At 37.7% G+C, this 72,089-nt stretch overlaps 2 protein-coding genes and 1 pseudogene across 3 annotated transcripts; 2 read left to right on the top strand and 1 right to left on the bottom strand.

The window, feature by feature from the left end:
* Positions 1-27,054: 27,054 nt before the first annotated feature.
* On the top strand, positions 27,055-31,877 carry LOC149819024 (ABC transporter G family member 14-like). The gene is made up of 5 exons (XM_089986326.1): positions 27,055-27,210; positions 27,547-28,369; positions 28,704-28,934; positions 30,759-30,952; positions 31,091-31,877. Exons 1-5 carry the CDS (start codon positions 27,055-27,057, stop codon positions 31,739-31,741), a joined length of 2,055 nt encoding a protein of 684 aa, XP_089842452.1. The 3' UTR covers positions 31,742-31,877.
* A 277-nt stretch (positions 31,878-32,154) lies between these two features.
* Positions 32,155-54,428, bottom strand: LOC149819023 (RNA polymerase sigma factor sigB-like). Its single transcript, XM_089985118.1, has 7 exons — positions 54,231-54,428; positions 48,248-48,414; positions 47,293-47,889; positions 46,794-47,024; positions 46,567-46,707; positions 32,771-32,971; positions 32,155-32,667 (listed from the first exon to the last, which is right to left on the bottom strand). The coding sequence occupies exons 1-7, from the start codon at positions 54,319-54,321 to the stop codon at positions 32,386-32,388; spliced, it is 1,710 nt and encodes a 569-aa protein (XP_089841244.1). The 5' UTR covers positions 54,322-54,428; the 3' UTR covers positions 32,155-32,385.
* Positions 54,429-58,654: 4,226 nt separating this feature from the next.
* LOC149819022 (F-box protein SKIP31-like) lies at positions 58,655-68,675 on the top strand (annotated as a pseudogene). Its single transcript, XR_016427208.1, has 8 exons — positions 58,655-58,927; positions 64,346-64,773; positions 65,857-65,932; positions 66,553-66,663; positions 66,756-66,929; positions 67,008-67,126; positions 67,624-67,684; positions 68,184-68,675. The product of XR_016427208.1 is annotated as an F-box protein SKIP31-like (transcript).
* Positions 68,676-72,089: the final 3,414 nt, after the last annotated feature.

The raw sequence follows: 72,089 nt of genomic DNA, 5'->3' as shown, positions 1-72,089 counted from the left end.
CAGAATTTTCCTCCAGCCTAATTGTTGTGCCAAGTCTCATTAGAGATTTTGAATAGGTCATAAGTTTGTATTGTACTATTGAATTCTTCCATACCTCTAGCTGCCACACTATTGTTTGAACCACTCCATCGCTTCGAGACATTGCACATCTTGTTCCAATCCTCCAAGACCACCCAAGGAATATCAGTGGGATGCAGAGGCGAAGCCACATGGCGGGTAGGGTGGGCACGTGGCCACCTTGATCCAGAAAAAAATCTCAAACCCGATTGGGTCAGCCCACCTTGACCCGAAGCGTAGGTGGGTAGTGCTTACCTTGACCCAGATTGCAGGTGGGCATTGACCCAGGTCGGGGTGGGCACCACTTGTGCTCGACCCAAATAGATCAGGACATAGTTGTCAAACTCGTCCGAGTCAAACCGTTGACTCGGTGACTTGGTCCGAGTAGATACCCTAGCAATTTCTAATCTGAAGTAAAACCGAATGTTGCCAAAAACCAATAAAGCTCGGCATAAGCCAGTGAAACTTGTCTGAGTGGTGAGTTTTTGAAAAATCGTTCCAGTTTTGCATGTTTCCTTATTTTATTTTTTTAATATTTTATATGTATTTTATATTATTTAGAAAATTTATTTTTAAAATATGCAAAAAAAATTAGAGTCACCGTCATTGACTCACCGAGTCTTGCCAAGTCACGAGTCAGACAAACTATTTTTTGTCGAGTCACCTGCTGGGCCAACTATGGGTCAGGGTGACTCCGAGCCGAGTGTGGCGAGTACATACCCATCCCTCTCTCTCTCTCTCTATTCCTTTGGTCAAACCATTAGTTTTTTTATTTTTATTTTCAGTTAGAATAAATTTATGAATTTTTAGGAATTAAGGTATTGATTTGGACTTTTCTGAATGATATAAATTTTAATTAAGGGTTCAATTCTTTTTTGTGTTCTTTTTCTGAAGAATGATCTGATAGTAGCATGAATGTTTTGATTTTAAGGGTTTTATTTGCTTTTTTTTTATCACGATGTATGATGCTTGTTAAGGTTTTTGTTTTTTAGTTTATTTTTTAAATAGAATAAATGTTTAATTAAGGTATTTTGTATATATTTTTTAATTAGCAATTAGTCATGCAACAAATGCTTGATTTTAGTTAGAATATTAGTTTTTTTTAAATGAACATAAATCCATGATTTTTTCAGAGATTAGGGTATTGGTTAGCATTTTTCGAAATGATGCAAATGTTTATTTACAATTTTTTGGTTTTTTGTGTTATTTTTTTATATATCATTATGAAAGATTCTATTAACGAATGCTTGATTTTAGTTATTACTTATTAAACCCCTAAATATTTGTTTTTTTTTTAGAATTTAAGTTTTTTTATTTAATTTCTTAAATGCCATAAAAATTTAATTAAGCATTTTCTGTCTTTTTTATTTCATTCAATATTAAATATGATTTCTTGAATACATGGTTGATTTTGGTTAGAATTTTAGTAGTTTTATGTTTCTTTTTCAATTCACATATCTATGAATCATGTTAGAATTCAGGGTTCCCATAATTTGTTTTTGTATGGTGCCTTTGTGACCGCCCTAGTTTAGATTTCTGGCTGCGCCCCTGGTTCATGACCAATTTAAAACCCATGTCAAGAGCTACAGTTATAGACTACCGAGTGGAATGCACGATCTGAAGCTTCATCTTAAAAGAATCCCACCTTCATATGATTCCATTAGCTAGGGATGATTCGAAGTTACCACTTATAGTTTACAAAGGGAAGATCCTCCTTAGGGAGGGCAGGGAGTCCAATATTGTAACTGGTTTCTAGAAGGAAAATCACCTCCGAACGAAGGTTATTCAGTTTAGCAACAATTCTTCTTCGAGCCCAACTACAGATTAGGCCTTGGATATTCTAGGCCACAACCCTCATTTAAGAGAATCATGGGAAGAATTCTCAGAGTCTAGAGAGCCTCCCTCCAATCGCATTGTCTTGCTTTCAAATTTAGTTGGAACTTTGACAGATTGAATAGTGTTTTTATTATTATGATGCTCCATCAATTTGTCCCACTTTGGCTGATACCCATGATTTATACAATGGGAGATGTATTTGGGAAGGCTTGTGGATACGAGGTCCCACCCCCAAAATTGTGCAACTCCATGTTCCACGTTTGAATGCGAAAGACGAGCACAGTAGCAACCAAAATTAACCCTACTGTGCTCAACTCAAGCTACATTTAACCCTCAAAAAAGAAAAGGAATCATGTTTTACAGCAGTGCCAAATAAAGAGTTGATTTTTTTTTTCAGAACCCATAAATCGTCAACATCATCGTCATCATCAATGCCACCATTGGAGGCATCATCATGACGCTCATGATGGAGAAAATGCAAGTGCAATGATGAGCCATGAGCATGTCATGATCATATGTAGCAACCCACCACGTTCACTCAAAGACATGATGTTGCATTATGGTGGGGATGCCTAGCACTGACCATCTCATGAGTGACGTCAGACAACATCATGCTCAAAGTCTGACCGCAGAGGCGAGTCCACCTCGTGTCCCTGTGCTGATGAGTTTTGTGTGTTTGCGTGCTGCAGGCTGCTCCGTCTCGTCATCATCGCAGGTATCATGGCTCCCCACCAAACGCTTGCAAACAAAACCATTAGGCCCTGTTTGAAAACTAGTAGCTGGGATGAGAAGTGGCAGCTGCCAAATCCCTACCACCTCCTGGAGATGGTAGCTGTCAATTTCATACTTTCAGTGTAAATACAATGTCAAAATGCATTTTCATCCCAGCTATCAGTTTCCAAACAGCCATCAGGTGGTAGTTTGACTAACTTTTTGCCAAATGCATTAACTCCTATCCCGGTTCCTACATTTCAAACAGGACCTTAAAACCTTTTGGAGGATAGTTAGAGGGATGAACGAGTACCCACAGAGTAAAAAAAAAAGTGTCATCATGATGTCACTAACAATGTAAGTACCAAATCATTTTGTACAGTTTGGTCCGCAGAAAGATCCCGTCCAGTATAAGAGCAGATCAGGTGATCCGTGATTTGACATCTTTATCGTCCCACGAAAACCTCCCACGGTCTTTATGCAATGTGTGGGATGTCAGCTGATCTGCTCTTTCCAATGATGTCAAACCTAAGATAAATCAGGTGATTTGATAAAATACAATTTTTTTGTGTTTTGAAATCACTAACATCCATCACTTCAATCACCACCATCTGCAGCAGAATGATAACATGAGCACTTTTGATGGGCCCCCACTTCTTGCACAATGAATGGTGGTGTCTGAAGTGATGAACGGTGACGATTTCAAAAGACAAAAAAATATTTGCGTTGTGTCAAATGGCATGATCTGTCGTCTATCAAGCTTAATTAGACGATGAGATGAGCTTAGATTATGGTGAGTTTGTATATCATTCAGGTATTCACTGCAAAGGAAACTTATTTAAAGGTAGCTTACAGGCAAAAGATGTGAATCTAAGCATGTACACCAAATTCATTACTTATTTCCTATTATGTGTTACATTGTGTTTGTCATGGTAATCTCGACCATCAACCACCCAGATCAAAGATAAAGATAAACTGGTGCTCTGTACGTGTGTGTGCACGCGCGCATGTACAGACACGCATTCATTTGCCTGAATGGTAAATTCCAGGTGATATGAACTGGCCCCACGGCTTGCCACCTTCTCAGTGTATTAGGTGCACCCTGCTTGGAGACCCTGACGGTCTCTGCTCTGGATTGCTCCAATTTAAAAGCAAACAAGTGGATGGAATAGAAATCCAAAAAAAAAAAAAGGGTTCAAAATTGTTGGACCAAACCCATTGGATTGAATGCACATTGAAACAAACCATGGGCGCCTGCTGGCTGAGATAGTTTCAGTTCACCTTTTGGGTGCCCTTTCATCGTTGGAAAAGATGGACTTGTACTTGGATGCGGCTTTCCGGACCCAATATTGCTTTTCAGAGAGATATTGCATTAAACAAAACAATCATGAGAAGGGCACCCATTGAAATTAAAGGCACCAAAGTGCAGCCGTAACAGAGTATACCACAAATTGCGTTCTGCCGTTTATAATAATATTAGCCCTGTTGGTGCACTACCAAAGTACGCATATGCATCCTTAAAAGAAATAGGAAGATTTTTCTTAGAGACCCACATTTTGATTCATATTGTAAAAAGTCTCCATATTTTTTGAAAAGATATTTCACGACTCAAACCTTTCACTGAAACTGTGAACTGGAGAGGTAAAAGTTTAACTCATGGTTGAGATCCGGAATAAAATTATCGTTTTTGAGATTTTGTTTGAGAGGTGTGTTTTATTACTGTTTTATTATGCACTAGGACCAATTTAGTAATTATATTATGCACAGTTATCCTGAGTTACTCTAACCGAGCTCTTTTTTTACAGATACATTGAAAATAGGTTCTGAAATGTCTTTTCAGAAAACTTGAGGTCTTTTTTTTTTAAATATCAAGCGAAAGGTGTGGTCTCTGAATGGAATTTTGCCAAAATTATTCTGCCACTTCTGCTTTTTATTGTTTTATTATGCAAATGGACCTCTCTCTCTCTCTCTCTCTCTCACTAAGTAAAACACAAGTTCTAATTCTGCCACGTGTGCAATATCAGAAACCAACAAGACTGGAGTTTTCACAGAAAAAAACCCAAACTGGTTGAACATGGCCTCAGAAAATTGTCGGTTTCTTCTTCCAGTCAGATTGCTGAGTCAAGCAATTATTTTATCCACAAGGAAATGACATTATTTGAACCAACTGTAAGCCTAACAATAAGTCTTGGCATCTGTTTGTTGCCACATGAATTTTATGAAATATTCTTTATATATTTTTTTTCAAATCCAAAACTTCAATGAAAACATATTTTTGAACTATAGGGGAGTGCTGAAAATGGTAAGTTTTAATTATTATATGGGTAATTTTCATATTAATGAATCAAATATATATAGTTTTATCATTATAAACACAAAAATGGGAAGTTTACATAAAAGAAAAACTAGATATATAGGAGATTATTATAAACCATAGTTATTTATATTTAGAGGCTTCTTATACGCTTGAGGAATACTCTAAGGAATGTTGACGTCAGACACATTGAGCAAGCACAACAATCGATCAGTAATAATTAAACATGAGCAAACCAGCAAAACAAGTAGATGAAATATACAAGTATGCAGAGATTCTTAGCATCTTATATTGAGAAAATAAGACTATATAATTGGTAAATATCGGTTGATGAAAGTTAATATGATTGAAATGTATAGAAACTTATGTTATTTTATAAGAGGGAGATGCTACGGCCTATCAATATTAAAGGTAGAACAGATATTATCGGATCAGGAACAGCGGGATCTCAACTGCTCGGTGGCATATATAGATTGATTACCTTTTCAGTCAATTATTTGACTTTGACTGGTCAAAATTGTAGTTAGTGGATCAATATTGCGTTTGTACCCGGTGGGCCATCATGTCCCTGGTTTAGAAAGGCCCGCCAGCCTGGGCTGCATGTATGATCTAAGCCCTTATTGGACTTGAGCTTGGCATGGACAGAGGATTAACCAGGCCTAGCTAACTCATCTTGATTCAAATGGGTGCAGTCTGGCGTGGCTTAACCCCATTCCTATGCATGTACATGATCTCAAGTCATGGGTCGTGACCCACTAGAACTTAGGCCTAGCCAAAGCTTGAAAGAGCTGAACTGAGTTAGCAGCAAGCTGGACTTTTACCCTGACAAGCCTGCTGACTTAAGTGGGTCTGTGCTGGATCAAAATCAAATCCTATGTCGAGTCTTACATGAACAAATTCAGGATAAACTCGGTTTCCAAGTAAAGATGAATACGCTAGGCATGACTTTGCAAACTTGGTCTGGACTCCAGACAGGATTCATGGGCTACATAAGCCAGCCAAACTAAACGGGTAAGTTTGTTTAAGGGCATTCATTTTTTCAACCTATAGTGGCCATGGCTACTGACCCAGCCTGCATATGCTTGTGTTATGGCTTGAGAGATGACCTTTGTTGATCAATAACGATGACATTTATAGGTCATCGTTAAAGGTGACCCAACACCAGCGAGATTATTCTCTGAAACTGGAAACACTAATAGCGGTGAGGTAGCCTATAACGGCAAGATACCCTATAATGGTGAGATCTCTAGATCACTGTTATAGGCTATCTATAGGTTATAAGATTGATGTGTCACCATTATAGCCTATAGCAACGAGCATTCACTCATCATTGTAGGATATAGTAGAGGGAATTAACTCGCCATTATAGGCCAGCCTTGCCTATAACAATGAGACAAAAATGTCACTATTATAGGATATAAACCTACAAATTAAAAACTACTAATTAGGTTTAAATTTTTTTATATTAAAAATATATGCTTCAACAACACTTCAAATATACTAAAATTAACAACTGAAACATACATTCAACAAAAACGTTAAACATTCAACTTCAAACATACATCCTCAAACATTCAACACACTTCAAATATACACTTCAACAACACTTCAAATATACTAAAATTAATAATTGAAACATACATTTAACAAAAACAACATTACACTTCAAATATTCAACTTCAAACATACATCCTCAAACATTCAACACACTTTAAACAAACATTCAATAAAAACTTCAAATACACATAAAAAAACAAACATATACTTAAAAAGTATAAACCCCTCGACATCCTCTCCAAGCATACAACAAATACACTTCAAATACAAACCCACTACATCCTCTCCAAGCCTGCAACAAGCATACTTCAAATACAAATCCCTTATACTCCATTTCATCCTCTCCAAGTTTGCAACAAATATACATATTTTTAATATTCACATAAATTAAAATTTAATTATAGTAATTATAGCAAAGAGTTAATTCATCAAAATATATACACTTCTCATATAAGCAAAGAGTTTAAAAATTTTATATCTGGGATGGGGGGTTCTATCTTTGCGCATCCCTGTATCTCTTCTCTCAGTTTCCTAGTTGCTTCTCTCTCTCGTGTCATTTAATCTCTTAATTGTTGGACCTCCATCTACGTCACCTCCAGCTGACTAGATAGCTGCAAAATTCATGTCTCGCTAAAGTAGAATGGTTGGGATGGATAGAAAAATGCACTCATCCCCCTCACATGTTTATACCACTCCTCGAGGACCTTGACAAAGACGTCTCGCTACGTCATCGCTGAGCTTTCTTGTGAAGAAGATGTTGAATTTTCAATCTTCATAAATTGCAGTTTCATATACACATAATTAATAATTGGTTATAAGTAACTAATGATAATATACAAAATAAAATGAATGAATGTGGCACTACAAGGTGTGGGTTACTTACAACGGTAGTTTTTGCTTCACTATAGATGAATGTTGTGCGATCTGAATGAGTATGCATCAGTTTGTGAAATGCACTCATAGTCGATTCTTGCTCATCTATTTCACTCTGCAAATACAAATTAAGAATCCATTATATCAAACATATTTAGTACTATACTATATGAAAAAAATAAACTTAGGGAATAAGAAACTTACCCTCATATGTTACCTCTAGACGTACAAAAATGATCCACTGGTATGTTGGACCATTTGTTTTGCTTTATTCATCATTTTTTATGCCCAGTGTTTACCAAAAAAAGATCAATTAGTAGATGAAAATCTAAAAATTTGAATATTTATTTACTTATAAATATATATCCAATAGTTACCCTCCAATAGTCTCCAGTGAAAAATATACAAATCCCTTTCCACACTTCATAATTGACTCTCCCAGAAGAATGTTGTTCTGCTATGTCGTAGTTTTGAAACTTATAGTAATGCTTGTAGAAACCTTCTCGCACCCTTAAGTATGATAGCTGAATCTACTTCTCCACGCACCACTGATGCTCAACTATATCTTTATCTAAATCAAATCCTTCTTGCACCAAATCATTAAAATATAGTTAGTAACACTTCTTTTATAGAGATTAATTTGTTCATCAAACTATAGTTAGACAATATACTTACATAAATTATCTCATGCAACACCATCTTTTCATTGTATAGGATTTTCTTTCACGAGTTATGAGTATGTCATATTTTCTAATGTAGCACAAAAGCCTCCTAGAGAATACATAGGAGTCCTCACCCATGACTCCTTGCATCCCAAGCTTAATAGTTACTTGTTGCTTGGTTTGCCTTTGGTGGGATACACATTTGTTCTTCCCATGTTTGCATTGAGAAGATTCTATAGTTGCTAATTTGTAGTAAGAAATAAAACACATATTAATATGAATAATAATAATAAATTTTTAATTATAATAAAAATTATTAGATTGATATTTACCTGAGGTTGTCGTGGATGTCTCTGGAGCTGCAGTGGTCTATGGTGTGTGGGGGTTACCTCTTTCTCCCTTAAAGTATCAACCACTTGTGATATAAAGTCGATCTCAACTAGGTGTTCACCTTGGCTGGTGGTATTGAATTGATCTTGAGGGAGAAAGAATGCTCACGTCCTCATCATGAATATGTCAACATCTGTAGCAAACAATATTAGATCAAACTATACTGTATATAATTAAATCATACAAGAATATTCACTATCATACAAGAATAATATTGAATTTGATATATATTATAAATAACTAATTCACAAATTATAGATATATCAACTGAACGGTAGCAACAAGAGCATGGAGTTAAGACAATACACAATTATGAAATATAAACAAGGGTTATATATATTTTTGAACTCATTTTCAAGAGGAAAAAGAAACATAAAGGAAAAAAATAGAGCAATAATACATGCACTTACATTACACTTTCTTTGTGGCCCTAGATGCATTGTCAACTCTTCAATATGTACATGTTCAATTGCACTTATATCAATTTTTGGGTCTAGCTATGAGTTTTTCAACCAATTAGAACTTTCTTATAACAACATGGGGTCTTTCTTATCTACTTGTGATGGAGACATGCTACAATGTTTATGAATCCCAAAACAACACATGTGACCTACTAACGCCCACGTATCAAAAGATCAACCAAATTCATCCATGAGTAACAAATCACAAAAATTTTAAACTAAGTTCAATCTCCATTCAAAACATAAGCATATAGGCACATAAACATTCATTTCAAAAAATATATTTCAGAACCTAATTAGCATGTAACATTCTATCAGGGATTCATAAGGTACAAATAAAAAAAAAACTATAACCAAAGTCAATATTGTATACAAATTCTAGAATTCATTTCATCTCTAAAAGGTTAAAGTCAAATCCACAACAACAAGATCTTCAATTTGAGGATAGTAACTATTATTGTATCAACCTTTTCATTTTATCACATAGAAAGCTTATTTAATTAAAAAGTCAGTATATTTATGAACTTTTGCATGTACATACAGCAGCAATTGCTACTTTGTGAAACACTCATGGCTTGAACTATACCACTTCGTTTGGGAACACACGCAAAAATTGGACTTTGACATTCTTGATTGGCTCAAGGCTATGTTTGGATTTTAGGTTAGTAATCAAACTTTGGCATTCTTGATTGGCTCAAGGCTATGTTTAGATTTTAGGCCTATAAAGGATAAGAAGAGACCCCGTTTAGAGTCTTAGACCTATTCTAGAAAATAATACCAAATCATTCTTTTTTCTTCTTGTTTAAGGTAATGATATTTTCTATTAATTGACATATGTTTGTTTGCTTTTTGTAGATAGACAATGTCAAAAACTAGAGATGATGCCATAAAATAATTATCATAGTCTTACAATCATGCTCTTAAGTTTCTGTCGCATACGCTTTTTTCATGGTGTATAATCAAGCCACACCCGTGGCAAGATAAAATTTATTGATCACATATGAAGTTCCCTTAGTATTTAATCAAGCCACACCCATGGCAAGATATGCTTATAATAAACAATTTTTTAACTCGGTTCATCATGTCATTTGTAGAAATAATCAATTTTATAGAGCAATAAATATCAGTTCTAAAATATATGTATATATATATGTGTGTGTGCGAGTGTAAAAGGTTGTTAGAGATGCCAAATTGGATCCAAAATTATATATGAAGCCTTACAATTGAAGACTTACAAATAACTTGTAGGGCACATTTATGGATTGAAAGGAAAAAGAAAAGAAAATAACTCATAGGCAATTAGCATATCTCCATAATGTTGCGGAATATCGACATTACAGTCTTAAAGGCAATTATCATATTAGTTGCATAAGAAGAGCACAGTGGTAGAAAGAATAGCCTTTGGACATGCTGATTTTTGACACAACAAACTTGTTATCTCATGGAACCACATACTTTAAAATATAAACCACCTCAACAAAATAATTATTAATATTAAACCATTGTTGCAGTCACATCATTTGCTATTATACCTAACTCTAAAGATTCTCTTATGTTCATAAAACAAAACATTAGAAAAATTATAAACATTCACAGTCTAAATGATATGGAGCTTTAAATTCGTAGGAGAATATGTCATGTGAATGATAGATGATAGCCTATCAATGACAAAAAACACCACAACAATGCATTTAGTCATACACAAGTTAGAAAATCTATTATGCAGTTCGACCCAAGCCAGAAAATCTATTCTGAAATTCAACAATCAACATAAATCAATATATACTTATATACCATTATTCAGTCACATAAAGCATACATAAAAAATGTCATCTTTGGTACAGGAGAAAATTTAGGATAAGGAACTTAAAAATAACAACAAATAAAATTGATGGTAATCTGATTCAAAGTAAGTCTTTATATTTATTCATTTCATGATAGTTTTAATGCTAAAGCTACTACGTACATTATTTTTAAAAATTAGCAAAAATAAAAAAAAAATCCTAAATTACAAGAAAAAAGTTATCAGGGTGACAAAAATCCGCTAGAGAAAAGAATAAATATGAACCAAATGCACAATATATAAAAAGTGTCATTTTGGTATCCTCATCTTCCTATATTGAAAGCAATCACTAAGAAAAGAATAAAACTTCCACCAGATGGGGAAACCTACTAACAAAGCAACACCCTGATTGCATACTTCATTTGATAGAAAGCAAAATAATACTCTAAAAGTAAAATAAAAAAACTTAAAAATAAAACCCATATTCAATCAGAGTTACATGCACCTCAAGATATATATATATATATATATATATATATATATATATATATATATATATATATATATATATATATATATATATATATATATATAGTACCTTCCAACAATGAACAAGATTGTAGAGTTGATTCCCTATGTGCACTAACAACGAGAGAGATGAGAGAGTAGGAAGAAAAGAGCAAAGAAGAGACGAGAGAGCAGGGAGAGAAGAGCAGAGAAGAGACGAGAGAGAGGGGAGAGACAAGAGAAAAAGAAAGAGAAAGAGAGAGAGAGGAAGGCCCCCATCGGGGGCTCATATAAAAAGCATTCCTCAAATGTTGGTCAAATGAGGGCTTTGACCTCACTCTATAACGACAATATAATTGTTGCCGCTATATGGCGAATCTAAAATGGAGAGGGCTAGATCTCATTTTTATTGATTACTAACAGTGAGATCTTTTGGCCATTAAATATATCCGTTAATGTGTTTGAACGCAATATTTACTCGCCAAAAAATCTTGTCATTATACATAGGTCTTTAATGGCAAGATGTATGCAGGGGCAAGGCATTTATGGGGACATAAATATTGCGTTATTGATGAATCTATAGTGGCAACATTCATGGCTATAATAAAGTAATAATAACGATATATTTATGTCCTTGCTATTACCTATCAATTAGCGGGGATAAAAATCTTGCAGTTATTGTTTGATCAAAAGCGGTGATATTTTTTATTGCTGTTAAAGAGTTGCTGCTATTGACACTCATCCTTGTAGTGCCACTTTTGGTGAGACCAATTCCAGTCTGCTTAGCTCATTGTAAGCTGCTTCAGTTAGGATGGTCTAGGCCTAGCCGAGTGGGAGAGATCTAGAAAGAATCAACCACATAGGTGAGGGTTGTTAACATGGTTAATACCAACTTTTTTCTTCTTCTTTTTTTCCTTCTAATTTACCATGGACAAACCACCACTATGGTTTGGATGTCGTGTTATGGCCCTAGAGGTGTCACATTGATTGTTCTTCAATTTGCTTCTTCAATAGGTTCAAATTAGTTTCTCTTTTTGAAACCATCTTTTTATTTGGTTCCTAGATTTTGGAAATTAGTATAATATGAACTACATTAATACTTCACAACCTTTTCAACAAAAAAGGAAACCTGAATGTTACAAATGCCCCTCTCTACTCTTCCCAATTGTATTTGAGAGAACAAACTTGGAAAACAAATTGAGAGCTGGGTATTCTCACCTTTCAAACTAATAAAGCACCCTTCCTTTACTTCCATGTCAATAGCTAATAAGAGAGTAAGTGTTCATTTACTTGCAGGTCTGAAAGTTCATCAAATGTCCCTCTTTCTATAGCCTTTTGTGAAAATAATTTTGAGCGTTCTTTAAAAAAAAGAGAATAATTTCGACTAAAAATTAACAGGTTTCTTGGAAATATCATGGAATTCAATGTATTCCTAGAACCATTTTATTTAGTTATGAAATAAATATTATTGGTTTGATCATGGAAATATGTGTTATTCTAAAAAAAAACATGGAAATATGTTGTATTCTTGTTTCCAACTTGGTTTTGCATATACTCCTTGATTTTGACCATCCTTGAGGTGTGTTCCAACTTGACTTATACTATGACTTTATGTTTATCCTTAGCATCCACGTCTTAAAAAACATGAAAGGAAGAATTGTAGTCATTGGACCTACAAGCACACTTACATAACTATATGATGATATAAAACCAATTTTAGAAGGATATCTAGCCTCATAAAAGCAAACTCAGTTAGCAACTAAAACTAACATCATTGTTATGTCATTAAATTTGGTTATCTTTTCCTCACATAAAAAAAAAAAGAATTAGTCTTAAATTTTACATTCATAGAAGATAGCATTCAATAAAAAAATCAATGCTTATCATCCTGTTCAAGTATTACGTGTATATTAAGCAGATGGTTTACAATCTCATTAAGTTTTTTAATGCATTATTGCCATCAAATTTACATTGAAAAGTTATTGCCTTCAATAACTTGTTTATAAAGAAATAATTTTGTATAGTTTTTTTTTGCGTTTCTTGAAACTTTTTTATGGATTCCTTCTAGGGATGTAAACAATCTTTATTTGGGTCAGATCTAGGCATTACCAAGTCTGATTTATCAGGTTCAAATCCCAATTCAAATTCAGATGGAAAAAGATAAAACCAAACCCGGATTCAACTAGCTTAAAATCTGGTATTCACACTTAATCATGTCGAGTTCGTGTTTGAATGCAAAACTTAATACCAAACCCAGATTCAATTATTAATCAGATCCGGATTTGGTTACAAACCTGCTTAATGAACTTGGAGTTGGATTGGGTATCGGGCTGCACCGAACCATTTACATCCCTAATTTCTTCCTCAACACATTATAGACTATGCATAATCTTATTAGAAAGGTATAACAAATTATGCTTAATTGCCACCCAATAATTCAAACTAATCTTTGAACCCAATCTTCGTCATTGATTATATATAGGTTGTTCGAATTTTTTATGTAGCTCTTTTACGGATTCCTTCTGAACAACATTATACACAATCTCATTAGAAAGAAATATATAAGGAATTATGTTTGCTGCCTAAAAATTCAAATCTTCAAAGAAAACATCCAAGATAACCATTGAAAATATACCTTTGCCTACGAGAAGAGATCAAAAGGCTTTTAATAAAAAGAACAAAGTTCAATATAAGAGAACCAACAAAAAATAAAGAGAGAAAAATCCATGCTCTCATCTTTGGTTGAAATAAAACATTTAAGAGGATGCTCTCATCTAGTTATTTCCTAAAAAAAAACTGTTTTGGGTATCTTTGGCAACACCACCATGAAGACCTATTAATTTTTATAATTTTCTTCGTGTTAACAAGTTCAAAGTTATCAGCATGGCATGCCATTTCTTTTCGTGTGAGACAAAAGACAAAGTGTTGTGTTTGCATGTAGGAATTTAGGGTTGGTTACTTAGTTAAACTATGTTATGGACCCTTTCCTGTCATGGGTCCAATCAGCTATATTCACCTCAACCAGGACCCGTCGAGCTAGAGTCTCATCCAGTTGGGATTGTACAAAGGAAGTTTTTCTTTCTCCCAAGACTCCTAGAAAACCTACCCAGTGCGGAGTCCTGCCCAGACCGGGACTCTGGTGGGATGCCCCCTAGAGTCCCCTTTAGGATGTGAACTATATATATTTTTATGTTTTTGCCCTCTTGTAAGTTTATATATAGGTGTAGCCTCCTTAATTTATATTGAATAATGTTTATTTAGATATTTTTCTAAGCTTCGTTCTTAGTTCTTATTCTTTTTTTCTAAGAGAACATATTCCCCCCTCACCTCTCTTCCATACCCGTCATTGACTCAAAGAGAACACCTTTTCTCCCTTCCTTACTGTCGACCCTCCGTCCACCTCACGCTTCTCTGTGTATCTGACCAAGAGAGATGACTCTCTCTCCCCCCCTCAATGTTGCACGCCCCTTCTACTTGTGGTGTAGGCCTCTCTCTAGAGTCGTGTCTCACATCCAGGTCACCAGAATCTATAAAATGATCCTTTGTGAGAGTTTAGGTTCTAATAGTGGTATCAAAGCATCATTTTCGGGAGCCACATTGTCCAGCTGATTGCCTTTGATAATATAGTAAGGGACCATGCCCTTCACGATTTTCGTTCAGGTTTGATTTGATGCATGTATTTATTTTTTGAAACATATTTTATTCAGCTACATCAAATTTTTATCATGAGTGGAGTTACATTGGACTCAATGTTGATCTACCTCAAATCTGGAAAATTCATGTTGATTTACATCGCATGGGATGTTTTTGTCTGTCACTAAGAGCCAGAGGACGTCCTGATGACTTGGTAATAGTGTGGCGGAATTTTTTTTGAGGCTTGCATCCAAGTCTAGTTTTTCAAAATTCATTCTGGTGGTTTGACAACCCTAAAAGTTCCCAAAAAATCAATGTAGATAGCCCTACTTGTCATAAACCTAACCCAATTTACAGATAAAAAAATTTGATATTGATCTATCGATATCATTGTTTTACCAAAACTTATTAGATCCACTGACTGAATCCTAATGACCTAACATTTTTTAAACTTCAAAAATTTTTTTAGGCCTGATATCAGATTCATAAATCTTGAAAATTTTACCTTAGGAACATACATCTATTAACTTTTAAACCCAATTTGCAGATCTCAAAAAATTGTTTGAATCGTTGAGATCTTGTCTGATCTTTGAAACCTATCTGAACCCGAAAAACTGAACTGAACTTGTAATGTTTTAATGTAGCTCAGAAATAAATTAATCTCAGCCTTAGAAGACCTTGAAAAAATTCTCAAAATTTATTTTTACATACCTGATATCCGAGACCCAACGACTAAATCCAGAGCCTCTCTTAAACCCTAGCTTACCCCTCTACACCACCCAAACTTCGGATTAACATCAATTTGTTATGTATGCAGTGCCGACTTGGAGAAAAATCACACTGTCAAATTTCACCACATTCGAACCCAACTTTCTTGGTTCCTTTTGCAGTTGGGAATATGGGATTTGGACCACTTACCAGAGGATATTTAGTTTGCAATCAAATGAATCCAAGAGTTGTATGAGTCGATTAAAGAACAACTTGGTGAGAATGATATCAATATGGTGAGGTATATTGGTGTCATTGACGACACTAGAAAGAGTTCATTGGACTCTCACTGATGTGTAAATGAAACAAATTACTGCAATACACTTCTTAACGAAGGACCATGACATGTTAATCATCACACTCAAGGCTTATGATGATCAATGTATACACCCAAACCCGGGTGAAGATATTATGTAAGGACTAAAAAATATCATATAACAAGTGTTCAACAAAATGGCCAAGTGACTTTCCATATTTGTTGTGAGTGACCACATTAGCCATTGCAAGGATAGTCACATTTGATGGAGATCTGTGTGAAGGGATGGAAAAAGGCATAACAGAAGCACATCCCCCCAATGACCATTGTGGATGCACTGAGACACAACAAAAGCATGATTCAGTTGTGGGGAAAATGAGTGTTGATCTGACTTTGCTGATTGTTGCCCATGCTGAGCATGAAGACAAGTTAGTAAAGGGCATTGTGCTCCATATCTTCAACTCATCTAGACTAAATCAAGTTTTTTCAAAATGGATCTATATTTTGTCTCAACCGGTCGCTCAAGATTTGTTTGACCCATTCCACTTTGGAGGCCTCTTATATGACTTTCTTTGGATAAAAAAGAATGTTCATGGTTTTAGTATGCATATTGGGGTAGATCCTGCTTAGTTCATTCAGTTTAAAAAGCAGTCTTGAGATCTAGTTATATATTGTGGACCCATAATCGAAGGTGGAACAAGATTGAAAAAAAATGAGGACCAACTAACATCTTAGTATCCAAAATTCTTGCCTTGAGGGCAAGGCAAGTTTAAGAAGGGTGGTTTGTTACGAACCCTTTTCTGCCTTGAGTCTGACCAGCCAGATCCCCCTCAGCTGGAGGTAGTTTCCCTTTTTCTAACATTCACAGAGAAATCTGCACAACTTAGAGTCTTGCTCATGTTGAGACTTTGGTGAGACACCCCCTAGAGTCCTCTATAGGATGAGAATTGTGTGTATTTTACCCTTTTGTCTTCTTGTAAATCTATATATACATATATTCTGCTTAACTTATTTTGAATAAAGTTTATTTTGAGATTTCTCTAAGTTTCGTCCTTAGTTCTTGTTCTTGTTTCTTAAGAGAATGCACTTCTCACTCGTCTTTTTTTCATGCCCTTCATCAACTCAGAGAGAACGTCTTTTCTCCCTCTCTTTTTGTTGATCCTTCATCTACCTCACACTTTCTTATGTAGCCAACTAGGAGAGATGACCCTCTCTCCTCCAACGTTGCATGCCCCTTCTGCTCATGGTGCAAGCCTCTCTCTGGAGTTATGCCTCATGTCTAACTCGCAAGAATTTGTAGAACCATCCTCCGTGAGAGTTCGGGTTCTAACAATCTAAGATTTGAATATGTATGCTAGCACAATATAATATAGTCTCACTTGGGTCATATCTTTTGTGTAGAAGTTATTGAATGCAAGTTCATCATCCATGAGCCACTTTTAGTACCATGGAAATGCTTGGTAGCTTTCAACTATTTGCAATCAGAAATCATTATATTTCTATGGAAACCAACCACTAAGATCTAGATTCAATATCAATTTGGAACTCGAGACAGTCATGAATTTGTATGTTCTGCATTCCCTATTATCAAATATGTTTTCCCTTGTTATATTTAATTTGTAAGACATATAAGTGTGCATACAAGTCTTAAAATGCACAAGTAGCATCATTTTTAAAAGCATAAGAGAAATTATATGCATTGACTACACATACAACATGCACATGTATATGTGAGTTTATTCATGAAAATTAAATAACAAAAAAAATAAATATACTATTTTTTTCTAGAACAAATTTTGGCAGATTTAAAACAAGCTCAGTTTCAAACCTAGGGACAATTGCTTATCATAAATATCTAAAAGAGTTTTAGTATCCATGGTTTCCAACAAATGATATGAAAAGCACAACCACAAGTTACATATTCTCATGTCTCACTAAATTTGAGAAAAATGTTGTGATTGTGATTTGCAATCACAAGAATCTAGGAAAATCCAAGAATTACATGGTGTTGCAAAGGTGTCCTAAGTTGACCAAGTTTCTTCATCAATCACTAACCCTTTTTTTTGTTCTTTTTGAAGGAAAGAGATGGAATATCATTCAAATGGGAAATTTTAGAGCGAAAGTCCTTCGATCACTAATGATTCTTGACATATTGTGATAGTGCTTTGTGTATTAATTAAAAAATAATGGTATTCTGAAAAGCATAAGATAACTTTTAAAAACGAACCTTTAGAACATAGAAGCACCAACTATAGATGCGGCTTTTAGTTACTAAAAGCAATAGATGTTAAATAACAGTTTGTATGAGGCCCTTTCAATGTCAATGGAACTCAAAATTGGCATGGATAGCGTAGTTATGCTGAAGGATGAGAAACATGCTATAATCCTCCACCTTGACATTGAAAAATGCTCAAATTAGTGGCACAGTTACAAATATATATGTCAAAGTCATGCTAGCATACCTAGAATGAGATTTGGATCCATACACATTATTGATGTAGTGCAACATTGTTGATCTATCTACCACATTCACAACCATAACAATTCCCATCTAACTTTCAATATTATTTCAATATAAAGTGTGTTTTAAAGACGGAACTTCTATAGAAAATAATTTCATGACAAAATTCCAAAAGTAACTTCATAGTGTGCAAAGGAACAAATATTTTTGTTCTCTTACTTTGTAAGATTCCCATTCGCTTTAATAATATATCACAAAGGTTGAGAATTTCTCTTTCTTTATTTCGAAATATGAATATTAATGGGATCTCTTTGTTTGCCCTAGAATGAATTTTTAACCTACTAGAAGTTATACTTTAAATACTTTTGAGGCATTTCTAATTTCTAATTTTAAGTTCAAGCAGCTAATTTCTTAATCATTCTTTTCTGACAAGGGATATATTTACTTTTTCTTATTTTCTAGCAATTATTAAAATTTGAAAAAAAGGAAGATGAATAATTTAAATGTATTTAAGGAAATTCTAAATTTTCATAGATTTTTTGCTTTCCTAAGGATTATTAGAAAATGAAGATCAATGAAACTACTATTACAATAAGGAGCATGGCGTCATAACTTTGTTGCTCCTTTTCTGATTTAATACATTATAACACTTCCTTTTTCAAAAAAGAAAAGGAACATGTACGACATCCAGGTGGATATCTATTGATGACACAAAACAATAAATGATTAATCTATCCAAGGTTTTGAATTTCCAAAAACTAGTTTGAGCTATAAAGAAATCCTTCAATTTAGCAGCTGTTGTAATATGAAAATCTGCATTTTAGAATGTTTTGCATTTTAAATAGCATCTCATACAACAAATTGTGAGCAGTTAAATGCTTGGTAATTATATGGATGGTTACCATGGTCATTGGTATATACTCATAAAACCTCAACAGCTTATGAGTGGTATAGACACCAACTCTTGGATGCCAGTGCTTACCAGCAACAGAAAATTCAACAGTATAAAAAATTTGCATTTTAAAACCACATTTGATTAAAAACATTCAAGGCAATATAATTGCAACATTTAAATATTTGTTAAACAATGCATGTGAGCACAATCATCATTGAAAGTCTCCAAAGAAGAGAAAAAAACACAAAACTGAAAATGAAGAAACCCTGTTGCCGTATTGGCAATAACTTGGTGTCATGTGACCAAGATGAGGGTTATTCATGAGTTTTTTTTTAGAGAAGAGTTATTCATGTGGTTATGAATGAAGAAATCACAGCTTTTCCAATCTAAAAAGAAGCAAAGAAAAAAGAGAGGCTATAGCGGTGGGTGCCAATCCTTCCCATCAATGCATCCCATGTTGATGTCATTATGGAGCATATAAGGTTGGCCACTTGCCTTTGGATATGAGTACAAACTAACACGTGTCAATAGGCCAACTGTGTTAACTTTAAAGATGTTTAAACACTTACATTAACTACCAATGGCATTATTGCTTTTTTCTCTTCATGAAAAAAGAAAGTGGCATCTAACGGTGTATTTAAATTTAATTACCAATAAATTTCTTTGGACTTTAACGTCATGATAAAATTGTATACTTTTGTAACTTGTAAGTGTTCTCTATCTTGAGTTTGAGGACTCGTTTGAGAACACCAGCCAAGTTTAATTTTGACCATGTAGACGCTTCGAGAACTGTGGCCATACATGAGTGTCCCATAGGAATAAGACATGCCAAATACAAAATCTCAATTGGATTCTAGCAATTATCGAAGACAACTTATTGCGAGTATGAACAGTGAAGTGCTCCCTCTTTCCACCAAGAGAAAAGCAAAGAAAAAAGGGTGAACTGCTCCCCAACATGAAATTTCAAGACACTCTCTCTCTCTCTCTAACCTTTAGTTTTTTAGCTTTATTGGTGTTGAAGCTGCGATAGAAAAGGGAGAGGAGAGCCTTGCCATGAAATGTGTCTGTGTGGTTCTTGTGATCCAAAGCATGTGTTAGATGATAGTAACTCCATTTCCTTTTCACAATGAATAACCTGGATGATGCTTTTGTAGTTTTTAATATTTTTAAACAGTTGCCTATCTACTTCCAATCATTTAATGAATTACTAGGACTAGCACATGTTCTTATTACTAAATATTGTTTTCTAATGATATATTATACGAAAATGATTATTTTTAATGAAAAAAAGTTTTTAGTAATAGTGAAAAGATATTCTAGTTTGTTATTAATTGGCTTACAAAATTGCCTGTGGAAGATGTTCTGCTCACACACATTAAAGTTCATACAGTGGAAGACAATGTGTATGTTCTCTCTCAGAAAAAAAGAAATTTCAGCCTGCATGTCTATCTTTTCAACCGAACCAATTATCTTGAAAATCTCGCAACCAAACCACTAGGCTCGACATTATTGTTCAGTGCAGTGACCAATAGAATAACAAGATCTAGCAAGGATCCACACGGAATGTATTAAATTTATAAGCCCATCTGGTGTGTCAACAAATGTTTCACCATTTCATTTTTATCTCCTTTAAAAAATGGCTCGGTGGCTTTTCGTATTGGAATCACTACAAAGGCGGGTATTATATAATATGTCGTTACCTTTTTTTTTTTAAGCCAAGCTGGGGTTAGGCAGACCCGTACCAGATATCTCTTAAGCCCCATGTGGCAGAGGGATTCTAACCTGGGCCTTCAGCTTGGCATAGGTTCCCGCTTACCTGATCAACCTCCTATCGTGACTGCATCGGTATTTTTTTGTACAAGGAAAAGGCAGCTTTAGGAAACTTTACCGCAGTACGCATAGCGCTTGGTTCAATACATGGCATCACCCTTATAAAGCTGTGTGGTTGAAAAAAATTATCGTTAAATTTGATAGCTTGAACCCAGTTGGTCGAGAGAGAGAACTATGCTTAGTCCATTCCAATTGAACGAATGATTGTTTTCTTTAAAAATATATATATATATATATAAAACATATGTGACTAGGTAATCAGACCCCAATTTGGTATTATCTTTTTCCATTCAACTCCACATCCGTTTAGCCATGGCCCTATTATATTGGATTTGATCATGCTTAGATCTCAATCGAGTCATGCTCGTTTACATCCTTGTTGTAAAGTCATGTCCAAGAAGACCAAATGACTTATGATTTTTTTTGCTTCGACAATAAGGTATCGTGTTGCTTGCATAATGGCAATACATTATTGTAATACCTCGATCTAGAACCTCGAGAGTTCAAGTCCGGTTGGTATTACTTTTCAGAGAGAAAGCATATAGAGTTCACATAGAGAAAACATGGTTATGTTTTTTTTTTTTAATAAATTCATTTTCTTTGACAAAGTTTATCATTCATAATATATAAAAATAATAACTACATGAGTCTTCAATGACAAGAAAATAAAACTAACAAATGCTCTACTGCACAGTTGGAGTAGCTGATCACGTCATGTCTGCGCTAGTGTATCTAGAACTTATAGTTGTAATTATATAGAGGGCAAGTCTACGACTCAATAAAGAATATTTATAAGCAAATAATGACTTTAACTTACAACTGTATTGGGCTATAAACTCATAATCTAAGTTTAGTTTTGACACATCATATAAGATTTATATATTTTAAATTATCTCCTTAACTCTCTCAATCAAACACTTACTCGCAACAGACTATAACACTAGGTTGACTATATCGGTTATAGTCATCTATGGGCATAACAACCCACATAGAACACTTCAATTCTATATTGTTGGTCATACTATGAACCATACACTCCTAGTGATCTCTGAATCACCAAGCACTACAGTGAAACAACAAGGGCGACCCACCGATAGATAGCTGAGAGATTAGGCTTAAACTCGGCATGATTCATGCTACATCCTAACCATAATGACTTTCAACCATCCATGGTTGTTTAGAGTCTCAGATACTTTGTAAATATAACCCTAAGTCATACTTTAAGTTCATTACATTGAATCTTACTCTTAAGTTTGACTTTCACTCATTCTCTCATAAGTGCTATCATGAAATAATTACGATAGATCTCACTCTCAATCTCAGAATAATATTAGGGTTCACACTTTGTATCATATTAAGCATGCAACGAGGTAAAGTCTTTACATCGTTAAATCATTGTTTGCTCACTTGCCATGGTAGTTACACTCTAGCCGCAAACTAGGTAGCACTTTTCACTGGTCGCCACTTCTGAGATTTAAAGGGTTAAGCATGTTAATCTCAATATAAAATTTAAATGACATGACCAGATTCAAGGGAATCAAGACTAATCACAATCTCATCACAATGCATGCTATTTGCAGATTATAACATAGATATGTCATTACAAAATAATCTCTTTTTAATATGCATGATATATCATGACTAGTATGTGCATATAGTCATCTCCTTGCAATAAACTCATGCATGATCATTCTATATATATCATGTTTACACTTAAGAGCTATATTTTCACACATGCTAATATACAACAACAATAATAACATGTAACACAATATGATTTGTTCACAAATAAGATTACTTATAATATCTCTTACCTCAAAAACGAATGTTGTACTCTAATCGCAATCGAGTCTCAAGTGACTCTAACAATAAAATCTGATCATCACACAAGCATATTATTATTAATACATATACCTTCTTTATATTTTGACAAAATTACCAAAACACTCCTTCAGAGTTGACTCGTCATAACTCAATTTTTATGCCCCTCATTTCACCAGAACCATAGGACAAGGAGATTTTTCTCTACGATACGAGTCCAACACACCAAACGTCACTCAATTCTGAGTTTGAAGTGCAAAGTTATACCCATTTTACTTAATCGAATATTGGGTACACTCAAAGGTAATTTGGTCATTTCAACTCTTAAGATTAGACCTGACTCATATTAAGTCAAAATATGTTCGGTCTGAGTTTAGAGTACTATGTTTACTATACCTAATCTCAAATCATTTGGGTTTAGTTTAAAAATTCAATTGGATTCTCAAAATTCACAATTAATCACAAACTGGATCTAAATTCAGTTCTGATCTGAATCCAAAACTATCAGACTGGTTCAAAACCCAATTCTGATCTGGATTTAGAATTGATTCATTCAGCTATGAGTTAGATTAAGATCCAGCTCTGATCTGAATTTAAAACTGTCAGCCTAGATCGAGACTTAGTTCTGATCTAGATTCAGAACTGATCCATTCGTATATGAGTTGGATCTAAATCCAGTTCTGATATGGATCTAGAACTTATCCAAAGAGTCTTAAACTAGATCTAGATTTAGTTTTGACCTAGATCTAGTACTATTCTATCTACTTTACACCAGATCCAAACCCAATTTTTGTCTGGATCTGATTCAATTTGGATTGGTCTAGACTGACTTAATCAAACTAGACCCAGATTTGGTCTAGTTTAAATTAAACCAGATCCCAGACTGGTTCGATCCGACTGAGTTGGTACGACCAAGACAAACCGGTTCAATCCAAACTGGTTCAGTTGACCTTTTTTGTATTATTTGGTTCGGTCTGGGTAGACCAAGATTGAACTAAGGCTCGACAGTTGGGTATAAGGTGGAAGGGGCACAACCCCTTCCCGACCTTCCTCCCTTTTTGTTGCAAAGGTTGTCGGCCCTCTCTCTCTCTAAGCAATTTATTGTTAGCATTTTTTTTTTCTTTTTTGCAATCTGCCGACATCTATGGTTGTCAACCTTCTAAATGAACGGAAAGGGAAGGAAATGAACATGAAGAAAAATGTACATGCGATGGTCGCATGTGGCGTGCTCCGGTAACCCTCTCCCACTCCCTCTGCAACTCTTTTTCTCTCTTTCTCATACTCTATCTCTCTCATTTTTTTTTCTTCTCAAACTCTCTCTCTTTTGCTCTCTTTATAAAACTCTCACAGTGGGTGAGGATAACCCTCACCCTCCGCAGATTCTTCGTGGGGGGTGAGGTTTATCCTCCCCCCCTTAACGACGATATGGGAGACGGTTGGGGAACTATCTTCCTCTTTCGCCACCCACCCCCCACACCCCTTTTTTTTACCTTCCTCACCCTACGAATTCGTCGGGTGGTTTTACAACTAGCTTGTCATGAGTATGTTCATTCTCGGAATACACTTGGAATGGTGTTTGCTTTTGGCTCGAGGCACCCATTTTCCAATATAAAAAAAAACTCATGGAAGGTTTGCAAGTTTTGTGAGAAGAGGTTCATAAAGAAAATATGTAATTCCTAATTTTTCTATCAATTTTGGATTTTTATTTAAAGAAACAATCAGTTTTTGGATTTGAGATTCGCTTCTCCGATTATTATGTGTGGTTGTTAGGAAATTTAGTTGAGATATATTCAGCAAAAAGAGTCTCTCTCTCTCTCTCTCTCTCTCTCTCTCTCTCTCTCTCTCTCTATATATATATATATATATATATATATATATATATATATATATATATATATATATATATAGACTGATAGATAGATAGAGAGAGAGAGATCTTTCAAGTCTTTTCCTTTCTTTCTATCCCTCAAGAATTCTAGGATTGACTAATATCTTTTAATATCTTATCAGAAAATTCCCCACAATATCTCAGTATCTTGAGAGTGAAATTTTTTACCACCATTTTCTCTTGAACGCTTTTATTGATCTAATTTGGACATCCAATATCATATCCTCCTCAATCATTCTAATGAACCAAGTTCATCATGATCACAGTGAGTAGACCACGTCCGATGTATTTCAAAAGCTCTCTATCTGAGTTTCAGGTGATTGGAACTGCCAAAATTCCAGAGGCATGTGCAGGGTAATAATATTACTACAAAATAATGGACTGCCTTTACACAAAACACACTAAAAACGATGATGCACCTACTTTATGAGCTAGCCTTTTATATTCAAGCATTGCCTCTCAAGTGAAAAAGGAAGTAAATAAAAAAGAGAAAAAAGGAAAGGAGGAAAGCAGCATGCATTCGATTCCAACACGCACGGGCTATGGCTAAAGATAACGCAACCCCACATTCTCTCTCTCTCTCTCTCTCTGTATATATATATATATATATATATATATATATATATACATAGTGCGGTTCGACCTATATGGATGGATTCCACTATTCCCTTCATCTTCATTTGTTAATCCCTCATTCAAAGCCTCTTTATTGCCGAATCTCTCGAGTACTTGGATCTAATTACTTGTTTGATGCGTGCCTCTCGATGGTCTTTTAAACCAATCATACCACAAGCTGTCGACAAGTGTTAGTAGCCTCACCTTTGGGCTTTACGCTCACCACAATCGAAAAACCATGTGCCTAGCCTTTAAGCATAGACACCAATCTCGTTCTTTTCTCCAAAAATCCTTTGATATTTTGCAAAATGTAGTTTTTCTCAAGAAAATCTTGAAAAAAATGCCTATATATATCTTAATGTATAGCATATATATAATAAAAATGATGAATAATATAAAAAACTACAAAAAATTTGTTTTTATCTTGGTAAACAAGCACACACTTTTTGTCCAAAAAGAAGGATATAATACATATACACATGCTACCATGCTGCATCACCCATATTCCTCAATGATGCCACAAAATATATGGTATCAACAACTACCTGATGCCTTAGGCAAGTTAACATGCACACGCCCTTTGCATTGGATCGCCAACGTCCCACTTCGGAACAACTGCACTTGGATGCTCCACTATGCTTTGCTTCAACACAAATGGTAACAGGGTGCTCTTGGTGGTCTACTTGCTCTTCTTCTCAAACAGCAGAAGCAGTAATTGAGATGATTCCACCCATCATTCCTCCTTGGTCGAAGAGCCAAACCAGTGCAGGAAGTAAAAAAATCTTGTCGCTATTTACCGATCAATTTTGAGTCCGACCCAGTTTGTTTTAATTAGCTTGAACCAATGATACCATGTGTAATCAATTGTCCGCCCATTAGGTCAAATGGATAATCCATTTTGGCCCACGTATAGTGTCTCCTAATCATATGTTAGTCACAATAAAATAAAAATGGTAATTTTTCAGTATCAGCACTCGTATTCATGTGACATAGTCCACCATTCTTCAACCAAGAATGATAACTTGTCTTGAATAAGTCTTGGAGCATAATCTGTGATCACTTTAAGGGGCGCAGAAATCAGCAGGATCTCTCACACAAATCGTGGGAAGCGGATCAGGTCATACTGAACATGACCGTTTTTGCTCATGCTGACATCGTGGCCATCCGATTTGTATTTTAAAATTTTCAAAAGTCAACAAAACCACGTGGCATTCATCCAAAAATGCAAACAGACGGCCACGATGTCCGCATGAGAAAAAACGCTCATGTTCAGCATGACCTGATCCGCTTCCCAAATCGTGTGTGTGTATGCGTGCCGCTCAAAGATCACGAACCACGATATGGGTATCAAAATCATGTGAAAAAGATCAATATTCACCAACTATAGTCCTCCCTGCTCTACACTGGGCCTACTGTTCCCCATAACATGCATTTGTTTATTTACTTCGTAGACCGTAATAGTAATCACGAGAATAACATTAAGAGGAAGAATAATCAAAAGGAGAAAGAGTACGTCATGCCGTGACTCACCCTCCACTCTACATAAATAAGGATCCATTCATCCCTACACCAATATCTCCACACATCCCGCATACACCATTCTCATTGGCAAGGATTGGGCACCTTCTCTATTCAATACCATGCTGTGATCTCACTCACCAAAAAGCCAACCCCCCTCCCTCTTTCTCTTTCAATAAAAAAAAAAAAAGAGGAAAGGCTAAAGCACAATAATAAAGATGGCACCATCCATCGAGCACTCAAACCAGGAGATGGCACCTAGATTGCTCCCCCTCCCCACAATCAATGATTCCTCCGAAGCGAAAGAGCCCCCGAAACCTGCCGCCGATCCTCCCTCCGTCTTGCACCTCCACGCCTTCTCTATAACTCTCAAGGTAAGGTAGCCGTCCCTCATTGGTTCTGTTTTTCGTTAATTTACTGTTTTTGGTGCTCGCAAGGTCTCTGGTCACATGGTAAAGGTAACTCGTGAATGTCATCAAGTTGATGGGGATGTCATGAGTTCGAAAACCTGCTGGTGCCCGGCCCTTGCCTGAAAGCCAAAGCTGAGTTTTGATGGGCAAGGGATCACGGGGTTATGTAAATGAACTCAGTGAGCGAGGCGGTTTTTCCCTGAATGTCAAAAAAAAAAAAAATTACTCTTTTTGTTTCATCGGTCTTTTGTTTCTCGTTTCTTTAAATCTCCTCACTGTGAGTGCATCACTTTTTGGTAGTTTGAAGAGGTGGCATTCAGAGTGAAAGTAGAACCAAAAGGAAGTAGATTATGCTGTGGACTACCAAGCTTAGGAGCGGGTGGTGGTGGTGCGAGCGCAAAGGAAAAGATCATATTGAGTGGAATAAGTGGCATGGTGTGCCCCGGCGAAATCCTGGCCATGTTGGGACCTTCGGGAAGCGGCAAGACGACATTGCTGACGGCGCTCGGCGGTCGGCTAGCCGGAAAGCTCTCCGGCAAGATCACGTACAACGGCCGGCCTTTCACGGGCTCGATAAAGAGGCGCATCGGCTTCGTGGCGCAGAACGACGTGCTGTACTCGCACCTGACCGTCATGGAGACGCTGGTGTTCGCGGCCCTGCTGCGGCTGCCGGGCTCGCTGAGCGCGGCCGCAAAGGCGGAGCACGCGGAGGCGGTGCTCGCCGAGCTTGGGCTCACCAAGTGCAGGGACAGCGTGGTGGGCGGGACGCTGGTGCGGGGGATCTCGGGCGGGGAGAAGAGGAGGGTGAGCATCGGACAGGAGATGCTGGTGAACCCGAGCCTGCTGCTGCTGGACGAGCCCACCTCGGGGCTGGACTCAACCACGGCTCAAAGGATCCTGACCACGGTCAAGGGGCTAGCCAGGGTGGGTCGCACCGTCGTGACCACCATCCACCAGCCCTCCAGCAGGCTCTACCACATGTTCGACAAGGTCATCCTCCTCTCGGAGGGCTGTCCCATCTACCACGGCCAGGCCACGGCTGCACTCGAGTACTTCTCCTCCATAGGCTTCACCACCTCCGTGACCATGAACCCTGCTGATTTCCTGCTCGATCTTGCAAACGGTAAGCATGCAGCATCACTTTAGTACCATACCACCAACAATAGTACTGAAATTTGAATCATAGTCAGGCTGATAAATATATCTATATATATATAAATATATATATATATATATATATATATATATATATATATATATATATATATATATATATATATATATATATATATTCTTGATTCCGGTCTCTTCTTTCGTCCTGGATTGGACTTTACGGGACTTCTTGATGATGAGTTGTATTTGGTTGGGACCCAAATGAAAGAATGAATGGTCTCAAAGACCTCTTCTTCTTCTCTCTATGTGTGGTATTTATATTTTATGGATGGTGAAATTGGCAGGAATAGCACCGGAAAGGAGGAAGAGAGAGGGAGGTGGTGAGGCAGTAGATGGGGGAGATAGTAAGCAGGGGGGATGCGGTGAGGGGAATGATCCGAAATCGGTGAAGGAAGAACTGAAGGAGGCGTACAACAATAATATCTCTGCGAGGTTGAAGTCAGAGATCTGCAATAGCTGTGGCTCCTATGCCTATGGTGGCTACGGCTCTGCCTCCTCCAGAGAGCCCTCTAGAAGTACGTGAAACCACCATTCCTCTCTGTCTCTCTCATACATGCGTCTGGGTAGTAGAGCACAGGTGCAAAATCACTTTCCTTTTGCATGGATGGGTACGAGATGCATGAATGCAGTTTAAGGTCATGATTGTCAGTAATGGACCGGGTTGGTTGTGTCTCCTACACAATGAACCGGATCCATATCTCTCTCTCTCTTCAAATGCACAATCTTTTCTTAAGAATCATCTTAACAATCACCACCATCATCATCCGCATGAAATGACACCCAATAATAGATCGAGTACTTTGCCACCCAAAATGCGACATCCCCTCATCCTCCTGGTCCTCTGTTTTCTCTCAATGGAGTCTCTTACTAAAAATTGTTGAATGAGTTGAGTGATTATCACAAACACAAACACTACTTTTATGGGAGAGTGATCTGTTTCATTAAAAATCACTAAACAAAAGTACAAATATTATTGAACATAATATCAATTTTTAAAAGAAAAATCAATAATAATCCTGAGGGTTTTTTTACAAAAAAAATCATTGAACAAAAACGTAACTATTTCTTTTATTTATAACCAGAAGAAACTGCACCGGTCACAAAGACCTGATCATGCTGACTCAGCCTGCCATACCTAAGGTGGTCGTGCTGGCAACACTGCTCCCTTGTTTTTTTATGAAAGACATGTGAGGAGAAAACACAGAGCATGGGTGATGGAGGGACGCACGTCACGTTTGGATTGCCAAATACCGGGTCGATCAATGGATCTAGTATCCATCAGCGTGGCCCATATTATGAAGTAACCTGGTACCCATGAGTTAGTGGGCCCAATTCATTCACTGTATGATGGGGCCCACTGATTGTTGCTAGACGGATGGGAGCTCGGCATTAGTTTGCATTACAACAGAAATATGATTCATTCACAAATGCAAGAGCGGTGGGGTCACATGAGACCCATACTCATCTCCTTCGATGAGCTCATTTTTCTCGTTCAATATACCTAACATTAGGTATAGCACCCACATTGCATGACCCACAGACGGTAATAGCATATGACGATGATATGCACATCCGAGGCATGAAGCTCATATGCATCACCATCGTCCATGCGTGAAGGATGATGTGAATGGTATAACCAACAATCCATCCCGAAGTTGGTGCGCACAGGCATGATCCCTCTGTGCACTGGCCCACCCACCACACACAAAACTCATTGCCACCATCATCAGCTATTATGTGCACTTTATTATACTGGACAAGAAAAGGAAAAGGAACCAAGAAGAGAGAGAGAGGTCCATACAATTCTATTCATCAATCTAGGCCTAGTATCATCTTTTGCATGATTCAAGGATGAATGCACAGGGGTTGTTGATCTGTACTTTATTGACCCCACCTAAGCTGTATCATGATGAGATGGTCACGCTTCTCAAAAGTGGGGTGGCCTATATGACGATGGTTCCCACCTACCATTCATCTTTGAGATGGACGGTTAGATTCTTGGTTTTAAATATTGTGTTCCTTCTAACCACCTTTGATTAAAAAAAAAGTTTCTTATTAGCTTTGCACTCGTGAAGTTAATTACTTTTTGTCATTGATAATCATTATAGAAATCTATTGCCGCCGACAACGGTTCTCGGTGCGGTCGGACCCATGCACGAATTGAGTACTACAAGGAAGAAAGGGTCCTGCCCCACCTATAGAAGATCTGGACCATCCATACTCAGTACTGGTGTTGGTCAAGATGACAAACAAGAACAACTTAAAAAGCTCTAATCTAAAAAATGAGTTTATTAATGCAAAGGTGGTGATTAATTAAATCTCTAATGATCTCTCCACAGGTAATGGAGGAAAGAAGGCTGAGGACCAGTGGTGCACAAGCTGGTGGCAGCAGTTTAGGGTCCTACTGAGAAGAGGATTGAAAGAGAGAAGGCACGAGTCTTTCTCCAATCTTAGGATATTCCAAGTGATCTCAGTTGCAACACTGGCTGGTCTCCTGTGGTGGCATTCAGACCCCTCCCATCTTCAAGACAGGGTAATAATAATGCTCTTACAGCATAGCCCTCGTATGATTTGCTTTCACCAGCACAAAATGGCCACAAAATTACACATTCCAATCTTTCCTTGTGCCTTGCAATGACATGTTCTAATACTCTGCTTTCTGATTTCGCAGATTTCGCTGCTCTTCTTTTACTCTGTGTTCTGGGGCTTCTTCCCACTGTACAATGCAGTCTTCACCTTCCCGCAAGAACGCACCATGCTGACCAAAGAGCGGTCTTCGGGCATGTACCGCCTGTCATCTTATTTTCTAGCAAGAACTGCTGGGGATCTGCCAATGGAGCTTGGACTTCCAACAGCCTTCGTCACCATCACATACTGGATGGGCGGCCTCAAGTCAGATCCCTCTACCTTCATTCTCTCCCTGCTTGTCGTCCTCCTTAATGTGCTCGTTTCCCAGAGCCTTGGCCTTGCACTTGGTGCATGTCTGATGGAGATAAAGCAGGCCACCACCTTGGCCTCTGTCACGACACTGGTCTTCTTGCTGGCTGGCGGATACTACATCCAACGAATACCTCCCTTCATCATTTGGTTGAAGTATTTGAGCTTCAGTTACTACAACTACAAGCTCCTGCTTGGTGTCCAGTACAATGAGGGAGATACTTATGAATGCCACCCTGGTGTTTCTTGCCGTGTGATAGATTTTCCTGCCATCAAGTCTGTTGGGCTCACACACGATGACTTGGATGTCAGCGCCATGTTGTTGATGATGGTCGGCTACCGATTAATGGCATACGCTGCATTGCGTAGAGTTCAGCCAAAGTAGTCCAACTTACCTATTGCACACAAGATGAATAATTCTAATTTTCAAGGTGTTCGCTAAGGCTTTTTAGATGTGCTCCTCTGATCTTTTTCTCCCCCTTTTATGGGAAGTAGTCACTTGAACTGGCTTCATGGATGAGCCAAAAATAAGCCCTGGTCTACATGTAAGAAAGTTTTTTCCAGTTACTTCTTTCTTTGTTACAGAAAGATCAAGATTCTGTCCAGACTAAGCGATTACTGTATCGGCAGATTCACAGCTTCCACCATAAGAAAAAGATGAATAAATAGAGCATCCATAGATTTTCTTTATGAGATTATCCGTGCTAGATATAGTATGAACATCGATTCTTAAAGAAGCAAAATAATGCCAAGATCTGATGGAAATTCTGATATTTATGCTCAGAAAAAAGAATATGTAGAATGCATATTTCCAAAAGCATTAGGGATCATTTGACGATTGATTCTCAAATGGTCAACCGCCAAAAAGAATTCTTGACTCTATACAACAATTTTCATGAATAAATTACAAAGGCGGAAAGCAGACAGGGTGAAGCAAAGGCATACAATTGTAGTTATGGCAAAAGGAAAGTTGAAAAACAAGGCTATCAAGGCTTACATTGCACCAGCACAGATTCTGCATATTTATAACTAAGAAATTAAATACTGCTTTAGATGCTTGGTTCTTCGCTTATTCTTCAACTTTCTAAACGCACACGACTCAATCTGCCTAATTCTCTCTCTACTTACACCCATTAGCTCTCCAATCTCTTGCAAAGTTTTCATTCTCCCATCTTCAAGCCCAAATCTCCATCTTATCACCTTTTTCTCCCTTGGTGTAAGGCTGTCAAGAACTTTTTCAAGGTCCTGCTTCATAAATTGCTTGATCAACAATTCCTCTGATGTCTCTGCATCTGGATCCGAAATCACATCCTGAAAAAGGAGTTAAGCTGATAAGAACATGGCATAATTTAGGCTATACACATTCACCACAGAAAAAAAAAGGATTTCATTGTAAGCAGATTAGAAACCAGACCGAAGGTTTAAGATTCTGATTAATCCCAATTTTTTGATCCAGAGATCTAGGAGCCTTTGGGGTTAGCATGACTGCAGTAAGCCTCTTCATTGACAACCCTGCTGCCTCAGCAACTTCTTCATTGTCAGGACGTCTGCCATTCTCATTGTACAGTTGCTTTGTTGCCTCCCTTACCCGATAAGTTGCTTCAACCATGTGAAACTGTAACATGTTATCAAAATAAATAATACATTGTAAAAAAAAGGAACTAAAAGATGTTTGTAGGCACAAGCCAAGAATCTACGATAAGGATCACAGAAAAGCACAAAATGAAGGGAACATGAAAATATAATTTTTAAGTATGGACAAAGATCTACTGATCCCATGTCCTGCTTCAGACTTTTGAAGGACATCTTTCCTCATACAGGGAAAGATATGCTAGCGGGGTCATTCTCTCAAGTACCAATCCTTACACTTCACAGAAGGCTTCACACACACACACACACACACACACACACACACACACACACACAGAGAGAGAGAGAGAGAACTCTATGGCATTAAAAGCAGGAGCCATTGACCCTGGGTAGTTGATTGCAACAGCAGATGCATAGTGAAAAGGAAAAGCAAAGAAGGGAGAAGGGAGGTGCAAAAACAAAGGATGGAAGCAAATGGAACACTAGAGCAGCTTCAACAAATACAAGGTTTCACTGGATAATTCAATGCTAAGACTTGGGGAAGCCAACATAAAATCAAAGAACCCGGAAGAAACCAAACTGCAGAAATGACTAGGAAAGCAAATAGAGATAAACACTAATAAGCAGCAGGCAGTCAAGAGATTGAAACCGCCACCAATTAGGAATTGAGTTTTTTATATAGATCTTCAATTGTATGACCTTGCCATCTACACTGGATAAAGGGCTTTTGATGTAACTCAATCTCAGAGGTCCATGGCCATATAATCATCTGTAAGTGATCATGAATGACCCTATGCAACAAGGATGTTTTGCAGTATACCAGTGTTGGCATTGGTACATACGGGTGCTGGTGATGGGTGTTTCTGCATGCTGTCATATAAACTGTCATAAGCTTGGGGACTTACTGAACATACAGTTTCCTTTACAGTACAGGAAGTAACTAATGCTGCACAATAATGAAAAAAGAATTTGTTTAGAAGCATACCCACCAGATTAAGATCACAATCCTTCATTGTCTAAAACTTCACCTTGATCAAATTGACCGCAATTTCAAACAATTTTTAATGTTAAAAAATTCTGAACATCTTTGACAGAACCACATTCTTAATTATTCCCATATCCCACAGGTTAATAATCACAAACATTGATGTTGCAGCATGGCCTCAAGTGATGAGCGTGCAATTTCTGCTCCAAAAGAAACTGGAGGAAAGATAAATACTACTTTGATGGATACCTTTAAACATCTTATAAGTGGATAAATGATGTTTTTTATGAACTGATCAAACATTTCGTATAAAAAATAGAACATAGTAATGCTTAACTATGGTAAGCAGCCCAAGCAGTTAAAGGAAGAACAGAAGCATAATAAGCTCAATGTTCCCCAAACTTTTTGCTACATAATGCATATACTAGCTAACTATGTCACATAGGTGTGGGTGTACGGTGAGGGTGCGGATGCAGATGCGGATGCGGATGCGGATGCGGATGCGGATGCGGATGCGGATGCGGCACTTTGAAAAAACTTGGGTGCGGGGAGGGTATATATATTTATTTTTTAACAGTTTTAAGTTAACATTAATGAAATAAAAACAATTATCATATCCTCAATTCATCATGCATATATTCATGCAATAAATCAATTTAACAATTTAAATTACTATTCCTCATCAATAAAAAATACCACACTGGTATGGAGTTGCGTGTGTGTATATATATATATATATATATATATATATATATATATATATATATATATATATATACTTGTATGTGTGCATTTATGTATTATATATATAATATAGATAAAACTGGAATTGGTTAGGGTTAACTGAATCTACTTTTGGACAGAAATAGCCCTCACTGTGGTTGACTTCACCTAACATAAAGGAAGTCATGTCTAAGTGTCGCACCCGCATGGGTGCGGGTGCGGTGCCCTATTAGAAGAGTCTGTGTTACATAGCTAGCTAAAAACATGTAACTATCGCCGTAAAGTTATCATGGTAAGGAGGCAGTCCTGCCACTAGACAATTGCCACAAATGATATTTTAAAACATACCATGATATGGTCAAATTAAAATATAAAACTCTATTTAAAAGGTAAATAACATCATATTTCAAAAATATTGACAACACAAAAAGATCACATATTTTAACAATATTATAAAGAAAAGAAAAACAGGCTGCATCAATTTTTAACATTTAACTTTCTAAAAACCCTCTTTGATGGACCAAAAAGTATAATAATTTTCTAAATTTTAAAAAATGATACCAAATATAAAATCTCTTTTATTTGATTCAAAAAACAAATTAATGGAATATTTTTAAAACTTGAGGTGCTTTTGCAATTTTTTGGATCGAAAACTCATAAAAGGTGTTTTGAAAATTTTAAACTAATAGATACATTGAATTATTAAAAATAGATTCATACTCTGAAATCATCTACAAATGCTGAAATTTGTGGAAAAAGTAAAAATAATAATAATAATAACTATTGTTATCTTGGAGTTCTTGATAGGATATTGTGGGGATTTTTTCAAAAGGAGTATCCATTGATTGTTTTTAGCAAAAACAGAAACAAGCCTGAAAGGTCGACTTGGGACCAGGTCTTCGGTCATTCTTTAATGGTGAGGAAAAGAACTTGGAGACTGAGAGCTTGGAGAGAGAATGAAGGAAAGAAGAAAGGGAAAAGGAAGAAAAGAAAAAAGGATGGGAAGACAAACAAAGAATGGACATGAAAAAGAAGCATGAACAAAGGAGGAAGGAATGAAGACAGGCTGAAAGGGATGAAGGAAGAAGAAAAAAAGATAGGAAGAGAAAAGGGAGGAAGCAAAAAAAGCAGGAAAGAAAGGAGGAAAAAGACACAAGATATGGAAGAAGAAAAGGAAGGAAGCAAAAAAAAGAGAGGAAGAAGGCAAACAGAAAGAAGAGAATGGAAAGAATTGAAAAAAAAAACCCAGAGCATTGCATGAAGGTGGAAATACTATGCACATTTTGCAACATAAACACTCAAGAGTGATCACTCCATTCAATATTATTTGACAGCTGTCACAGGGATTCATCAAACAGAGTGCCGCACCCGCATCGACACGATGCAACTCAGGTGCGGGTGTGGCACCTGGTGAGGTAAAACCGACATTGGGTGTGGTCAACGCACCCAAGGTCATAACAGTCCAAATATGGACTCTAAAAACAACACGATGATATGGGGGCTGGGGGGGATTAGGGAAAAAAAATCCTCCCCCGACCCCGACGCCTCCCCTTCTCCTCTGAGTCGTCTGCAACCCAACCCATCTCCTCCGACAACACCGGAGCGGCGACTCCAGTGCGGCGATTGCAGGTATGTCTCTCAATCTCTCTCCCCCCCCCCCTCTCGCTCTTCTCGGCTAAACCCCCGCCCCGCCTCTCCCTCTGCGTATCTCTCTCTCTCCCCAACCTCCTCCTCTTCTTCTTGAGGCATGCCTGAAGGGGGTGACTGAGGCCACTCCCCTGTCGATCTCTTTTCTTCCTCTCTGCCTCTATCAGAGGCAGGGAGGGCACGACTCGACCACCTACGACGGTGGTGGCCGGGTTCGTCGCCTCTCAGCCATGCCACTAGTAGCGGACAGGGCCTCGAGCCCTGCTCTTTTGGCTGGCCGCGGGTTCCTGTCTTCTCAAACCCGAGCCCTGCTCCACCCCTGCTCTTGTTGGTGGACCGAGCCAGCTCAGTCCTCTCCCCTTCCTCTTGTTAGTGGATCGAGCCAGCTCCGTCCTATCCCGGTTTGGGACCGGGCATGGCTCGGCCTCACTGCCGAGCCACCCTTGTTGTGCTCGAGCAACAACAGCTTCTGCTGATGCTGTCTCGAGTCGGGGCGAACCAAGCTGGGCCCGGCTAAGGCCAAGCTCAGTGCGATCCAGTCAAGCACCCCGGATCGGCTCGGCCTGACTGTCGAGCCATCTCCCCTTGTGCTCGAGCAGCAACAAAGCTGCTGCTATTTCGAGTCGGGCCGAATCGAGTTGGGCCCGGCTAAGGCCGAGCTCAGCCCGATTAGGTCCAACACCCCAGGCAGCTCGGGTGCACCGAGTCTAACTCGGGGTGGAGACAGCTCGGTTGAACCCTGCCAACCCTCCCTCTACCTGCTCTGTCAGGCATAGCCGAGCTAAGCTCGACTAGCATCAAGCCCAACTCAGTTCTCCTTGCCCCGACCCTGCCAGCCCTCCCTTTGCCTGTTCTGTCAGGCACAGCCAAGCTCAGCTCGACTAGCACCGAGCCCAGCTTGGTTCTCTTTGCCCTGGCCAGGCTAACCATCGAGATCGGCTCGGTTGAACCCATCCCTGTTAGGCTGGGTTCGACTCCTAGCACCCTGGGCTGTCGAACCCAACCCTTCTGATATGAATTTTATTTTAATATAATAAATTTTTTGTTTTAAAGACGAAAATAACGAATAAAGGGAAAGGACTTGCGTCATCCTCATCCCCACATGTAAGTTCTGTTGCTAGTGTTGTTGGTAGTGGTAGTGAAAGTGTTGAATCAAGTTTGTTAGCTGCATCATTTGATGATTGGGGGGCACTATGAGCACATGTGGATAAGCTTGAAAAAGCTAGAGGAGGTGGTTAAAATACGAGATTTTGATACAAGCTTTGTGAGAAAGATTATGTTGGGCCTTACACAAGAGCTAATGCTCATTTGTTGAAGATATCAGGATATAACATTTCAGGATGCAAAAGAGTTGATGAGGCAATGCGAAGGCAATACAAGAAAATACAAGATGAATATGAGAAAAGGAATATAATGAGTGGTTTTTATGCAATTAGTGTACCCTTTTTAAGCCACCAAGACTATGCTAAAAAAAAAAGTGGATGTAGGAGGTAGAGAAAGAGAAACGATACAAGCATCATTCAATACATATAGAAGGGAGGAGATTGATAGAAAAGTAGGGAGGTATTTTTGTTAAAATATGTGTATTATCGACATTTGTAATCTCGTATATATTTATATATATATATATATATATATGAATATAAATATATATACTTTATTTCACCCAAAAGGGTATTTCTGTAAATTCCTGTTTTACGCATATTCCATTTTGGAATAATGCTTGTAATTTTTATTTTTATTTTTATTTTTCTTCTTTTTCCCTTTTTTATTTTTTGGCTTTTGCGCCACATAGGGAGGCTCCCCAAAGAGTCGTTGGGGAGCCTCCAACGGTCACATATGTGACCGTTGGGGGCTCCCAACGACTCTCTTGGGAGCCCCCTTTGTGGCTCCTTCTTATGCTTATAAATAGGGGCTCTCCCCTTTGTATTTTTGTATCCTAGAGGGAGCTTATGCTCCATTGTAATGGGGTTTTTACCCCTTCTCCATTATTCTTCAATGATATGCAACTTATGACTTTATGTCATATTTTTCCCTTTTTATGGGTTTTATGTGTTAGCACATTATGTGCTTATGTTGTTTCCCTTTAATGGGTATATTTGCACTTCACGTGCATAAGTATGGGTTCATTATTGAACCCAATGTATTTCAAGTCACTTTCTAACATGGTATCAGAGCAAGGTCACAATGGGGTTGTCCTTTGGTGCAACGGAAAGTGTGTCGCTCAAGAAATGGTGAAGTATTCATTGCTCTTCCTTTTTGCTTTGAAGTTATTCGGTATGTATCCCTTTTCTTAAAATATTATGCATTTGAAAATATGTTTCTTGCATATAGTTTGTTCGTTTAATGGTTATGATAGTTGAATTATGTCTTTTCACATTTCGTGTGCTCGTATATTTTAAAATTATATCCCTCTAGGATTTGTGTTTATCGAACTACTCATCGCATATAATAGCAATTTATGTTTTTTTTAAATTACCTTCAATTATGTGAGATTTAAAATTCTTACATAACTATCTCATGATTGACCTATAAGTTAATTTTTAAAATTTATATATGATTTCTTGCTAAAGTAATGATCTTTGCTTAAAATTTCTTAACTCTCATATGAACCCATATTTGATTTGAGTTCTTCTTTTGATTATAAATTTTAGTGCATTTTTTGAAAAATTTGATATAATCCTTATATGAAAATCTATCACATCTAAAAATCTTTGTTGAAGCCTAAAGTAGTTCTTGTTAATGATAACTTATAAGAACTCCTAAAAGTTTTTCAATGTTTCTTTTTTGAAAAATTGTTTATGATAAACCATTAGGAAAGAATTTTTAAAAGTAATTTCTCACACTACATAGAGTGCATAGTTCATCTTTTGCATCCTCTTGGTATAAATGATTTCATTTTTCATCTTTATAAACTTGTTGGTTTGTATTTTTCATAAGGTTTCGAAACCTCTTAATAATATCTTTTAAAAAAAAAATGCCTACATTGACCATAATATGATTTTCTTTGTCCTCAATTGCAATTGTTAAATTTTGAGAATTTCAAGCATTGCTCTTTTTATAAAGTGCATACTTGCTCACTTTTGTGTATTTTTGTGTTTTGTGCACATTTGTTTCTCAAATATTTGCGCTTGTATGCATTCCCTCTTTTTTATGAAATACATGCCTTAGTGCATGTTTGTTTACACCTTGGTGTGTATTTGTTCAAGTATTGTATGAGTGCCTTCGTGCACATCTTTCATAAAGCCTTTTGTGCTCACATGTGTATTGTCTCTTCGTAGACATGTTTACATTATGGAGCCTTTATGCACATTTATTTTTGTGAAAATATAATGAATTTAGATATTGAGTCCTTTTTAAATCATTGTAAGTGCTTTTAGCACTTTGAATGTTTCCGCATATCTCATCACAATCAAAGGTTTTTTAAAATTGTTGTATGGGATTTAATCCCAAATTTATAAATTTTCAAGTGTTTTAAATATTCATTCCTTGAGTATTGTGTTAAAGCCTTCTTTGTGAACCATTACGGTTCTTATGGTTTCTTTGATTAAAGCTTGATTGTCTTGATGAATTCTTTATGTTGTTGTGTTTATTGCTTAATAAGTCTTTTTTGGTATAAATGACTTGTTTGAAGATTAAGCATAATTTGTGTTTATGCAAAATTGTTGTTATAAAGCACATTATTGATTATTGGACCTTTTGATTCAATTTTTTAATCGGTCCTCTTTTCTTTATTCCTTAAAGTGTTTATTGCCTTTTTGTGGCATTTATATTTGTCCATCACATGTTATTTAATGCATCTTCTATTTGGCCTTATTATTATATTAGAGACGTTTGTTGAGGTGAGTTATGGGCACCTCGTGTTATATCATTTTAGTTTGTCCACCTTCCATATTATAGATGGTTGTTGAGGTGAGTTATGGGCACCTTGGGACTCTAAAATGATTTGTTGTATGATCTCTAATTATGAGTGTGTCACTCATTTTTTCTCTTGTGGCCATTGATATTATGGATGCTTCTATGTAAATGTGATGGACATATGGTGTTTTAAAACCTTAAAAGTTTTAAGGTATATTAAATCAAGGGTTTTGGGATTATTGCCCAACCTTTTCTTGTTTATGAATCTTATGAGTGCATTTGCACATTTATGATTTTGTGTTATTGTGATTTTGCACAAGTATTCTAAGTGTTCTTGGTGTGTGTATGTTCACACATTTGTTCTCAAGAATTTTATTTTATCGATTATAGTATCTTGTTGAAGATATTTTTTACATGCATGTTATTGTTATGAGAATTCATTTTAAAAGAAGTATTGTTTTATTCAAGGTTTATTTTCATTACAAGTTTATTGCCTCAAAAGTCTTTTCCTTTTATGCCCATTATCTAAGTGTCATCATATGTAGACAAGAATTTTATTACACCTTCGTGTGTTTTTAGCCCTTTGTTGGCTTTTGCTCTCTTGGTCTAGTAGCTAAACACACTTGTCTTGAGTGTTTTTATATGTAGACAAGACACGTTGATTCACACCATGGTGTGTGATTTTTAGCCTATGTTGGCGTTTGTGTCCTTGTTCTAGTCGCTTAAGATGTATGCCCATGGTTGGCTTATTTCACTCATTTCAAGTGCTATCATATTTAGACAAGAGATGTATTATGTTTTAGCCCATGGTTGGCTTATTACTCTTGTTCTAGTAGCTGAACATACTTGGTTTTAAGTGTATTTTTTACGTAGACAAGAGATACTTTTTAGTCCATGTTGGCATGTATTCTCTTGTTCTTGTCGTAGATGCACTTATTTCAAGTATTATTATATGTAGACAAGAGGTTCTTTTACACACCTTTGTGTGTCTTTGGCCTTTAATGACTTTATATTCTTGATCTAGTAGCTTATACACTTGATTTATGGGTTTTGGAGGACTAATGAGGAAAATGTTTGTAATGGATAAACTATTGTTGAAATTTGCAAAATTTCATTCATGACTTGTGTTTTTCAAGCAAATCATATTTTTGATATGCATATCAAGTTGATTTCTTAGCATTTAATCTATATATTAAGTGCTTATGGTTTTTGCCACCCTTATATGCAAAATGTGTATTAAGTATGTCTTTCATAAATGATTTTAAAACCTTGTGAACTCTTGGGTTTATTTTGCCTAAAGTATGCTTGGAGACTTTGTTTCTCTTGTTTGGCACTTCATTACATGTTTGAAGCATGTTCATTAATGAGTTCTTTGAGTATTAATTCATTTCATGATAAGTATATGCATATGCTCTTTATGGCCTTTTTGGGCCCTCATTCAATAATGTTTAAGTATATCATGCCTCTTCGTAGGCTTATTGTGGTGTCCCTTAGTGGACCATTTTGTTATTCCCCATTATGGGGTTATATTTGTCCAACGTTGGACCTTATGAATGCATTATGCATTCTTGCAATTTATTTCTGCATAATTTGCTTCCGCTCATTTTGTTTTAACATGATGTATGATTTTGAAACTTTGGTGTCATTTCTGCATAATTTGCATAACTTCTAACATGTGTCATTCATAATTATGCTAGTTAGAAATGTTCCATTTGAGTAAAAGTGCAAAGATATGTTTTACTTGTTTCTTTGTTGTTTTTCTACAAGATCGCTAAGATGTGGAACATTAGGTACATCATGGATTCGATCGATGGTGAATTGAATTTGAAGACCTAGCTCAACTGTCATGAAGATGGAGCTTTTTCCTTAAAGATTTTTTGAAGAATTGGACTATGTTTCAAGACTTCCCTCTGTTTTGAAGAAATGTTTTTCCAAACTTTCGGGTTTTTCCCCGCAAAGTTTGAGGGGGGATGTTAAAATATGTGTATTATCGACATTTGTAATCTCGTATATATTTATATTCATATATATATATATATATATGTATATATATATCTATATATATATATGAATATAAATATATATACTTTATTTCACCCAAAAGGGTATTTCTGTAAATTCCTGTTTTATGCATATTCCATTTTGGAATAATGCTTGTAATTTTTATTTTTATTTTTATTTTTCTTCTTTATTTTTCTTCTTTTTCCCTTTTTTATTTTTTGGCTTTTGCGCCACATAGGGAGGCTCCCCAAAGAGTCGTTGGGGAGCCTCCAACGGTCACATATGTGACCGTTGGGGGCTCCCAACGACTCTCTTGGGAGCCCCCTTTGTGGCTCCTTCTTATGCTTATAAATAGGGGCTCTCCCCTTTGTATTTTTGTATCCTAGAGGGAGCTTATGCTCCATTGTAATGGGGTTTTTACCCCTTCTCCATTATTCTTCAATGATATGCAACTTATGACTTTATGTCATATTTTTCCCTTTTTATGGGTTTTATGTGTTAGCACATTATGTGCTTATGTTGTTTCCCTTTAATGGGTATATTTGCACTTCATGTGCATAAGTATGGGTTCATTATTGAACCCAATGTATTTCAAGTCACTTTCTAACAATTTTTAATCAAATTCACTTCCATATAATGTAGTTACAAATCTTCATTGAAAGGATTTAGTTACTTCACTGACAAATTGTAACTTGAGTGACTATTTACCTCAAAGCTCAGAAAAACTACGAACGACAATTCTTGCAGAAGAGAGGGCAAATGTTGAGAGATTGCTAGCGATTAAGAAATTTTCATGGATAGAAAATGGAGTTTTCATTGTTTCTGATGGGTAGACAGATATTCAAAGGTGTCCACTGATTAATTTAATTGCTTCTTCGCTTAGTAGCCTAGTATTCTTGAAAGCAGTTGATGCATCGGGATAATATAAAATGCTGAGTATTTGAAGGGATTGCTTATAAAAGTAATAAAAGAAGTGAGTGATTAGAAAATAGTGCAAATCATCACAGATAACGCTCCAGTTTGTAAAAATGCAGCATTGAGTTTGGAGAGTGAGTATCCTCATATTTTTTGGACTCCATGTATAACACACAGCTTGAATTTGACACTCAAGAGCATCTGCAACCTCAAAAAAGAAGAAAATTCACCAGCATATGCTCTATGTTTATGAATTGAGGAATTAGAAAAAAAATGTCAAAAGTAGTAAGAATTTTATTGTCAACCACCATCATGCTAATGTATATATTATATATGTGTATATATATTTGTAATATATATATATACATATTGGGGTCTAAGTCAAACAAGTTGATATCATCGTTGAAAGTCAGATATATCAAGAATACTCTAACAAAGGGGCTTTTTTTTGTCTTCTTCATCATCGCTGAAACTCACTGCATACACTGATGCTGACTGGGGAGGAGATCCTAATAATCATCATTTACTACTAGCTTATGTAAATTTTTGGGAAGCTCATTGATATCATGGAGGTGCAAGAAACAACAAAAAATATCTTTATCGTCAACCGAAGCAGAATATCGAGTGATGGTTACTACAACTTCTGAACTTATTTGGATAAAAAGTCTCATAAAAGATATGGGTGTAGGCCTGAATTCTCCATCAAAATTATGCTGCGACAACAAGAGTGTTATTTACATTGCCAACAATCACACGTTTCATGAAAGAACCAAGCATATAGAGATGGATTATCATTATGTTAGGGAATAATTTTTTAAGAAATCCATTGAGCTGCCATTTATTACATCTGAGCATCAACTGACTGACCTTTTCACCAAACTCCTTGCGGCTCCTCGCTTTAATTTTCTTCTCAGCAAACTTTTGGTCCTTCGCCCGTGAGTTTGAGGGGGGTGTTAATATATATATATATATATATATATATATATATATAGAGAGAGAGAGAGAGAGAGAGAGAGAGAGATGTTGTTGTCCTGTATTTTTGTATCTCTTTTTTGTATTTTTTTCTTTTTTATTTATTTTGTATTTCCTTTGTTGACTGTGTCAGCTATAGGAGCTGTTGGACTCCCCAACGGCTAGTTTTCTAGCCGTTGGGGACTCCAACAGCTATCTCATATTGTTCTTATTTAAAGGCCTCTTGGCCTTCTTGTATATCATTGCTTCTTTGAAGCTTTTCTACTTTTTGTTAATAATACACAGTGCCTTAGTGCACTTATTTCCTTTGTCTTGAGTGAGATACAGATTTATATCTGTATTGTGTTGAAGATCTGCTGATTTACAAGTCATCTTCAAAATCTAGAACAATGGCTGAAAGTCATCTTTGCATTTTTGCAAAAAATTTCTTCTTCGAATTTCTTCTATTTTAGCAATAATATCAGCACGAAAAGTTGCAAGAATAGATGGAAAATGACATGGATGTACATTTTGATCTTGACCTACAATATGCTGCTTAAATCTATGTAGCCCGCCTCTAATAATAGCACTACAAAACAAACATCTCAAATTCAATGGTAACCCTAGTCGTGGTATATAATCAATGCTTATGCAGTATTGCCATGCAAGATCATCTCTAATATGACATGAACATGAAGACGGATTTAAAATAAAACAAAACCAATTAAAAAACTCAATAAGAAACACCAAACACACATTTTCCCAAAAACACTCAATAAGAAGCAAAGAATAGAGATTTTATACCTTAACGCATTTTCACCTTGAGTGAAAAATGGTAAAAATGCACTCTTAAGAAAATAGCAAAAGCTTTCTCTCTTGTGCACGAATCGGCCCCCAAATCGATCTCACAGAACTTAGGGTGCGTGGGTTCCCTTCTAACGGACTCTAGACATATTGAGAACTCCGCCCTCAAGAGGCCCTTTAAATCCAAAATGAAAAAAGGCAACTTTCGGCTTTTTTTAAGTGCATCGACACTGTATCGTACGATATAGTACGATACATGGGTGTATCGTACGATACACCCGATACAGATACGATACACACTCGTATCATGATACGAGTGTGTATCGTATTGCAAAACACAAAAGTAACAATATGTATCATACGATATGTACAACCATGGCGTGATCGATTGTTGGTGTTTCCTCTTGAGTTTAGGATGTGTTAAGTCAAATTTCGCATAGAAATGGGAGTATGACTTGTGGTTGTATTGTGGACCTTTGGTAGGTTAGTTTGCTTGTAGATCTAGCCATGTTCGCTATCGCGAGATGGGAGATCAAGTTACTGAGATTATGGTTGGTCTCATCCCTTATTACTTTTTCTTTTTCAAGTACCCACGGGTAAGCGTGCTTTGGTGGCAATGGATGCAGTAGATCGAGTATCTCTGGAGCTGGATCATGGACCCTTCTAGTCTTGGAACCGTTGTGTTTTGAGACTTCCACGTATTATGAATTTTGATATTTTGTAACTAGACTATGTATAAATGAACTTTTGCTTGAATGAAATGAAAAAACTTAGTTGGATTTTAACTCTTGAGTTCAGTGTTGAGAATGCTTTCTCTTAAAATGGTTTTCATAAACCAAGTTTCCTTCCACTATGTTCTCATTTAAATCATCTTTCAAAAAAAAAAAAACTAGTCATTTTTTTTTTGCAAATTTAGTTGACTTTTTTGTGTCACACTCTCTCTCCTTCTTCTTCTCTTAGTTCTCTATGTTGTGTATATATAGGTCTCTTACCCATTTTGAAGTCATGTTTTTCTTAAGCATGTCTCTTAATAAATTTAATATTTTTTACCTTTGTGCTCTTGTGTGTGTGTGTGCCCTTTAGAGCCATTGTACTTTGCCCTTAGTGGCTCTTGTGACATTGCAAACTCTTTTGTATTTACCCTTATTGGTTCTGTGTAAGTGGATCTCAGTGATGTCTTAAAATACAGATTCAAATCATGGTCGTATCTAGGAATGGTAATACCAAACCTGGCAATAATGAAGATGAAGACAAGGTTCTAAAATAGTGTTCATGTACAGCAGCAATAAGGTACATTGATCGTAACTCCAGCAAAAAATGCAGACCAACTATGCACATGAACAAGGGTAAAGATTCCTTTTGTTGCAATAAATATGACTGAGCAACAATTCTGCATAACCAGAAAGAATGAGACACAAGGAAGAAAAAATAAATTAAGTACTTGATTTAGAACAAAACAGCTTACCATGGAGTAAATAATCCATCACCTAAAATCTTACACAAGCTAATAAAACACATGAAACCGGGTTTGTTATATAAGGAAGAACGGAACCTTAAGGACATTGTTCTTTCACAAGCATGAAACTGATCAATTTTTGTTAAAATACTAACAAGGATAACCAGAATTCAATTTGTAAAAGTTCCTATCCATGATAATCTTATATTCAACTACGTAGGACATTATTTTCAAAAATATTCATGGTGATAAACAAGTGCAGGGAAGTGGATAGACTTACAGGCAAACGAATAGTTCGAGACTGATCGGACAGAGATTTCCGAACAGCCTGCTTAATCCACCAGTGTGCATAGGTCGAAAACTTGAAACCTTTAGAAGCATCAAATTTTTCTGCACCACGTACCAGCCCACGACATCCTTCCTGCAAAATAAAAAGCATGAAATGACACCATTTTTTGCAACCTAGATTTCCAAAGACCCCATTCATGATAGAATATGATAAGCTACCTGAACTAGATCCTGGAGATTCATCCCAGCTCCTTGATATTTTTTTGCAATTGATATCACTAGCCGTATATTGCTTTTAATCATTTTATCCTTGCACAATATTCCATAATTTAGGCGATGCCTCAGAGTCTTCTGATCAAGCACAGCTGCAGCAGCCCACTGAGAAAACGTGGGCTCCTGCCCATACTGCTCTACAAGCTCCTCCTTAAGCCTCTCCAATTTTAATAGATCCTGTGGGGTAAAAAAGGGTAATAACAGTCAGACAATTACTGATACAGAATGGATGTCCAGTCAAAAACTTATGATAGTCTTCTGGATGATCCAGGAGACTAATTATTTTTCAACACTGAGCTATAAACAATCATCTTTATCGTGGTTTGGTGTGGAATGAGTGGAAGCAATTTGAGATCTTGAACTTAGAAAACAACAAATAATCGGACAAAAAAAAATATCTGTTCAGTTTTCTCTTCTCTGAATACATAATCAATAAACCTTTTACCTGTATTCCTTCTGACAACTCCTGCTCCTCAGTAAAAGTGAGAAGTTTTGCAGAGTTTGTAGTGGCCCTCAAGTAATGCAGCGGGTCAGAATAATCAATATCTTGTAAAGAAGAGCGCTTTTTCTTTCCCAGAGACCCAGACTTCACACAAATGATATTAGCAGCAGCCTTTTCTGCTGCCTTAGATCTCCGAGCCCGTCTTTCAGTTTGCCGTCCTGATCTCACTGCCATATTCTTTAGAGGTGTGTCAGACTTTTGCAACTCTTTTTCCAAGTCTGAATTATTTAAATCATCAGAAAAATTCAGGGTCATTTCCTGCTTCTCAGATGTTTCATCTGAAGCTGGAATATCTGCGGTGCCAACTTGCTCAAGTTCAGTTAGCCTGTCCATCTCGATTCTAAGAATTTCAAAGTCTGAGAACACATGTCCAGGTTTACTTGATTTTGTAGATGGAAAGTTCCCAACCATTGATGCAGCATCTTTGGCAACCTCTACAGCAGCTTTAGCAAGAGCAACCGCCTCAGCAGCTGCTGCTGTTATTACTGCCTCTTCGCTCCTGAGTAATGCTTCAGCAGTCAAGGTTTCCTGAAAATCCATCTGCAAAACAGAAGCTAATATGAATTAAACACATGCATAAACATGCTCTACAAAGTCATAAATGCACGTGTGTAAGCAACTGTTCAATATAACAGCCTGGCTCTTGCGAAGCAACAGAAAAAACTTTAAATTGTCCAACTGTAAGGCTTCTTAAAGAAATATCCAAGCAGTGATGCACATGCTCGTGTTTTAGAGTTGCAAAGCCTGGGAAATTTATTAGATCAATTTCAGGTTCAGTTGACTTTTTTATTCTTTTCAAACTAAAACAGTTTTCTTTTGGATAAAATTAGACCTATTTGTTTGTAAAGAAACAAATATATCCTACAGTCGTTACTAAAATGATGTTCATGTTACCAACCTTCCCAGGAGGACCAGCAGCTCCAATATAAGACAATGATCCAATGGTCTGTAATGAGGTTGAGTGAGCATCCAAAGATGGAATCTGCAGCTTCTCAACATCAACCACAGCCGCTGTGGAGGATGACACACACTGTCCTCGGAAACAGACAGCCTCTCTACTTTTCACTGGAAGTAAACATTTCAATAAAATAAACATTTTATTATAGTCAAATAACTATTCTTCTAGTACTCATGTGACTGTATATTTGGGATAATAAAAAGCCAGACCTGTTTCTGGAAATTGAATTTTAATGTACATGTGCACAACAAAGAAATTATTCTAGGTCAAACTGTCTTACTGGTAGCTAAACCGAGAAAAAGAGGAAATAATTTTCACTTAACACAGTGATGAACTGATAATGAAATGTATCAGTTGCATAAAGGAACAAATTCTAAAGGATCATTTCTATTTCTCTATTACTAACATGTTCAAAATGAGAAAATATTGAAACCCAAAAATATCACAAAATGGATAATAGTAGGGATGGCAGTGGACAGGGGCAGGTGCGGAAGACAAGATCTCCACCCCTGCCCTGTCTCAAAAATTTTTCCTCCACCCCCATGGCAGGGGGAACTTTGGACCTCCACCCCCGACCCATCTCAAAATTACCGTCCACGTCCCCGCCCCCGCCCCCAACCCCATCCCCGTTCCAAGTAACATAGAAACTTGTGTCTGGGATCCAAAGCACACCCATTAGTTCTACATCAAAAATTTGTTGCGAGAAGATCAGAATCAATGCGTCAACATGAACTTAAATACCTATAACTGATACAAGAGGTCAATTATCACAGTAATTTGCACCAAACAGCAAGCATAACCTTAACTAATCCCATAACCAGACACCTCTATAAGATTCCATAAATTTTCACACAACAAACAATGACAGATCACCCAATAATTTCATTATCAGATAATTACTATAAAATCATTGAACTGCTGCCTATCTTGATCACTTTCTCTCGATCCCTCTCCAGATCTTTCGTCGGAACTTCCTCGGATAAAGGAAGATACTGGCTCCTGTTAAAATGTATACTCAAAAACATTATTGTAAGTATAAATATATATACTTATATACATAGAGATACGTATACATATAACATATGTATACGTATCTCTATATATAAGTATATATATTTATACATTTTTCTCTTTTTACCCGAAAAGGGTATTTCAGTCTTTTTACATTTTGCGCATATTCCATTTGGAATATGCTTTATTTTTTTCCTTTTATTTTTGTAATTCTTTTTATTTTATTTTTTCCTTTTTGCATATTCAAAAAAGTGCATTGGGGGTCTCCCCAATAGAGTCGTTGGGAGCCCCCAGCGGTCACAATTGTGACCATTGGGAGCTCCCCAACGACTCCTTTGGGGAGCCCCCTCTTGCACCTCTTCTTTCTTGTATAAATAGGGGTGTTCCCCCTTGTAAAATAAGCTTGAGAGTCTCAAGCACTTGCTTCCTTTTTATGAAATACATGCATTATTGCATGTTTATTATTTATACGCTTTTTGCGTATTGTGTTCAAGTGTTGTGAGAGTGCCTTCGTGCACTTCTTTTTTAAGTATTTATACTTGTATGCGTATTGTCTCTTCATAGACAATTTCACAGCTCCCTCCCGGAAAACGGAAAAAAGAATGAGTGGTCCAAGGCAATTCTTTCCATCTCGGATCTCTGCCTCCCCCCTGACTTCTAAGCCATCACTGTCTTGAAGCTTCCGTATTGTTTTCCTGGTTCTCCTCCCGGCTGGAAAGAATCTCAAAATTCTTTCCCCTTCCGTCCGCCATTGTGGCTCTGGACTTTTGCCTGAGTAGGCTTCTACTCATCAATAGGTACCGAAGCCGGAGGCCTCTCCTGCGGAGCTGGGCGTCGGGGCCCTGGATGCGCTAGCGATCGGCGCATAGGAGAGTTGTTGTGTCAGGATCCAATTGGTCATGAACATCATAAGGTGTTTCTCTTCGCAAAACAAAGACAGCTGCCAGGCAGACACGTCCATGCAGGCAAAAGGAAGGGGAAGGAAAGAAACCACCCGGATGCATGCTCCATGTTGTTTATATCAGTAGGGGGGGAAAGGCGGGGGAGGCCAAGGCCTTCCACTGGTGACGAGATTGCGAAGGAAGCTAGGCGTAGTAGCCTAGCTCTTTAGCAACAGAGGCCCATGAGCGAAGTGGACTCTTGCCTTTGTGGGGTGGTAGCAGTTTCTCGATCTAAGTGGGGCTTGAAAAACATGCCGAGCCTAATCAAAGCCATCGCCCCTTCTTCGACGGGGATTGGGGATATGCCAATTTTTTGGGCTCCAAGTCGCATTGGGTCCGTTGCATATGGCAAAGCTACCGCACTACGTTCCGTTGATTGATGGGAGTATAGAACAACCAGCACAAGAGACAAGTTTTTCCCTAAAAAATGAAAGAAGAAATACAATTACTCAGGAATTTTGAGCCTTAGTTCATCTATGAACAATCATGGTAGTCTCAATTTTATCTTTTTATGTGTCTACATGAGATTTTGTTATCATTCAAAGAAAACCCAACAAAAAACAACTCTCCCTCTACCAAGAGCACCTCTATGGTACCCATAAATTCTATTGTTATAGCTATTACTGGGGCTCAAATGAAAAAAGTGTGCTACCAACCTATATAGAACATAAATCGATCGATAAATGAGAGGGAGAAGAGGATGCCAATGCTAGTACCTAGCCACTATCTAGTTATGCCTTCCGCCGCTGCCGCCTTCTAAGGCGACTTAGACTCGTTAGAGGAAGGAGAGTGGAGAGAAAGGGGTCGTGGAACTTAGGGTTAGGGGTAGGAAATGAATATATATATATATATATATATATATATAAAGGATTTAAACGTTAATTTATAAAATAATAAGGGTATATTAGTAATCTTAATAACGAGGGCGAGGCGGGAGAAAGAGTAAGTCCACCTCCGCCTCTGTAATGAAATGGATTGAATCCAATAAACATGCAAGAACACACTTTCAATCAAGTACAATACTTAATTGAATCATCAAATCACCCACACAAGGGTCTAACAAATTTGTTATTGCATAGAGTCACTCAAAAATGAGTTGAAAATACAAAGCCACAAAGGGCCTATTTATAATACAAATGGGCCACTAGGGAGCAGCCCTAATATGGCTGTTGGGATGCTCCCAACAGTCATATTTATGACCGTTGGGAGCAGCTCCAACAACTATATTGGAGCTGCCCCAAAAACACAAAAACCAAAAAACAAGAATACAAAATAAAAATAAAAGTAAAAGATAAAACCAAAAGTAAAAGATTGTCAGCCCCTGATGGCTTGACGCCTATTACAATAAAAGACTAAAATACCCTTGCTGGGTATTTCGGTTTACAGCAAATGCATATATATATATATATATATATATATATATATATTAACAGCCTCCATCCCCGCACGGGTTTTGATTTTCACCTTCATCACCTGTCCATTCCCAGTTTCATGTCCTCTATCCCCGCCCCAAATGGGGCCAGGTTTGGACGGATCCCCGTTTCCCCCCCAGTCCACTGCCATCCCTAGATAATAGAACCATAATTGATAATGAACAAGGACAATAGAATGCAAACTGGGAATAGCATAAGCTCCAAAGAGAGAGAGGGGGGGCAGTTTAGTGGCACCGGTTTCAAAATAAAGGCATGAAGAGACAGAATAAAGAGAGAGTTTAGTATACAGGGTCTCAAAAAGAACAAACAGGCAGAGGAAAGGAAAGAAGAGAGGAACATACGGTATGAAAAAGCTCCATGAAAAAAAAAACACTAACATGCTTGAAATACATTCAAAATGGTCTTTTTAGTTTGCAAAATGTCATCACAGATTTGTTAAAGCGTTCAAAAAGCTGAAGCAGAGTTTAGTACCTCAAAGCATTACTAATTCTACTTAAAAATTAAAATTCCATTAAGCACATAATAAGGTTTATTTTCATTTTACAGCATTAGGTTATTTTGAAAGGAAGGAAACTATTTGGCCACTAGGCAACATACATCCAATTCAAGAGTAACGCTTTGCTCCATGCAATGAAATAGGAAGGGGAAAACACTTTACATTTTCTCACAATTGCAAAGTATGAACACTTTAAGGGCCGAAAACCATTTCACATACATTCACCTCAAACACAAACTTGTATGGTTTTGTGCTATGGATAATGGATTATACTGGATTTAAAATGGGGGGTTTAATGGTAGAATCGAAGAAACCATACATGAAAATTTAATACCTCAAAATAGTAAACCTGGTCTTCTTTTCTTTTTCTTCAATCAATTACTAAAAGGGCAATCTTACCTGAACTGAAATAGTAATCACAAGCTGTATCAATTGAACAAGTTAGTTTTCAGAAATTCACATAATGCTCTCACCTCATGTCATACTACAGCAAATATGCACGAACTATGGAATAAAGAACGTAAAATTGTCATCACACAAAAGCATCTTTATAAAGTCTTTAAAATGGGAAAGCACATTCAATCTAAAAGGCAACATACATCCAATTCAAGAGTAACTCTTTGAACAAGTTAGTTTTCAGGAATTCACATGATGCTTTCACCTCATGTCACACTACAACAAATATGTAAGCACTATGGAATACAGAACCTAAAATTTCATCACACAAAAGTAAGGACTCACCTAAGAATTTCACTCACGTTGCCGGTGGCATCAGTTCCTATGCCAATTGTTATAGAACATTTTTACGTTCCAAATTGTTAAGTTTTAAAAAAGGGTGTGCCTGAGACCAATTTCATAATATCCATGATGGGCAACAGAGGCAATGATGCAAGCTGAATAGATATGTGCATATCACTGCACCGTAAAACCCTTCTTTTGCAATGAATTTAAGAGTGTCACACATGTATGGGTAGTTAAAAATAATAGCATCTATGGGAAGTTCATATCTAACAAGAGAAAACAATTTATTACATAACTTCTTTCTCGTAAATTTGATAGGATTTCAGTTCATAGGACAAAGCCCAACAGTCACTAAGTATCTCCCTGATATGCATTATTGAGCATAGCTACCCTTGGACCTACAGAGAACGAAGGACTACCTTGGCTGCCAACTTTTACCAACATGATGTGAGTACATGTATTTGCAGCCAATGCATTTAGTCTGTGCTCAACTCTAAGCCTCAACATTTCTGCTGTATCATTTGCACAGCCACAAAAGAAAAGGACTAAATAAGAACAAATGACAATGGGATGTCTAGCATCCCATTATGAATATTGTTGCTATGTCTTTTGGATAGGATAACTTGTTGCTTTTAAAATCATCAAAGTGGTTAAAGTCCTTAAGCACAAATTAAGGTAGCGGACCGTGGACAACTAACACAGTCAGTGCTAGGTTCATTCATGTAATATTTGGGCCTCAAAGAACATCAATGTATCGCTTTTTCACAGTTAATTTTCACTCATGAAACCGTTAATGCAGAGCTGATGCTTGAGGGCAGCGACACTGTAAATTTTGGTTCACTTACGCAAATAGACCGCAATGCCTGCCGTGTTAATTCCGCTACCAAACCAGCAATTTTCAAATGGAAAAACAATGGCAGAGAGCATGACTTCAACACTAACACAATGGAGAGAAGAAAATAAGAAGAAATGCCCCAACTAATTAAAATAAAAATGAGAACAAACCACAGTGGGCAGGAATTGCCGAAATTCAAAATTTGGGTTCCACACTCTGAACCGTAAGAAGAAGAAGATAATGACAGGATAAAATTAATCATACATCTAGGCATTAAAACACCAACCTATCCTCCAATCACCCATCAAAACCAACAAAAAACACCAACGAAAGACTTGCCTTCCCTGGAGATGAACCCTGAACTGAAACAACTAAACCCAACCTCAACCTGAACAAACAATTCCATCCCTACACCCAGAGCAAAAGCAAGCAAGCCTCATCCAAAAGTTGAGTGGCAGTCACTTACTGTATGAATGGTGGTGGTGGTGGTGATGGATCCTGAACTGAATGGATTGGGTGTCTGGAATGCGCATGAATTGTGGTAGAAAGCACGCCATGCTCTCTTCACACACACAGAGTCTCACAGGAGGTGAGCAGAGAGTGAAGGATATTATGGATAAGGGAAGCGAGCAAAGAAAGGAACGCTCAGCCAACCCAACCCATGGTAACTGGCGATGAGTGGTGTGTTGTCCTAAATCTTAATCACCCACAACCTCGCTTGGATTTAGGAGGGGACGCTGAGCGCATCTTTTTCTCAATCAATTTTGACTATATATGGTTGCCTTGCCAACCAAAGATACAAACTCAAACCCTGGATCTAGGCACGTGAAAGGGTCGGATGTTATCCCACATTAAACCCGAATCCGACACTTATTAGCAGATTCAAGAAAATTTTAAAAAAACGCACATAAAGTTTGGGCATTAATAAAAAAATGCACCTAAGTTTTGAAATTTTTTAAAATGACACAAATTCTTGCATCCTTAATCAGAAACAAACTTTCATCCATTTAACCTAAGTTATCACTAACCCAAGATGAGTTAAAGTTGATTTCCTAGTTAACCTTTCAAAAACTCATTACATATTTTTTATGTTCATTTTTTAAAATCTAATGTTGAGGGTAAAATGATAATTCTACATCACATTTAACAGTAAACTTGAAGATAGTAAACTCCGAAGGCTCTTTTATTAACCACGATATTTTAGGTGTTTTTTTTTTATTTTTTCAAATCTTAGATATTAATGCTCAATTCTTAGGTGCAATTATATATTCGGCGGGTGAGGCTCCATGCATTTGTCTTGCCCAAGGGCGTAACAATTTCGGTTTCCGGTAGGGTCTTATCAAACCTATTTCTGAATTAGGTCTAAAACTAAGACCCAAACCTGACCCAATCTCATTGGCGTAGAGATAAAAAACTATATACCATATGGGTTATCGGGTTCCGGTGTTCATCGAGTCGGATATAACTGGGTCGGGTCTTTAGTAGACCTATTTTTATTCGGGTCGGGGTATGGATGAAAATGGAGACTCATATAGCTTAATGGGTTTGGGTCTTAATATGATTAGTGTTCTAGACCTAATTACCCGCAAATAAAAAATATGTAAATTAATGGAATCAACTGTTATTAAGAAACTTATAGGATAACAAAATAGAAGCTTAACAACCATTTTAAATAATATTAAAATCTGAATACGAAAAGAATATACCAAACATTTTAAGTTGAAACAAAAAAAACAATGATATGTCATATTCAAAATGTATCAAATTCAATGAGTTATCTAGTATTATTCCAAGATTCATTTCAATCTGACAATTTCTACGACAAAAGGACAATATGAAGTATATGCATAGACGAATTAAAGTGTAGGTTACTAAAATGCAATTCATATTGATTATGTTTATCTACATATTTAAATGTTTAATTGAATATTGAAAACTTTCTGTTGGATCAGGTATGAAGTGGGTTACGAGTTTGGTATGGGTCCGTTGAGGTTCGGGTGTATAAGCGGTTCAGGTACAAAACAAGTTTGGTTACATAATTGGGTTGATTCTGTTTTACAAAATAGAGAACCATTTGGGTCTGGTAACTGGTTTCATAATTGGGTCAGGTCCATTCGAGTTCGGATCTTTATTTATGATATCCAAGACCTGACCTGTTTTCACCATGAGCTATATTTTGTTCTCGACCCAAACCCATGAGTTCACAAATTTCGGTTGGGTATAATCAGTTAGAAACATTGTATCGGGTATACCCGACTCAGTTACACCCCTAGTCTTGTCAAGTTTTTGCAGAGTGAGGTTCCACGCATTGTCCTGTCTAGACCCCTTTTTTTGGCAACATGGTGGCACATTAACAGACTTTACTACAAAACAGTGTGACAAATGTCGTGAGATTTACAAAAATCTCGCGATATTTATCGTGAGAAATTGCCTGAAAGTTTAAAACGGCAATTTCTCGCGAGATTTTCAAAATATAGTGAGATTTATGAAAAAACATAAGTACCATGATTTAAACACGATATTTATGTTTTAAACGGCTATTTATCACAAAAATAATAATCTATTTTTAGTTTTAAATAATTTTTATTAATATTTTCTTATAAAAAATAATTTTTATATTTTAAAAATTATTTTTTCATTGCCGAGATTTTGCCAAAAAATGCAAGATTTATGAGTTTTTTTCAATTTCTTGCAAGTTTTTTGAAAAACAAAAAATTGCCGATAAAAATGTTTGTCACTATGCTACAAAACACATGTAAATCTAAAAGCTCATAGAAGTCCAATTTGGTTTACTAGGCAGCTTGTGATCAAATTTGATTTGGAGTCATATGAATCAGAACCACACGATCAAATCGTTGGCTCTTGATCAGTCTTAAAACAGGTTCTGTACAAATTATATAGAACCATTCGGGTCAAGCATATTTGGTGTATAACTGGGTTTAAGTAGGTATTTTTCTTGCCTAAGATTTCACATGTTCTTTACACAAATTCTGGATTTCTGACCTGATATAAATCTGTGGAACTATCCCATCGGATTGGGTTGGGTCAAAAGACATCAGTTCAGGTCAAGTATATGCAACGCAGTTACACCCTTTACCTTCAATGCATTGCGTTGAGATAAGTTTGTGAGTGTATATACTCAAGGGGTTTGAAGTAGACTAGACCATCTAGCTTCAAATCCCATGGGTGTCACCCTCTTGCATAAGCCGAAGACTGGCGACTCCCTGGAATCGAAGGGTAAGCTCGCTGACATGAAGAGAACGGTAGGCTAAGCCAGCACAGCTAGGTCTCTGCATCTGGAGTGGTTTCTCCGAGTAAAAAAAAGTTTGTGAGTGCATAGGGCCAATAAGGTCATGACCAAGAAAATGGAAGCTCCACCACAGCGCCAAACCTAGGGATGGCAGTGGACCGGGGGACAATGGGACCCCACCCCGCCTCTCCCAGTTTGAACCGGGGATGAAGGGCATGAAACGGGGATAGAGGCAGGGATGAAGGTTAAAATCTATCTCCGTGCGGGGATGAACTTATGCTTTTTCCTGCCTCACCCCATCCCAGCCCTGTCTCCAATCCTTTAAGGGATGACTATAGACTAAGAGGAAACTGGGCCTCGCCCCGCCTCACCCCGTTTGGACTGGGGATGGAGGACATGAAATGGGGATGAAAATCGGGGTGGAGGTGAAAATACATCCCAGTGTGAAGATGGAGGTTCAAATTTTGAAACAGGGCGGGGGTGGAGACCTTGTCCCCGGCCCCGGTCCACTGCCATCCCTAAACAAACCCCTGTGGGGGCTTAAATTGGTTATTAACCAACTTTTGTAGGAGTAGGTTTTTATCTATTGAACAAAAAGCCCCAACACATTAGTTTTTTTTTTTTTTGTTTTATTATGAATGGAAAAACCGCCCTGGGATCAGAGACCTAAGTCACGCTTGACACGGCTAGATGAGCCTCTCACGAGTTATGAGTTCCTTGTCATAAGGACACGTCATTTTGGTGGAGTGTCTTTAGTGACACGAACGGACACGTAGAAGTGCATTAATTATATTTTTTTTTTCATGATTGAAAGTTTTATTTCAATAAAGAATACATTTTTTAACATTAAAATATGAAAAAACTAGTCTTTTATTGATTAAAAATTTAAAAGATTACGTGTCATTGAGTTCTGTTTTTTCAAAAAAAAAAAAAAATCCAACTTGTGAGATGTACCCGTGCCAAGCGTTCTCGTGCCCACGTGTCTTTCTGACGAGCCTATGCCATATTAATCAATATCGCTGATATATTGAAATATATTGTGAAAAACACGATATTTTGGCCCTCGTTTTAAACAGCCAGAACGCCAATGATATTTTGCTCGGATCGCTTTCAAGTAGGGGTGGCAATCGTGTCGGGTTGGCGGGTCAGCATACCTCAACCCGAACCCGACCCGTTTATTAAACGGGTCGGTTGTGGCAAACACGAACCCGGCCCATTTAATAAACGGGTAACCCGACATGACCCGCCAACCCATTTAATAAATGGGTTGGGTCGGGTAAACGGGTTCTTAGGTTCGCGGGTTGGGTTGATGGGTTGACGGGTCGGTTGGCGGGTTGGCAGGCGGGTTGACCCGCCCACCTAACCCGTTTATTAAACGGGTCAGCCGGGTTGGCATACCCCGAACCAGACCCGTTTAATAAACGGGTTAGGCGGGCTGACCCGTTTATTAAACGGGTTGGCTTAAGCCCAACCCGAACCCGCCTAAGAGGCGGGTTGGCGGGTCGGGTTGGCAGGTCGTGTCAGGTTTTGCCACCCCTACTTTCAAGGGTCCCGTTTCTCGGTTGCAAAATATCGGGCGCGTCAAAAACGAGGGACGATGACGGTGATCATCATCGTCATCATCATTGGGGTTAGCTGAGGATACTGCGGAATCAGAATCGGTATTCCCACCCTTCAACCATCAAGGAAGAGAGGGAGGAAGGGAAGGAGGGAAAGAGGATTCCCACCTGTTTCTCATCTCGTCGTCGCCCTCTTTTGGACATTCCTCCTTTAGCCATGAGGGCTTTCATCATCTTTTGAGCGCCATAGTTGGGGGGTTTTACAGAATGGCGGGCATCGAGGAACAAGAAGAAGAAGATGAAGCCTTGGCCTATTTCCTGGAATCAGAGGTCCTTTCGGAGATGTCTGATGATGTGAGTCTCCCCTTCTTTCCTTGCCCACCTTCGTCTATTCTTGGGCTTTTCACTTCTTCTACAAAGGAAAAAAAAAACACCCTAGAAACTTTGGGTTTCGTGTGATTTTCTTGTTCTTCCTCCTCATCTTTTTTGTCGTCTGCAAGCCAGTTGTGTCAATTACACCAATTTTGGGGCATATGTTATGCTTTACTTTGTGTGGTCGGAAACATCGACTGCCAAAAGGTTGAGATTTGAGATAAAGGATTCCGAGATCATCATCAACCAAAATTCTCTTAGGACTCGTATTCATAAGATATCGCTAAAAGCTTTCATGGCCGTTTTTCGCGGATCTTGGAACTGACATTAGTAGGATAAAACCCTACTGATGGAGGAGCTAGGAAGGATTTGATGAGTTGTGGAGCCTGATTCACTGTTTTTGCCCCTGCAGGAATGGGGTCCGGGGGCTCCCCCGGCGCGGGTCCCGCTGCGCGGTCAGCGGGCGGGGGTCAGGGGGGGTTATAGGGGGGCAGCGCCCCCCCCCCCCCCCCCCCCCCCAAGAAGAAATTTTTTCTGGGGCTTATGTTTGGGACCCGGTTTTCAGTGGATCCGACCCGATTTGGTTAGGGTTAAGGTTGTCGCCCTTACCTTGTTTATATTCTCGCTTTTCTTTCCCGAACTTGTAACTGTCTGTTAAGAGTAATAAAATTTCTCTATGGGCGGCCGTGGTTTTTTACTCTCTCTCGGATTTGAGGAGAGGTTTTTCCACGTAAATCTGTGTTCTTCTTGTGTTTTGTTTGATCATTCTTGTTCTTTGTTTCCTTTTGATTGTCTCTTACTCGTGGTTTTTCCTAACAACTGGTATCAGAGCATTGGTTCGTTGGAGCAAGAATGGAAGAGGGAAAGATAAAGATCGATCGGTTCGACGGTAAGGATTTCGGTTTCTGGAAGATGCAGATCGAGGATCTGCTGTATCAAAAGAAACTGTATCAGCCTCTATCGGGAAAGAAACCAGAGACGATGGGGGAAGAAGAATGACTATTGTTGGATCGACAAGCCCTAGGTGTGATTCGTCTCACCCTGTCTCGCAATGTTGCGTTTAACATTGCAAATGAGAAGACGACGGCAGATTTGATGGCGGCTTTGTCAAACATGTACGAGAAGCCATCCGCCTCTAACAAAGTGTATTTGATGCGAAGACTGTTCAATCTGAAGATGGTTGAGGGTGCCTCTGTGACAGATCATATAAATGAGTTCAACACCATCACAAGTCAGTTGAGTTCGGTGAGCATCGATTTCGATGATGAGGTAAAAGCCCTCATTCTTCTATCCTCTTTACCCGAGAGTTGGGGTGCGACGGTAACTGCGGTGAGCAGTTCGTCTGGCCAGAAGAAGTTAAAACTCTTAGAAATTCGAGATATGATTCTCAGTGAGGATATTCGGAGAAAGGAGTCGGGAGAATCCTCAGGCGCTGCCTTGAGTTTCGAAGGCAGAGGAAGAAACTTTCAACGGGGACATAGTTCAAACCGTGGTAAGTCAAGGTCAAAGGGAAGGAGTAAGTCGAGACCTCGTGGTGACCTTGTCTGTTGGAACTGCGATAAGAAGGGTCATCTAAAGCGGGATTGCAAAGCTCCTAAGAAGAAGAAGAACCAGGACAACGCTCAGTCTGTGAATGCAACAGTTGAAGAAACTACATGTTTTGAGGACGTTTTGATCTTGAGCGTGGACAGTCCGATCGAGTCGTGGATTTTAGACTCAGGTGCCTCTTTTCACTCTACTCCGTGCAAAGAGCTTATGCACAATTTTGTGGCCGAAAAGCTTGGTAAGGTTTATTTAGCTGATGATGAGCAGTTAGATATTATGGGGAGGGGTGATGTACATATTAGGACTGCTTCTGGGTCCAAATGGACATTGCATAATGTTCGTTATATACCTGGTTTAAAGAGAAATCTGATTTCAATAGGTCAGTTGGATAGTGCCGGGTATAAAACGGTATTTGGACATGGTTTCTGGAAAATTGTGAAGGGAATCTTGGTTGTTGCACATGGAAGAAAATTGGGGACCCTGTACATGACTGATAACGACCGAGATATTGTTGCTTCGGTGAGTTCGGAAGCAGATGCTAATTTGTGGCATTGTAGACTCGGGCACATGAGCGAGAAAGGGATGAAGGTGTTAGCATCAAAGGGACTATTGCCAGACTTGAAGTCTGTACACACTGGTTTCTGTGAGGATTGCGTGTTAGGCAAACAGAAACGGGTCAGTTTCTCAAAGATCGGAAGAGAACCGAGGGCAGAGAAATTGGAATTAGTACACACTGATGTTTGGGGACCAGCCCCTGTTTGTTCCCTTGGAGGCTCACGATACTATGTGACCTTCATTGATGATTCCACTAGAAAGGTATGGGTTTATTTTTTGAAGAATAAATCTAATGTTTTTGCCACTTTTAAGAAGTGGAAAATAGAGGTAGAAAATGAGACCGGGCTGAAAGTGAATGGGCTACGGTCTGACAATGGAGGGGAGTATGACAGTACAGAGTTCAAAGCATTTTGTGCGGAGAACGGAATTAAAATGAGTCGGACTGTTCCTAACCGACCACAACAGAATGGAGTTGCTGAGAGGATGAATAGAACTCTCAATGAGCGTGCGAGGAGCATGAGACTGCACGCAGGTTTGCCCAAAGCATTTTGGGCTGATGCTATCAATACTGCAGCCTATCTGATCAACCGGGGTCCTTCAGTCCCATTGGATATGAAACTGTCAGAAGAAGAATGGACGGGAAAGAAGGTAAATCTATCTCATTTAAGAATTTTTGGTTGTGTTTCTTATGTACACATTGATTCTGAGAATAGGGATAAGCTAGATGCTAAGGCCCAAAAATGTTACTTCATTGGATATGGCTCTAATTACTTTGGTTATCGTTTCTGGAATGAAGAAAATCGGAAAGTAATAAGAACTAATGATGTAACATTTAATGAGAATGTGTTTTACAAAGACAGGTCCAATGTAGAATCAGAGGGGACAGAAAAACAAGAAGATATGATGAGAGAGATTGACTTGGAGGAAATCTCAACAAATACCCCTGTTGAGAATTCTGATACAATCGAAGTAGACTCTAACGTAGAGCCAACCACTCCTGCATTTGAGTTGAGGAGATCTGTTAGAGTACCTAAACCTTTGACTCGGTATTCTCCATCTTTACACTACTTACTGTTGACTGATTCTGGCGAGCCAGAACTTTTTTCTGAGGCAATGCAGGTGAAAGATTCGGTTAAGTGGGAGTTAGCAATGCAAGATGAAATCAAGTCTTTGCAAAAGAATGAGACTTGGGTGCTAACCAAATTACCGAAGGGAAAGAAAGCATTGCTGAACAAATGGGTGTATAGAGTGAAAGATGAGTCTGATGGCAGCAAGAGGTACAAGGCAAGATTGGTAGTTAAGGGTTTTCTGCAAAAGGAGGGGATCGACTACACTGAGATATTCTCTCCAGTGGTGAAGTTGACTACCATAAGGACAATTCTTGGTATTGTGGCTGCAAAAAACTTATACCTAGAGCAGTTGGATGTGAAAACTGCTTTTCTCCATGGAGATTTGGAGGAGGAGATGTATATGGTGCAGCCTGAAGGCTTCAAAAGCCAGAGTAAATAAGACTTGGTGTGTAAACTGCAAAAAAACCTATATGGCTTAAAGCAAGCTCCAAGGCAATGATACAAAAGGTTTGACACTTTTATGTGTAACTGTGGATTTAGAAGATCCGAGTTGGACCATTGTTGTTACTACAAGAACTTTGGTGAGTCTTACATTATTTTGCTTTTGTATGTAGATGACATGCTTGTTGCAGGTTCTAGCATGCAAGAAATAAACATACTTAAGCGGAAATTGTCAGAAGAGTTTGAGATGAAGGACTTGGGCCCAGCAAACCAGATTCTTGGTATGCGGATCACTCGGGATAGAGAGAAGGGAACTCTAAACCTATCACAGGAAAAATATATTGGAAAAGTGTTGGAAAGGTTTAGAGTTCAAGATGCAAAGCCTAGGAGCACCCCGCTGGGAAGTCACTTCAAACTCTCGAAGGAGCAGTCACCAAAAACAGACGAGGAACGAGAGAAAATGGCTAAGGTCCCATATGCCTCAGTCGTTGGCAGTCTCATGTATGCCATGGTGTGTACCAGACCGGATATTGCTTATGCAGTGGGAGTTGTGAGCCGTTATATGGCGGATCCAGGACCAGAGCATTGGGAAGCTGTGAAGTGGATATTGAGATATCTAAAGGGGACATCAGGTATGACACTTTGTTTCAGTGGGAGAAGTGCAAACTTGCAAGGTTTTGTAGATGCAGACCTTGGTGGAGGCGTGGACGGTCGGAAGAGCACTTCTGGATATGTGTTTACATTTGGTAACACAGCGATCAGTTGGATGTCAAGACTTCAGAAATGTGTTGCCCTCTCAACCACAAAAGCTGAATATATTGCTATTTCTGAGGCCGGAAAAGAGATGGTGTGGTTGAAGAATTTTCTAAAAGAGATTGGCAAGGAACAGGACAAAAGTGTTCTCTTCAGTGACAGTCAGAGTGCCTTGTGCCTTGCAAAGAATCCAGTATTTCATTCAAGGACAAAGCACATTCAATTAAAGTATCATTATATTCGAGAGAAGATAAATGATGGGACATTGTCATTAGAGAAGATTCTTGGTGCCGAGAATCCAGCAGATATGTTGACAAAGGGTGTGACCACTGAGAAACTGAGGCTGTGCATTGCCTCAGTTGGACTCCTTCAATGAGCATGAGGGAGGGATGTCGTTTCAGAGATTCAGAGAAGAGTTTGGGAAGGAAGACAGTTGGAGAATTTTTTTTTATCAGTCTCCAAGTGGGAGATTGATGAGTTGTGGAGCCTGATTCACTGTTTTTGCCCCTGCAGGAAGGGGGGTCCGGGGGCTCCCCCCGGCGCGGGTCCCGCTGCGCGGTCAGCGGGCGGGGGTCCAGGGGGGGCCGCCCCTGGCGGGGGGTTATAGGAGGGCAGCGCCCCCCCCAGAAGAAATTTTTTCTGGGGCTTATGTTTGGGACCCGGTTTTCAGTGGATCCGACCCGATTTGGTTAGGGTTAAGGTTGTCGCCCTTGCCTTGTTTATATTCTCGCTTTTCTTTCCCGAACTTGTAACTGTCTTTTCTTTCTCTCTGGGCGGCCGTGGTTTTTTACTCTCTCTCGGATTTGAGGAGAGGTTTTTCCACGTAAATCTGTGTTCTTCTTGTGTTTTGTTTGATCGTTCTTGTTCTTTGTTTCCTTTTGATTGTCTCTTGCTCGTGGTTTTTCCTAACAGGATTCTGGGATGTGAAATGAATATATGTTTCTTGTGAATTTCTTGGAAATTGTTGGTCTCTCATCAGTTAAGGCGTTTGTATCTTGTTGATGCTTGGTAAGCGGTTGTAGTGTTTGTTTTCTAGGAGGAGGCGATCGAGAGGCCGTGCATTTCACAGGTTCCGCCGCCTGAGAGGGGATTCTACTCAGTAGAAAGTGGAATTATTGTGGAAACGGGATCTGCTTCTGCCTCATCTGTGGAAAAAATTCCTGCCGACGGCAGCTGGCGCGCGACACGGTACATCACAAGTGGGATGTTTGACAAGATCCCTCCGGAGCTTTTCCGTCACATCCTCAAATTTCTTTCTTCTGAGATGAAGGATTGTTCGCATTCGCATGGAATTGCCCCTTCCGTTTTATGGTTGTGTATGTTCTACATCAGCTTTCGCTATAAGACATTCATCCCTTTGCTTACCAGTCTTGCTCCGTTTCTTCTACAGGATCTCATGGCATGTTCGCTAGTTTGTAGATTTCTTAACTTTGCAGCCTCGGACGAATTCTTGTGGCGTCTCTTGTGAGTAAATAATTTTTCCCTTGGTTGGGCTTCGAGCTCTAGCTTGTATGACGCCTTGGATGTAGCAAAAACTGAGGACTGATTATTAAAATGTGTAAACATGGAGGATCTTCAGGCTGTAAAAAATTCTAGTGAACACTTTCCTTAGCTGATATGTTAGTGATTTTAACTTCAAAGTTATTACTTAATTCCTTTGTCACATGAACATGTGTAAGGAAGGATATGAGAACATTCTACTTTTGTGTAGTTCCCATTAAGAATAGTATGTAAGGGAACACAATACTGGTATAAATTGGGGCATCTTTGTGACATAGTTTGATTTCAATGTGTACCCAGTTAGCGATGTTTCATATCAGTTCCTGCCGTTAATCTTCTCCATCAACCACTTGGTTTTTTCTATAAGAATAGATCTGGAAGAACATAAGATTTTGTGTCTTGCTTCTAATGCTGCAACACTTTGCTTGAATCAGCAATGGGAAAAACCACTCGAGATAGAAGCCTTTTTCATAATATTCTCATGAATGATCTCAACGAAGATTTTTGCAGTTTTTTCTCTCTCTACTTTTGTTTATCAATGAACCTATAATGTCAATTTGTATTTCCTTATGGATATTGTTTCATCTATCACTATAATATTGCTGTGCTGATGTTACGTTCCACTCTTAATTGTGTCTTAAATTATCAGGCGTGTGCACAATGAATATGGTTGGATGTTTTTGGAACCTAGTTATAAAGATAAGTAAAAATAATAATAAAGAAAAGTGCAAGGTAAGGGTTGACAGTTGAACTGACATATTCAGTTGATAGCACAAGCTGCTTGCTTGGATTTGATGGCCTTGCATAGGATCATCTCATAGACTGGGAACACTGACATGATTAATGATTTATATTGGAATGTTTCTTGATGCATCTGCTTGTGGGTTCATATTAATTTGTTCATAGAAGAAAACAAACTTAATTATTCTAAGGTAATTTAATTAGTTAATTAATTTAGAATATCATCTGTTTTTTTATTTGCAGATATTGTGTCTGGAATTACTGTGATCAGTTAATTGCTAATATCATCTGTCACTTGATTTGCAGGTATTGTATGCGGTGGGGTCTGTCATCTTCTACTGGGAAGCTGCGAGCATGTGCATGGAAGAAACTTTATATACAGGTAACGCTCTTTTCTTTTTCTAATAATCAAGGGCCTGAGCAGGGGTGGAAAGAAGCATATGTATTCCTTTCATTGAGAATGATGGTTCAAGCAATTCTTGCTCAATCACTTCTATTTAGTCATAATTAGTTGATAGTCAGATAACTAGCAAGAGATGATGCATGATTCTGATTCTCCTCACCCTGCACTTGCCATGTCACACTATCGTGGACGGGGGAAAGGAAGAAGGTAAAGGCTCAATTCCGTATCAGGGGTGCAGTGGTTCCAGATAAAAAAATTGTAGGTGAAGTAGCTTATCTAATTCTAGACGTGCACTCACACTCACACAGACATGCACTCACATGACTACCAGTTTTGATTCATCAATTGCTAACGGGTGGTGAGGCATGCACTTCTAGAATCATGCAAGATGTTTGAGTTTCATTTAGTTGGTTTTGGATGCATTAAGCCTTTGAGAGGTTTGAAGGTATACACGTTTGAAACGATAAGATATACGTAATTGATGTATTTTTTTGCGACACTTGTTTTTGTTGGATTTACCTTTGAAGTAGGTTTGGTGCTTCATGAAAGCTAAAGCAGGATTTGGTCATGATTTGCAATGTGAAATGTTTCGCTTGCAGCGTGATGAAGAAGACATGGTTGAGTTTGTTAGGAATACCCCATCTGAGTTCAAGGAGTATTATATCCAAATGCAGGTTGCAAAGAGAAGCCAGACGCCCCTTTCTTCTCAAGTAAAACTTTGCACTATAAGAAACACTTTTATGATGTATTTAAAGCTTGGATGCTCCTTGTTTATTTATTTGCGTACTGGTGGTTTATGAAGGTGAACGATGACAGCATAATTCTTGACAGAACAGTGGCAGATCAGGTGTCTATTTGGAAAAGTAGCCAGGCTTGACTGATGACTTGGTTTCCGACCATGCATGCTCAGGGGAGACGTGCACTTACTCTCAAATTGGAGATGTGTTTCTCTGTGAGAAAACTGGCCATGTGCATGGTAGGTGAATTGTTGTTGCATCATAAACAAGAATGTTTTTGTGACATATTCTAAACCGAGGAATTGGTACGTGTGCAGTGTGTGATGATACTTGTCGGGAAACTATCCTGGATCCATCCGGTGGCCTTCTTGTTTGTATGATATCTGGGCTTTGCTTTGATAGGTGGCTTTCACCTTCAGAAGAGAAACCTGACATGGTGAGGAATCTCTTTCTCTCTCTCTCTCTCTCTCTCTCTCACACACACACACACACACACACATGCAGTTGGATGTCTTTTCCTTTCTCTCCTTTTGTACTTTCTATGTTCTTCCTGTTGGGAATACTTCAGTTCTCTTTTTTTCTTTAAGTAGAAATATCTTTGTTAGTTATATGATTGCATTTTTAGGTCTATCCTCCTGGGGATGATGGCCATTTATCTCTGGCTCTTTTGGATTCCCTTTTCACACATAAACCATACAACTAGAAATAATTCTCTTTATTCATTCTGTTAAACTGATGTGCACAGACATATTTTACATTTTCTTGGGTAGTCATTTCACTTTGTGGGAACCATGCTTCTTCTTGTCCATCATCCTGTGCATGTTATGGATCATAACCATCACCTGAATGAACTTGGAAAATTTATGCCTTGTATGACAACAAACATTTTAGTAAGACCATGTTCTCTGATATGATGTATTCTGAAAATTTCAGGACCAGCAACATGCAGGTGTGACAGATGAACAGGAGCCTTTCATGGGATCTGGACGATTTGGTAAATTCTATTTCTTCCTTTTATCCACACGCACACACACACATTCCTTGTATTAGAATGAACTGTGGGTTACTCTCTCTCTCTCTCTCTCTTGAACTATAAAGGAGCAATTTCTGCAGGAGCATCTGGTGCCCATTTTGGTTGGAAGTTCATGAATTTTAACTGATCCCTTTCCAGCATTGGTGGATGAAATGATGGGATTGCTGGCCATCTCTGCCAAATTCCAGCCACCTTTGTAACTTGAAAAGATTTCCCACGAAAGATCCTTTTTCAGCATGATCTCTTTTTCCATGGCATTATCTTGAAGGTATGTTGGATGATTTCACTCTTCCTGGGCATCTTCATCCCTCAGAGATCCAGTCCCTTCAAAGAAAGATATTATTGGATAATTTTTTATCAGGCCAAAGGAATGCACACTATCCTATAAAAAATGCACATTTAATTAGTATATATTATATATATGTGGAGTTTTAAATTTATGAATCATTCTCTTTTGCAGCACGTGCCTATTTCCTTGGCTACAACTGTGCTGATGAGAAGGAGCTGGAGGCAGCCTTATGGTTTCGTTAGTTTTCATTCTTATTGCCCATGAGGAGCTGGGGGATTCAACAGTTTACATATGCCATCAGCTTCATTGCAGGTTAACAGCGTTATAGTTGCTCTAAGTGGCTGCACTTAAGCGACTAAAATGTTCTGTTGAATAGTTTTGGTGCATGCATAAAAGGTCTTCTGAATATTTATTACATGTATGAAGTTAAGTTCTCTATATCATATACTCTTTTTTTGTTATATGTAATGCAAAGGGAAATTGTAATCCAATTTTCTGTATCGGTCTTTTAAGCCGTGTGATGACTACCAATAGGGTTTGAATGGTGTATGCTGCAGAAGCAAAGATGTTGGAAGCCTTTCGAATCATATTGGCTGATATTATTTGGATTATTTTGTAGTAGTTATTGTAATGGGTGTGTCAAGTGGAGATAGTGATTCGGAATTCCTCTTATCTGTGATACCGTGGTTGATTCGTTAACTATTGGATGCTCTTATTCTTTATAGCCTGCAAGCCGAAGCTCGGTGTACCTCTTGGGCTTGGGAGGGCCTCAAGGGTTTTACAGGTGCTCGAACATGGGTTGAAGATTAGGTTTTCACTTGGCTTAGCCCTCCCAAAGAAAAACTTGCCTATCGATCTTATCAAATTTGATTACAGTCGGTCCAACGATACAGGTTTATTTTTTTTTCTCTTTTTGGGTAATAAAACAGGTTTGTTCTCATGAAATGGATTTTTGACACTTTTTCTGAATAATACTGATTATATTAGTGATTTTGGTGCTATTATTTTTTTTTTGGAGGAGGAAGCAAACTCAAATTTTATTAAGACAGAAATCAGAGAAAGCTCAGGACGATGAAGAATGACCCCCAGGTTTACAAGATGAGCAGGGAAACCAGCGAAAAGGAGATAAATCCATTGAATATCACTTAAGAACGACCATATGAAATACATCAGATAGGACATGGATGAGTAACAGGCCACTCCGACCCTCCAACGTTTTAGCATTACTCTTCTGCCAAACTGCCCACCAAGCAGTGAACAACCAACGCCACACAAAATACCATCTGCTGCGGCTGAGGCCAAGAACAAAGCTTGAAAAAGAGGGCAGTACCAAAGCAAGTGCCAGTATAGTTGGCAAACTGGCTACTCGGAGTTGGATCGCTCAAGACTTGCGAGTCAACGGGTTCACTCGGTAACTCAGATGGACGACTTAGGATTATGCATTTTAGAGTATTAAGATATGAAAAAAATCAAAATTCATATTGTATAATCACTAAATTTAACACATGACATCAATGACCAAGATATATAAGTGTTCAACTATATATAATTGTTAAATAGTTATGATTTAAAAACATATACTTTTTTATAATAAGTATTCTTTTATGAGAATTATGCATTAAAATCACAAAATGCATGAAGAAAACACATAAGAGGCTTGTGGATATGCCGTCTTGAATCAGTGACCCATTTGGGATCCGATCTAAGTCAACTCAGGTGATTCTCGAGTTGACTCACTGAGTTTGCCAACTATGAGTGCCGGATTGATTAGGCAACCACACCATATTGCATCAGACATTCACCAAGTAGAAGCCCCTCCTTGCCAAGTTCTCATTAGTCAAAACACCATCCATGGTCACCAACCGGGCAAAAAATCTCAAACTAAGGGATGGTCCTCGAGCCCACACACTTTTCAGGTAGATGGTCAGCCTCTGCTTTCCCGAATGCAAGACAAAAGGAGGCCACAAATTACTCACCTGAAAGGGAGTAAGTCCAGGTGCGTGCCTAACATTCGGTGGGCCCAGGCCAAATACAAATTGGGGCCGAACACATTGCCAATGAAGCCACACCCCGGAGGAAGCCCCCCTCCCCCTCCCCTATTAGGCAACCGGTCCGAAGGAGGACCTTGCACATGTCACCTTCATCGACAAATAGACCACCACCATTTTGACAACAATGCCTCATTTTTCAGTGAAAGGGATGAGATACCCAGTCTACCTCTCTTGGTTGGTCGAGTTACCCGAGACTAAGCCACCAAAGCTATTTTTGAGTGGTCATTGTCATCGCCCTCAGAGAAAAGAATAAATATGCATCTCAATTTTGCTGTTTAATTTTTGTCGCCATTGAATTGATAAATAGGACGGTATTTGGGATTGGAATATATTTTGCAAGTGTTGCTCACTGTTTGCATGATAGAAGAGTTGCAGTTGTATGTAGCTTGGGCAAGGATGAAAGCTACAAAGTGGAAAAGTAACTTTATGTTTTGGTGTACTAGAACGGAGCCAAGGGCTGGGATGTGTTTTCAATGACATTTATAAGTTTGGTTTTAAATCAAATTTGATTTGGAGTCATAAAAATGAGAATCACATGAATCTGCTTGTTATATTCTCATTTAAATAAGAAGGCAAGCCTCATTTGTTAAGGCAAATGAGCGTCCATTTTTTCACCACTCATTTTTCTGATATTTGTTTAGCCAATGTCACTGAGATTCATTTTCTTGCTTGCATGAGATTCCAAATCTCATGAGAATTAACCAAAACATGCCATAAAAGCCATCACCTTTTGTAGTGTAGTAGTTTTTTTTTTGTCATGTGGTAAGCGGGGTCCTGTGTCAAGCTGAAGGCCCAGGTTCGAATCCCTCTGCAACATGAGGGTTAAGAGATATCTGGTAGGGGTCTGCCTAACCCCAGTTCCTATAAAAAAAATAAAATAAAAGTTTTTTTCTTTTGTCACTGATGGCTCATCTATTCCAAGAAAACCACACAAATAATTTCTATGCTTGCAATGTTTAGACCTTTTTCTTGCATTGATAATGTGTATTGCATGTAAGCAGAAAAAGATAATGTAATTGTTATTCACTCTAAGGGTGTGTTTGATCGCACACTGCCAAAATCAAACTGTGGATGCAGCGGATGCACAGAATGCGCACCTGTGGAATCGTGATTCACCGTCCCACCCCCTCTTATTACATTGAGAATGGGATAGGAGAGAACACCACTTAAAAAAATCGGGCAGAAGGGGGGGAACTATAACTTGGACTCTCTCTCTCTCTCATTCTCTCTCTCTTTTCCTTATTTCTTTCTTTCTCTTCTTGGTTCTTTCCTGTAAGAAATTTTTTTGATTAGGGCTTTGAATCAAATTTTTTTAAATAGAGTTTTTTTATATATAGTTTGATTAGAGTTTTTCTTTGATTTGATAGGGGTTTTTGTTTGATTTTTATGATTAGGGTTTTTTTTCTTTGATTTTCATTAATTTGGGCTTTAAATCAAATATATTTAATTAGGGATTTTGATATTTAATTTGGTCAGGGTCTTTTTTTTTTTTTATTAAGGCTTTGAATCAAATATCTTTAATTAAGGATTTTAATATTTAATTTGATTAGGGCTTTTCTTTGATTTGGTTAGGATTTTTTTCTTTGATTAAGGCTTTAAATCAAATTTCTTTAATTAAGGCTTCTTATAGTTAATTTGATTAGGATTTTTCTTGTATTTGATTAAGGTTGTTTTTCTTTGATTAGGTTTTGAATTAGAGCTTTTTTATATTTAATTGTATGGTTTACTTATGTTTTTTTATTTTATGATTTAATTTTCTTGTAGTTTAGGTTTTTGGGTTTATTTATGATTTATTTTCTTGCATTTTAGGGTTCTATGATTTTATTTATTATTTTTATATTTGTATATAAAAAATATAAATTTGTATTTTTTTCTCGGTTTACTCAAAATTTGAATATTTTTTGGTACTTGAATCCAGTTTGAGATCCATATTTGAGGCTAAAATACATAAATTTTTGATTATATTTTATAGTTAAAACCATAATAATTAAAGCATTTATATATAAAAAATATCAATTCTTATTAT

Source organism: Nuphar pumila, chromosome 13 (genome assembly GCF_984573655.1).
Source record: "Nuphar pumila chromosome 13, dmNupPumi1.hap1.1, whole genome shotgun sequence".
NCBI lineage: Eukaryota > Viridiplantae > Streptophyta > Magnoliopsida > Nymphaeales > Nymphaeaceae > Nuphar > Nuphar pumila.
Note: the sequence above shows the minus strand (reverse complement) of the source record. Positions and strands in the feature narration are given on the sequence as shown.

Excerpts from the sequence above, each read along its gene's own strand:
- LOC149819024 (XM_089986326.1), top strand. The coding sequence starts at position 27,055 with ATGGCACCATCCATCGAGCACTCAAACCAGGAGATGGCACCTAGATTG. Across the intron at positions 27,211-27,546 it reads CCTTCTCTATAACTCTCAAG|TTTGAAGAGGTGGCATTCAG; the intron begins GTAAGGTAGCCG and ends ACTTTTTGGTAG. Across the intron at positions 28,935-30,758 it reads CTCCAGAGAGCCCTCTAGAA|GTAATGGAGGAAAGAAGGCT; the intron begins GTACGTGAAACC and ends ATCTCTCCACAG.
- LOC149819023 (XM_089985118.1), bottom strand. The coding sequence starts at position 54,321 with ATGGCGTGCTTTCTACCACAATTCATGCGCATTCCAGACACCCAATCC. Across the intron at positions 48,415-54,230 it reads CCACCACCACCATTCATACA|TGAAAAGTAGAGAGGCTGTC; the intron begins GTAAGTGACTGC and ends GTTTACTTCCAG. Across the intron at positions 32,972-46,566 it reads CTCGAACTATTCGTTTGCCT|TTTCACATGGTTGAAGCAAC; the intron begins GTAAGTCTATCC and ends AACATGTTACAG.